The sequence below is a fragment of the Pituophis catenifer genome, unplaced genomic scaffold (assembly GCF_029215685.1).
Source record: "Pituophis catenifer annectens isolate HBS135680 unplaced genomic scaffold, rPitCat1.0.hap2 SCAF_3, whole genome shotgun sequence".
Classification (NCBI taxonomy): Eukaryota; Metazoa; Chordata; class Lepidosauria; order Squamata; family Colubridae; genus Pituophis; species Pituophis catenifer.
The window spans coordinates 187,549,943-187,622,031 of NW_027256883.1; the positions used below are offsets into that span (position 1 = coordinate 187,549,943).

At 39.1% G+C, this 72,089-nt stretch overlaps 1 protein-coding gene across 1 annotated transcript; it reads right to left on the minus strand.

Annotated features, from left to right (window-relative positions):
• Positions 1-20,382: 20,382 nt before the first annotated feature.
• On the minus strand, positions 20,383-54,519 carry ARHGAP40 (Rho GTPase activating protein 40). Its single transcript, XM_070939972.1, has 15 exons — positions 54,386-54,519; positions 46,226-46,428; positions 40,234-40,448; positions 37,606-37,681; positions 36,009-36,166; positions 34,551-34,716; positions 31,981-32,072; positions 31,803-31,880; positions 29,952-30,111; positions 28,346-28,428; positions 26,807-27,013; positions 26,204-26,344; positions 24,520-24,680; positions 21,177-21,232; positions 20,383-20,489 (listed from the first exon to the last, which is right to left on the minus strand). Exons 1-15 carry the CDS (start codon positions 54,502-54,504, stop codon positions 20,383-20,385), a joined length of 2,022 nt encoding a protein of 673 aa, XP_070796073.1. The 5' UTR covers positions 54,505-54,519.
• Positions 54,520-72,089: the final 17,570 nt, after the last annotated feature.

Here is a 72,089-nt window from a genome sequence, read left to right on the forward strand (position 1 = left end):
ATATTTCAGCTATTAATACATAAGCAGCCATGAAATGTCATATCAAAATTCATCCAATTACATATTTAGTCTTCTCCTTCTGTCCTCCTCTAACTGATCCCAATACAGAACAGGGATTTACATCTTGGAATTGCAGAAGGGATTTAGAGATTTCATCTTAATATCTCTGTCACCAATTTCATCTTGATATCTATGTCGTGTATTTTCTATATTCTTTACATGGAAGCTTAATCATATTTAATAGTAGCACAAGTTTCCATGGCATATTTTTGAAATAATTGCTGAATTTTTTGTTTCTATGCTATTTAACTTGTTGACAAAAGAAGATACAAGTTATATTACTGTTATGTAAAAATGGCATAATGGCTATCATTTTATCTTGCCCATAGAAATGTATTTATTGGTCTCCAGAGCTGTAACTGTCAATTAAACCAGCTTCCACAATTTGATGCCCTGGGGCCTAGGCTAATGAAAACTAATTTAGCAAAAAAATAAAACAAAAACATCATTTCAATTTGACTTGAATTTTACTGTGCAGAGCAAGTATGATATAGTCTTAGGAAAAGGCCACTAAATATTTTAAATCTTTATATGACTGGTATGCATATGTGTGCTTTACTTGCAAATAATTTGTAGAGTGTAAATTGGCCATTTTTCCAATGCTTTGGAAGAATGCTATGGTGAGTGCTATCAATTTATATTGTGGCCATCTCCAGCGTGGTGATCTCCAAATTTTCAGGAGCTACAACCCTCAGAATTCCTAATTTATGTAGGCTAGGAATTCTGGACACTGTCCAACACAGATTATTAGATAGGGAAATCTGCTAACTTCACCTCACAGACAGACAACTTGATTGTCCTTGAAGAGTATGCAGAAGCTTCAGCTGGCCCAAAATGCAGCAGCTTAAGCAGATACATATGTTATAGTTGTAAATTGGCATGGCTATGTAACATCTCTTTCCAGTACAGCTGAAGGCATTTGTTGTTATCTGCAAAGTTCTACATGGAACAAGGTCCAGCTATTTTTTTGAAAAATTGTTGTTCTCCCATGGTTTTGCCCTGCCTTAAAATATCTGACAGGGTTGGCATGCTCTGGATGTCATCTATCAAGCAATGAGAGTTTATAGAAAGCAAGAGGTGGTCCTTCTGTCTCAGAGTGTGTGCTACAATAGCATTGTTCTGCTCCAATTCTTCTTCCCTTCAAATAAGCTTTGATCAGTGTGTGTGTGTCCACTATGAAACAGATCTTGAATATTGATAGCATACATTAGCTCTCCCACTTATAAAATGTTGTTGTTGATCTTATTTAGTATTCTATTTTAATGCATTGTATTATGTTGTCATTTTTAAATTTGCATGTCACCTAGAGTTGATGATGAGTTGAATGGTCCTTAAATAAACAAGCAAGCAGACAGATATTTATAATCCCCAAACATTAAGGCTGCATTCACACATAATACTTATTCAGACATAATACTATGCCATGTTCTTTAACCGGGAATTGCTGAATAAGCCTAATCCACCTAAACCTAGACCTTGATAGGTCAAATCATATTTCATGCTAAACTAAAAAATACCATCACATGGATTATCAAGAGACATAATCACACACTATAAATAATTGAATCTGAATCTAATCTAATCCACAAAGTTTCATTAACACAATTTGTTTATTCTATTGCTATTATATTCTGATGTCACCGGAGCCCCTGGCTTCAGTATTTGTAGCAAAGGTATATTGGATCCAAAAATCCCTCTAAATAAATTCAAGTTTGTGACAGGGGATCTGTGTGTGTGTGTGTGTGTGTGTGTGTGTGTGTATGTGTGTGTGTGTGTGTATATATGTATATGTATGTGTATACACACACACACACATACATATACATATGTTAATTTGCCTCTTACCTCTTTTTCCAGTGTTCCTCCATGTTGGAAAACAAATGACTGAATTTCTGTCAGACATTTTCACTGGCCATACATGATCTACTTTGTCATCTAGTTTTCATTGGATTTTTGCTTTTTCAAACCTGTGAGGCATTTGTCTTTGTAGGGAATGTGTAACTGTCACTAATATGCAGAGAAAACCTGTAGTGAACCATCAACGGGAAGAACCAACAGCATTTGAAAGCTTCGTTAGCTGGCCTTTGTTCTGACTCAGTGCAGTCAGGCGGGCAAATAATGCCTTGAGTGTTATCAGCCATGTGCAGGCTCAGTTGCCTAGCAACTCAAATTGGTCTACATGTCTAGATTTCTGGGAGGGATGGGGAGAAAAATACTCATAATTTTCTTCAATTTAGCTGCCATATAATAATTTATTCCTAGATGCATACCGGTAGACTTTACATTTTAAAAAAATCATGCCAAGAATTCTGTTATTACACTAGTCCAGTTCTTTAATGGATATTGACACATTCTGAATTTTAGTTAGGAATCTCCTTATCTCTTTTGGAGTATATGTTACTGTTTTTTAATCTCAATATTTGCATACTTATTGACAGGTCCTTTTCTGATGCCAATGGTAGCATTCTCTTTATAGACAAGCAATTTCTCTCCAGCATTCTGGCTGCATTTCTATCTTTAAATGAAAGTCTGGCTAATAGAGTCTTTGTTCCATAGTACTCTAAATATTATTGAGGGTGGCCTTTTAAGTAGTTGTGTACAAATGATGTGCACAAATCACATTTATTTGTGATTAACAGACAATCCAGCAAAAGGTAATTTTACATCCAACTTTTAAATATGGAAATTGTAAAGACTTAAAGATCTGGTTCACATATTACATTAAGCTGCAGCTTGCCTGAGCACAGTTGGCTGGCTTTACATCACACAATAAACCAACTATGGTTTACAACTTATAATAGCTGGGTTCATACAGTACTAAACCAAACCAAAAGAGCCTTGGTAGTACAGGGGTTTAAGGCACCCTGTTATTAAGCTTATTAAGACCAGCTGCCTGCAATTACTGCAGGGTTCGAATCTCGCCAAGGCTCAAGGTTGACTCAGCCTTCCATCCTTTCTAAGGTAGGTGAAATGAGGACCCAGTTTGTGGGGGCAATAAGCTGACTTTGTATAAATATACAAAAGGATGAAGGCTATTGCTGAGCACATTGTAAGCCGCCCTGAGTCTTCGGAGAAGGGCGGCATATAAATCAAATTAAAAAAAAAAACAACCAATCATGGCATAGTGGAATACATAACCCTGATTTAAAACTTTTTCATGTTAGGCAATAGTAAATTCAGTATATTTGGCAGGAGGGTTCAGATCTTTTATCACTTTTATCTTCTTGTTCATCTACTAAAGAACTCTTACATTAGAATCAGAATAGAGCTGGAAGGGATCTTGGAGGTCTCTAATCCAGCCCTCTGCTCAAGCAGGAGACCTTAAACCATTTCAGACAAGTGACTGCCCAGTCTCTTCTTAAAAATCTCCAGTGATGGAGCACCCACAACTTCTGAAGGCAAGCTGTTCAATTATGTTCATTATCCAATTCTATCCATTGCTGTCTGCATCACCATTTACATCTGACTCTGGTAGGCAAAATTGGATCTAGATGGTAAAACTAGAATTAGCAGCTGGACATTACAAATCTCCCCATAAGTAGCTAACTGCTTTTTAATAATAGGAGAGACTACCACAGAAGGAAATAGGTTTGCTTTAACAGGGAGTATAAATAGAGCCTACATGACATGAGACAAAAATATTATAGCTGGGAAAGCCTGTACTAAGCTGTGGTCTGGACTAGAGCAATCTTTCCCCAAGATCTGAACAGCTCCCATCTTTCATTTCATTCATTCATTCATTTATTAGATTTGTATACCGTCCTACTCCCGAAGGACCCAGGGCGGTGAACAGGCACAGAATAAAACACATAAATACAAAAGTTAAAAAACATAATTAAAACCAAATTAAATAATTTTGCCCGAGACAATTAAAATTCACAATAATTTAAAAACAAATTAAAATTTCAGTTTAAAAAATTTAAAAGAAAGGGGAGAAAATTAGGCCAGGCCGGCCTGCTGGAATAGGAGGGTCTTAAGAGCATGGCGGAAAGTGCGCAGATCCGGGATCCTCCGTATCTCCGGGGGGAGCTCGTTCCAGATAGTAGGTGCCCCCACAGAGAAAGCCCTCCCCCTGGGGGGCCGCCAGTCGACATTGTTTGATGATGATTAGATCTTACGATACAGATGCCCATAACATCGATACTGTAGGTGGGAGGGGCAGATATGGCGGGAGCAGGGGGCCACATTATCCTACGGGAGTGCGTCCTCGCTGTTTACAAGTGGTGGCGCGCTCCGACCCTCAAAGCTCTTCTCGTTCCCCAGGTTGTACGGAACCTCGGACCCCAGGCCTTTGGCTGATGCTGTGCAACGCCAGGTCCGTGGTAAATAAAGCCCCCCTCATTTGTGATCTTATTCAGGAGGGGGGTGCGGACCTGGCGGGTATTACGGAGACCTGGTTGGGCCAGGAAGGGGGAGCCCCCCTTGTTGATATGTGCCCACCAGGTTTCTGTGCTTTCCATCAGCCAAGGTCTCAGGGGAGGGGCGGAGGGGTGGTGGTTGTTATTAACGAGGGTCTTGGACCAAGGGAGGCCACTGTTCCTCAGACGGCTGGATGTGAGTCCCTTCTTGTGAAGTGGGGTCATAGGGTGCAGTTGGGCTTGCTAGTCACGTACCTGGCTCCCTGCCATGTGGCAGCAGCCCTGCCTGAGCTGCTTGATGTTATAGCTGCGGTGGCTGTTGACACCCCCAGGTTTATGGTCATGGGGGATTTTAACCTGTCATCAGTTGGCGAGACATCTGAGGTGGCTCGGGAGTTCATGGCTTCCATGACGGCTATGGACCTGACCCAGTTAATTTATGGCTCTACTCACATGGGGGGACACACACTGGACCTTGTTTTTGTCTCTGGACAGTGGTTGAGTGATCTCGAGATAGGGGATATAGTGATTGAACCCTTCTCATGGTCAGATCACTCCCTTCTTCGCCTGGACCTTCGAACCACCACACCCCGCCGCAGGGAGGCGGAACCGACCAGGTGGTTCCGCCCCAGGTGCCTGATGGATCCTGAGAGATTCCAGATGGAGCTTGGGCATTTCCTGAGGTTCTAGCACACGACTCGGCTGAGGACTTAGTGGCCGCCTGGGATAGGGCGGCGGCTGATGCTTTAGACCGAGTCGTGCCTTTACGGCCTCTGACCCGGCGCCGGTCTCACCTGGCTCCTTGGTATACTGAGGAGCTGAGGGAGATGAAGCGCCGGAAAAGACGCCTAGAGAGCAGTTGGAGGGCTAGTCGTTCTGAATCCGACCGAACACTGGTAAGATCTCATATTAAGAATTACCTAGTGGCGATAAGAGTAGAGAAGAGTAACTACTTTTCTACTCTTATTGCGTCATCAGATAATCGCCCAGCCGCCCTGTTTAGGGTGACCCGCTCTCTGCTCCATCAAGAGACGCGGGAAGACCCCTTGGAGGGTAGAGCTGAGGATTTTGTACAATATCTGTATGACAAAATTGCTCAGATTCGTGAATAGCTAGACTCTGACTGGATTGATCCAGAGGAGATGACAGGGGCAGGTCCTGAGAATATTATTTGGGAAGAGTTTGATCCTGTGACTCCCGAAAGCGTGGACAGGATACTGAACAGACTAAAGGCGACCACATGTTTATTGGACCCGTGTCCATCCTGGTTGGTACTGGCCTCCCGGGAGGTGACACGAGGCTGGCTCCAGGAGATTATAAATGCTTCTTTGAGTGAGGGTGTCTTTCCCACCGTCTTGAAAGAGGCGGTGGTGAGGCCCCTCCTCAAGAAGCCCTCCCTGGATCCAGCTGTATTAGCAAATTATCGTCCTGTCTCCAACCTTCGCTTTGTTGCAAAGGTTGTTGAGAGTGTGGTTGCACGACAGCTGCCTCAGTACCTGGATGAATCGAATTATCTAGATCCGTTCCAGTCGGGATTCAGGCCCGGGTACAGCACAGAGACAGCATTGGTCGCATTGGTTGATGATCTCTGGAGGGCTCGAGACAGGGGTTGCTCCTCAGTCCTTGTCCTATTAGACCTCTCAGCGGCTTTTGATACCATCGTTCATGATATCATGCTGCACCGGTTGGAAGGGTTGGGGGTAGGGGGCACTGTTCTACAGTGGTTCTCCTCCTTTCTCTCTGACCGGTCGCAGTCTGTGTTGACAGGGGGGCAGAGGTCGACCCCGAGGCCCCTTATATGTGGGGTGCCACAAGGATCGGTCCTCTCGCCCCTTCTATTCAACATTTATGTGAAGCCGCTGGGTGAGATCATCCGTGGTTTTGGGGTGAAGTACCATCAGTACGCTGATGACACCCAGCTGTACATCTCCACCCCAGACCACCCCAATGATGCCCTCGAGGTGATGTCCCGGTGCCTGGAGGCCGTACGGATCTGGATGGGGAGGAACAAACTCAGACTCAACCCATCCAAGACCGAGTGGCTGTGGTTTCTGACGTCCCGATATAGTCAGTTGGCGCCATCTCTGACTATTGGGGGCGAGTCGTTGGCCCCCACAGATGGGGTTCGCAACTTGGGCATCCTCCTGGACTCACGGCTGTCTTTTGAAGAGCATATGACGGCCGTAGCCAGGAGGACTTTTTATCAGGTTCGCCTGATTTGCCAGTTGCATCCCTTTCTGGATCGGGACTCGTTACGCACGGTCACTCACGCCCTTGTCACCTCACGCCTGGATTATTGTAATGCTCTCTACATGGGGCTCCCCTTGAGAAGCACCCGAAGGCTCCAACTGGTCCAGAATGCGGCCGCGCGGGTGGTAATGGGAGCAATGTGGCGCTCTCATGTAACCCCCCTCCTGCGCGAGCTGCACTGGCTCCCAGTGGTCTTCCGGGTGCGCTTCAAGGTTTTGGTTACTATCTTTAGAGCGCTCCATGGCTCAGGACCAGGGTACTTACGAGACCGCCTCCTGCCACCAATAGCCTCTCACCGACCAGTTCGCTCCCATAGAGAGGGACTCCTCAGGGTGCCGTCGGCCAAACAATGTCGACTGACGGCCCCCAGGGGGAGAGCCTTTTCTGTGGGGGCACCTACCATCTGGAACGGGCTTCCCCCGGAGTTACGAAACATCCAAGACTTACGCATTTTCCGCCGAGCCCTGAAAACATTTCTATTCCAACAAGCTGGTCTGGCCTAACTCTCCCTTTTTAATTGGCTTTTAAACTGTCTTTTAAATTGGGTTTTAAACCTCTTTAGATAAATTTGGATTTTTTTTTTTTAATCTTTGAGCCTAAATTACTTAATCTGTTTCTTAATAGTTTTTAACTTCTATATGTATTTGTATTTATTATGGCTGTTCACCGCCCTGAGTCCTTCGGGAGTAGGGCGGTATACAAATATGAAAAAATAAATAAATAAATAAATAAATTGTTTGGCTGACGGCACCTGGAGGAGCCCCTCTCTATGAGAGTGTACCGGCCGGTGGGAGGCTGTTTGTGGTAGTAGGCGGTCCCATAAATAACCAGGACCTAAGCCATGGAGCACTCTAAAGGTGGTAACCAAAACCTTGAAGTGCACCCGGAAGACCACCGGGAGCCAGTGCAGCTCGTGCAGGAGAGGTGTCACATGAGAGCACCATGTTGCTCCCATAACCACCCGCGCGGCCACACTCTGCACCAGTTGGAGCCTCCGGGTGCTCTTCAAGGGGAGCCCCATGTAGAGAGCATTACAATAGTCCAGGCGGGAGGTGACGAGGGCATGAGTGACTGTGTGTAGGGAGTCCCGATCCAGAAAGGGATGCAACTGGCGAATCAGGCGAACCTGATGAAAGATCCTCCCGGTCACGGCCATCAAGTGCTCTTCTAAAGACAGCCGTGAATCCAGGAGGACGCCCAAGTTGCGAGCCCTCTCTGTGGGGGCCAGCGATTCACCCCCAATAGTAAGCGATGGCGTCAACTGACTATATCGGGACGTCAGAAACCACAGCCACTCGGTCTTGGATGGGTTGAGCCTGAGCCTGTTCCTCCCCATCCAGATCCGCACGGCCTCCAGACACCGGGACATCACTTCAAGGGCATCGTTGGGGTGGTCCAGGATGGAGATGTACAGCTGGGTGTCATCAGCGTACTGGTGGTACTTCATCCCGAAACCATGGATGATCTCGCCCAGAGGCTTTACATAAATGTTGAACAAAAGGGGCGAGAGGACCGACCCTTGTGGCACCCCACATATGAGGGTCGACCTCTGCCCCCCTGCCAACACAGACTGCAACCGGCCAGAGAGAAAGGAGGAGAACCACCGTAGTACAATGCCCCCCACCCCTAACTCTTCCAACCGGTACAGCATGATACCATGGTCGATGGTATCAAAAGCCGCTGAGGGGTCTAACAGGACCAGGACAGAGGAGCACCCCCTGTCCCGAGCCCTCCAGAGATCATCTACCAACGCGACCAATGCCGTTTCCGTGTTGTACCCGGGCCTGAAGCCCGACTGGAACAGATCCAGATAAGTCGTCTTTGTAAATACATTTAATGAATTATATCCTTCAGACTGTTACAAGCTTCATGATTTAGTCCATCAATTGGTAATCTAGAGTTTCTCATATATTTTATTTATTTATTTATTTATTTATTTATTTATTTATTTATTTATTTATTTATTTATTTATTTATTTATTTATTTATTTATTTATTTATTTATTGGTTCGATTTACATGCCGCCTTTCTCCGGAGACTCAGGGCGGCTTACAATGCATTAAGCAATAGCCTTCATACTTTTGTATATACCTGCTTAGTAGGGCTTTCGGGCCCCCCCAAGCGGTGTTCTTTTTTATACAAAGTCAGCTTATTGCCCCCACAATCCAGGTCCTCATTTTAACAGAAATTGAAGCACATCAGTTATTGACTCGATTTAATCCATTACAATTGGTGCCTTTGGAAACCAGATTTAGAACATAAAAGCAATAGTTCTTAATCAAGCCATGTGATCCTGTCCACCATTAAACCATCTTTCCAAGCAGTCTCCATGTTTCCAGTGTCTTTTTCCCCACTTGGAGCAGAACCCAGAAGGATATTTCTTCCAACACAGTATTTAGTCATTTCAATTAAATTTACAATTTCTATATTTCCTTTTTACCATATTTATTCCTCATCTATTTTTTTAAAAAAACAATATTACCATTCATCCTCATCTCTAATCTTAATCAAATTCAATTTTTCCCTTCTATTCTATATTATACCCCTTCGCATTGTCATCTATTTTTATATCCATCCTCACATTGGTTAATTATGTAATACAGTTGTTTAATACAAATTCAACATTTTAATATAAATCAATTAGTTATATAACTATCTTTTTTGTATATTAATCAATATGAACATGAATATTCCAATTATTTCCATGCAATCCAATTTCTTACACATCAATTAATTATATTTACCAATAATAATAAACCAAATAATTTCCCCCATATATTCCTCCAAACCACAACTTAACCAATTAATAGTATCTCAATTATTACAATTCCCTAGTTAAATAGAGCTTTTTTTCTTTTGTGTTTTAAAATCTTGGAACTCTCCTCTTTTGCCCTAAATTTCCCATTGTTTGCAGTTTTGCACTTACCTTTTTTGGTGAGGAAAAAGAAATCTCTCTGCCTCATTTTGTCACGTTGCAGCCTGCTTACTTTCAATTTCGCTTTTTCACCATAGCTAGAGGGAAAAAAATCTGCTCCAGGAATTTACCTCTTTGCAGCTAGCTCTTTGAAGCCCCGCGGCAAGAATTTAAAGTTTTTTTTCCCTCTAGCTATCAGCTGGGACTCCGGAGGCAGCAATAGATTGGGAGTGGGCGGGGTAAGCGAATGGTAACCGGGCGATCCAACAAAGGCAGAGGGTGAGGGTGAGTGAAGGCATGGGGGCGGGGCGAGAGAGGGCTTTGGCGACCCCTGTGAAATGGCCGTTCGACCCCCAAAGGGGTCGCGACCCCCAGGTTGAGAACCGCTGCTCTAACCGCAATAAAATACTTTATGCCACCAGACTCCAAATTTTGGCTTAGACAACTTAGAACTACGCCGACTTCAGTCTGACCTCAGCACAGTACATAAAATTATCTGCCACAATGTCCTTCCTGTCAATTACTACTTCAGCTTCAACCATAACAATACATGAGCAAATAATAGATACAAACTCAAGGTAAACCGTTCCAAACTTGATTGCAGAAAATATGACTTCAGTAACAGAGTGGTCAATGCCTGGAATGCACTACCTGACTCTGTAGTTTCTTCCCCAAACCCCCAAAACTTTAACCTTAAACTGTCTACTGTTGACCTCACCCCATTCCTAAGAGGTCTGTAAGGGGCATGCATAAGTGCACCAGCGTGCCTACTGTCCCTATCCTAATATTCTTTTTTACTTACTCTTTTCATGTATTCAAATTATGTTTATACTTTAACCTGTTATCTTATATATGCTTGACAAATAAACTTATGATTATGATTATGAATAGTGTACATCAATATATCATACCAATATCCATGCCTGAGTCTGTTCTATCATGAAAGTAACTCTGAGTCCCATGGGACCCATGCTTATAAATTTCTCTACCTTCGGGGCTCCTAAGATTCCCCATATTTTCTGCTTTAGAGAGTGAAATTAAAGACTAAATGATGAACTTCACATCATAATTCATGAGGAATGGAGTAGCCAGATTGGGATTAGTTAACATATTTGCCGTTTTCTATTATTAATACAGCTGGCTGTCAATAAAGCCAAGGTGATCTAGGTTGTTGTCATTGATCCCTATTCTAGAGGATCTTCAATTGCCCTTTAGGGTTGCAGAAAAGAAAGAGGATGCTAGAAAAGACTAAATGCAGATGCTTTGCAGGCCAATCAGGTAATGAACAAGTTGCAGTATTGCCAGGAACATCAATTTCAACATTAGAGTTAAACTAGCAAGTCAGGTTCCTTAGGTTGACTTCATTGTGAATGAAGGTAAATATACATGTCTGAGGATAATTGCAGGATCCAATCTGACTCAGTCACTAGGACCAGAGGTTTATTCTTCCAAGTTTTCAGACTCCTGCTAAAGCCAATCCTCAGAAAGATGTTCCCCGAGGATGGGCTCCAGCACAAGTCCAAAGCTTGGAAGAATAAACTCTCTGGTCCCAGGGACTGAGTCAGATTGGATCCAGGTTACTGTATTTTAGACCAGGGGTCACCAATCTTTTGGACCTCAGGTACCACTAAATTCATAATTTTAAATCCTACAGCGCACTAATTTATTTTTATTTATTTATTTTATTTTATTTTTATACCGCCCTTCTCCAGCAGGACTCAGGGCGGTGAACAGCCGAGATAAAACAGAGCATACAAAATTTAAAAAACAGTTTAAAAGGTAATTAAATTATTTCGGCCCACAATTTAAGACAACCCAATTAAAACCAATTTCAAATTAAAACCGAACGGATGGGATCAAGCCAGCCCGGCTAGGTGAAATAAATGAGTTTTCAGGGCCCGACGAAAAGTCCAGAGGTCTGGTATCATGCGTATCTCTGGGGATAGGTCGTTCCAGAGGGCAGGTGCCACCACAGAGAAGGGTCTCCCCCGGGGGTTGCCAGCCGACATTGTCTGGCGGACGGCACCCTGAGGAGGCCCTCTCTGTGCGAGCGTACTGGCCGATGGAGGCTATTGGCGGCAGAAGGCGGTCTCGTAAATACCCCGTAATTAGGTAGATCATAATATGATCTCATAAATTAGGCAGATCATAATATGATCTGCCTAATGACTGGCTGGGTGGGCATGGCTAGGTGGTCATGTGACTGGGTAGACATGGCCAATTCAATGTCACTCATGTGAAGGAGCGCCTTGCCAGCCTCTACTCACCCCTCCCCTCCCAGCCACTCCTTGCCTCCCCGCCCAGGCTCCTTAGGGCCCCAACAGGAAGCATTTGTTGGGAGCTAAGCAGCCACCATGAGAAAGAGTTGGAAAACAGCTGGCTCAGTTCAAATTGACCGAGAAGGTGACTCAGCAGAAGCACCTCACTGAGGACTACAAGCATAGGCTTTCCAAGCAGAGGGAAGACCTGCGGGAGTGCAAGGCCAAGTACCGGCACCTGGAGGCTCAGCGAGCTTAAATGGTCAGCCAGTTCCAGGCCATGAAGCAGTCCCACTGGAACAAGGCCCTCCGGCTCTTCACCACCAGCGGCACTTCCTTCTAGCCTTCACCCAAAGCCCCATACCAGGAGGCTGAAGCAGACCCTAAGTCAGAATTTCTGTCCCCCTCCGACCCACACAAAAAGACCCCAAAGGGGGAGACTCTGCAGCAACACAACTGTTCATTACACATATCCAGCCCAGGGGCCATAGTTTGAGGACCCCTGATTTAGTGCAATATAAAAAATGCAATAATTTTTCTGCAGACCACCAAAATTTTCTCGCGGACCACCATTTGGTGACTGCTGTTCTAGACTACATACACTTGCTACCTTTAACTTGAGTAAATAAGAATCCAAATCAGATCACTCATCATATCAAAATGTATGTCATATTCCAACAGTCTGACAACTGAGGATTTTTCTTTTGTCCTGTACTCTTCCATTATGTCCATATCCAGAAATGATAATTATTATTGATGCAGTTTGTGAATTTTACAGATTTAGGTATGTTTCTCTGTGCAGTAGTCATAAAAAGTCAGAAAAGCTACTCAGGACGTTTATGAAAAGCAATTTCCTCACTGCCAAACTGCTTTAATAACAACTCTGGAATCAGTGGCATTTGAACTCATTCATTTTGAGTTACATTTTCCAACAGTGATAGGTCAGTAATATATATATATATATATTATATATATTTGTTTTCTGAGGTTTTCGTGGGTGTTTATATGTAGGTCTTTGGTTATTCGGGTTTTCTCCCGCGTAAAATTGGAGGTGTCTTGGCAACGTTTCGACGAAGTCTCATTCGTCATCTTCAGGCTGGCGTTGACACCAACCTGAAGAATGAGACGGGAAAATAACCAATGCGATCTGGTACACAGTGCTGGTTGTTAATAGTAATATCTGCTAAAGCAATTGTCTAATATAAAATAGTTGTAGTATGAATAAATTTGAAACTGGAAAACAGAAGAGTGTGCATGTGTGTTTTTTGGGGAGAAGGGAAACATTCTCTGAGGTAAAAAACACCACCACCTGTTATTGAAAACTCTCACATAAAAGAGAAACCTGCACATATCTGAACAAGAGAAAGCATAAGATTGTGGATTTTAATCAGTGTTTAAATTTACCTAAACTAAAATGCACAACCTATAAAGAATTAAATAAATATTTAAGGCAAATATTCATGAAACAGCATGGCAGTGAGACAGAAAAGTTAACTGGGTTATAAAACTTCCAGAACATTCCTGTGTTTAGTCATATGGCATGAGTGTGGGGAGAGAGATATTTCACCAATATATTTCAAGTTATTTAAAAAACAAACAAACCATAAAATGGCCAACACATCAGGAAAAAAATGGTATCATTCATCCAATATATGCCAATTAGAATCATTTAGTTGCCTTCTATAGAACATTAACTAAACCAAAGCTACAGATACTGTAACTTATAACCATTCATTAAGGGACCATTTAAAGTTAGAAGAGCACTGAAAAATGACTGGTCCTCATACTTATAACCATTGTAGCATCTCCATGGTCACAATCAAAAACTATGTATTTTGGCATCTGTTTTTATGATGGGTGCAGTGTCTCAGGATCATGTGATCACCATTTGAGGCCTTCTCAGCTGTCTTCTGACATGCAAAGACAACGGGGAAAGCCAAATTTGCTTAACCACCACAGGGATTCACTTGCAGATTCAACTGTATTGATTTGCTTAACATGGCAAAAGATCATAAAATCAGGTGCAACTCACTGAAAAACTGCCTTGTTTAGTAACAGAAATTCTAGTCCCAATTATGGTCATAAGTCAAGGATACCTGTAATTGTAGGCAACATTTGTATTTTTAACAGTATTTTTCAATATGTTGAAAACCAGTAAATATAATGGAATCTGTTGATCCTATCAACATAAGCAAAACCTGGAGGAATGACATCTGGAGTCTTTCAACGAATTTAGCAGCATATGTGTATCCTTTAAAAAGGCTATAAAGTTATCTGAAAGAACATATACATTACACATTTCACAATCCATTTTAGGCAATACTTTTATTAAGCCAAATTTTAAAAAATTAAATATAAAAGCTATCAAGATTCCTAGAAGAGGCCGTAGCTGGGAGGAAAAGAGAAGATATGGTGGGAATGGTTAAAATTGTAACCAGATACAGTATATCTGAAAAAATTAGCAGATTTGGGAAGACTGATCTATCTTGATTTGCAGGGCTTCACCATAAAGGCAGACTCCTTTTCAAACCCAATCTGAGGATGCCAGGGACCGAGCCCTGAATCTTTTGTATGCAAAACTCACCTGCAGCCCATTCCTGTCAACCTGAAAGATTTATTGTGAGAATGATTTCTAAGTAATCTGCATAATGAAAGAGCTGTTAAAATCAATTTTCTTTTTGACAGCCTTATAAGTCTCCAATACTTTGTTGAATCCAATCTGAATGGATTTACAGAACTGAAATGTTTGTAGATATGAATGATTGTGTGAATATGCAACTAAGGCCCTCCATATCACAATTTCATTTATTTCCTTAAGCAATTAGAGTGCTCCAATCACATATGACTCTAAGTGGTGTACAGTTGAATAGGGTTGAAATACAATAGTTAAAAAATTAAAACAATAAATGGTGCCAAACGAAAATACTGTAATAATCTTCACTTCTATTACATCCAGGGAAATCATGGCAATACTTACAGCAAAAGAGGAACATAGGATGATATTGTATCAATCCTCAAGGGCTTACTGAAATAGCTAGACTTTTCTTATTACATTTAACTTTTTTTTTATAGTTGCATGAAATAGGAGGAATGCTATCTTCACATTTTATCCATGAAAGTTAATGCACATTCAAAAAATTGTTAAAAACTTGCATATAAAAATGGGAAAAATTAAATTATTGCATTATCTTGATATGCTGATATGTCTTTCTAAGTCATCTTTTGATGCAGTGGGGCTTTGAAACTATTTGTGATTATCATTCAAAATTAAACCTGTTATTGTGAATGATAAAAATCAGCAAGTATACATGTCCTTTTTACATGTATTTCTTTCCCATAGAATCTTCCATCTAATCAAGAGTTTCCTTTCCCCTGCAATAATTTTGAAAAAACTACTCATGTTAGTATGCATCAACAACTAACTACCCCCATGTATGATTTGAACTCTTAACTACATCTAGCAAGCCTGTTGAACACACCAACACTGGGGAACATATTACAGATACGTTCCATACATTTGGGCTATATTTGTTTTTATAGATTATTCTTTAATTCTACTCTATACATTGGAATAGGTCCAATGTTGTCTGGTTGTAGAGAGAATAAACTCAACTTGGGTTAGGCACAGTTTTTGTCATTCTAATTGTTATAGAGACACTTCAAATGAAGGCTACTTTTGTTGCTAAAATTTGCAGCCCTCTTCCCTGCCTCGATGCTACTAAAGCTGTTCTAATTTTGTCCTTTTGTTCTGTCCGAAGTCAGTCAGACAGCTTCAGGGATTGATCACTTCCTTAATTGCAGTAATTTTACCTTAAATACAGGCAGCTGAGAGTTCATCATCAAGTTGCAAATTTCGCTGTTGAGTAAGAGACCTCCCCCAAGCAAAATAATTATGGATAATAACAAGTGGATCATAATAAATGCAACACACAACAAATGTGCTCTAAGGACATGAAGTAGAGTCACAAGGGCTATTAAGGAAGCCCCATGCTTTTCTCTCTGCTTTTTGGTTAAAAAAAAGAAGACAGAAAACAATGTAATATTCTTAATTGTCTCTTGTAAACTGGAATCTAACTCATCAACCAGCTCTGTTGGTTTGTTATAAATAATACCCAATTTTACTCTTGTATCCAAAGGGTAGCTTACCAGTATCATCAGCATAGATGAGAACTGCCACCTCAATTTACATCTGTACATAAAAGGCTATAATGAAGGCAGCAGGGGATACACACTTAAAGTTAATTATAGTATTTGCATAGGTCTGCACCTGAAAGAAGCCCATTTTCCACTATTCTCCCTTCATCTTTCTCATTTATTTTGGCCCTTGTTGCGTATTTCCTTTCTTCCCAGCAACCAACTTCAGTTTAAAAAATGGAATATGCCGTGAACAGACATACACACACAGACTATAAATACTCTCTTTAAGCACTGCATGCAATTCCAAAACTATTTCAAATCCACAGGGAATTACTCAGAAACAACAGCAACCAACAGAGGTGATTAAATAATTATAATCTGAAGTTTCAGGTTAAAAAAATTGAATTGCTCTCAAACTAGATCATAGATGTTGGATCCATGGTGCTCTCTGAGTTTGGTCATTTTCTTGCATAGATGTAATGTTCTCAGTTTCTTAAGTGTGCAACAGTTTGAAACAACTTAAAAGGAATAAGCATGGATAGCTTTTTCCTGAAAATATAAATTCTCCATAAATAAATACCATAAATAGTGTAGATAGAAATACAAAATAATGAATAAGAGAATTGGAAGTATTGGACTTTGGAGGTCTTCTGATCCAACCCCCTGCTCAAGCTAGAGACCCCATTCCATTCTGGACAAACTGCTGTCCAATCTCTTCTTAAAAACCTCCATGGAGCATCCACATCTTCTATAGCAGGGTGTCAAACTCACATCATCATGGCAACATCACATGATGTATTGGGACTTTTTCCCCCATCGCTAAAACAGGCGTGGGTGTGGCCGGTGTGTAACACATCTGGCCCACGGGCCTGGAGTTTGACAGCCCTGTTCTAGAGTCAAGCCGTTCCACTGATTAATTTTTCTCACTGACAGGAAATTTCTCCTTAATTTTAGTTGGACTCTCTCTTTGTTAAATTTCCATGTTGTTTCTTGTCTTGCCCTCAGCTGCTTTGGAGAATAGTTGATCCCATTCTCTCTGTGACAGCCCCTCAAAAACCGAAAGACTGCTGTCATGTCACAACTAGTCCTTCTCTTCACTAGACTAAGTGTTTATAGTTTCTGCACCATTCATTGTACAGTTTGTTGCTCTTCTCCGTACTTCTTCTGGAGTCTTAACATCTTAATCTCAATATTCTAATTTTACTTATATTCTGGGCCTCCTTCTTGCCTTGCTCACCACTATTTTCTCCAATTACTATTAAAATAAGGTTGGGACAAAATCACAGAATTTTGTAATGCCCCCTTCCTTCAATGGTCATGCTAATTAGCACCTAATTTATGAAGACATTTCTTAAAGATCTTAATGTTTGATAATGATATGTTTTGGACAATTACTATGAAGAATTCTTGTTTCTGAGTTTTGGACCTATCTCAGAAAGAAATCACCACTGTTTTCATTTTTTCTTTGAAAGAAACACATTGCCAATTTTCCTCTAGAAAAATACAGAGAATTTCTAACTTAAATTGAACGGAGATTTAATGTATTTGTTCCTTTTCATACACAGCATGAAAGAAGATACATTTATAAATGAATCCCTGCCTATCTCTCCTACAAAGTGTCTTGCAATCAGAGGATAAGCCACCTGGTCAAAAAAAAAACAGATTAAACCCACTTTTGTCTATTCCAAGAATTACAAATAAAGTATGAAAGAGTTTCTTAATATAGATGTACGCTGATGAGACTTGGTTCCCATAGGTAAGCTTTCTAGATCTTAGAGATAATAAGAAATGAAAAGGTGAGGTTCACAATTGTTTAAAGTGCTCAAATCATATAGACAGAATAACAGTAAAGCGAAAAGCTGAATAGAGTCTAGAATCCAATAGAGTTAAATATTCTGTCTGGTTGTGTGCTTAATTTTAATTGCTTTTCTATTTATCTTTTTAAGTTCTGTAAGTCACCCAGAGCCACCTATCAAGAGAGATGGGTGGCATATAAATTTAAAAATAAAATAAATAAGCAGTTCTTCATATCCAAAAGTTCAAGCAAGATTCTGAAAAACTAGTCATGTCAAACTAACTTTATGCTTTAAAAAAATCTACATCATAGTAGACCTGGTTGTAGTCCCTCATTATGCTAAGCTGTAATGTGTTTTTTATTCATATGTTTCAGCTGAACTTGTTGCATAGACAAAATCATTGTAAACTTACCCAGAACCAGGAGATAGGCAGAAGATAAATTTCATAAATAAATACATTTACAGCTTATTTTTTTTATGATGAAGTAAATAAAGAAACAAATAAAATGCAGCAAGAAACAGGATGAAAAAATTTGGAAATATGTCTAGTTATTTATTGTATAACCGTTTTAAACACAGCATTAAAATATTAATAAAAACCATTATTAAAACATGCAGAGTTTATGCTTTACTGCTTTAACTACTGTCACAAAACATACCAAAATGTTCTTTTAAAAATCAAGTTTAGGGCAGAATTAAGGATGGTGTTTTCCCTTACATATTACAGGTGTGTCCTCTATAACACTCATAGCATCATTATTATGTCAGGAATCTATTTCAGCAATATTTGTTTTAAAATGTATGGCCTCATCATTATAGCACTGAGATTTTTATGAATATCAAAGTAAACTCCTTCTATTCACTTTTGGTATCTCAGAGTTTCTCATGATGGATCAAAATCTTTTTTCCATTTGACTACCTGCATGCTCTACAAGCTGCATGATTTGTTGTATTGGCATGAATCTATTTCATCTGATGTATCCAAAATAATTTGTATCTATATTCAAGGGACTTATAGTTGACAATTAGGCTGAGTTAGGCTTTGATATGCTTAAGCTTACCTGATCTGTCCAATGTATGCTATTAGAATGCTCTTGGGAAACGGGAGGAACTATCACTATCTAGAACAGGGCTGTCATGGGCTGTTCATGTCCACACCCAGTTTAGCAATGGGGGAAAAAGTCCTGATACATCATGTGATGCCGCCGTGACGTAAGTTTGACACCCCTGATCTCTGAGGAGGAAACTGCAGTGATAAATGGAAGTAATCATAACAATTTAATTCCTTCCGTGTATATTTTGGACTTCAATTCCAAGACAGTCTATGGAAAACTGAGGTCCAATATATCTAAAGGTACCAGGTTTCAGGATGTTCAAACATTGAGAAAGCGGAGCAGTTACATAAAATTGCCACTTTTAACAGCATCATTTCAACAAACTTCTGCAATTCTATCATCCAACAAATTTCCAAGGTGAACTAGCTACAAGTCAATGCATTAAAAATAAATCTTCAAAATGATTTTTCCAAAAGTTACAAAATAAAAAGAATTTTGTTACCAATACATGGGTTTGCTTTGGAATGTGGTTTGAAAAAGTTGGTATCAGATGGACATTTATGTCCAAGTGAAGTATCATGGCTTTCTTGAAAACAACCTGGACAGATGCAACAGGTTTTTCCTAAACACATCCATAAGTGATTTTTTTAAAAAAGTATATTAAAGAAACAGGCATAATATTAAATTATTATATGGCTCAGATTCTTATGGACTGCCTTGGAAAAAAGACAGTGTAAGAAATTTCTAATTCAGGGTCTTTGCAGAAGAAAATATATTACAGACAGACAGCAATATGAAATCCAATTTGACTATGATAAAATTTTATATAAACAATAATACTGAGATGGTTTATTGTAACATAGTAGGAAGATGTTCTTAGAACATACTCTTTTAAAAAATAAAATGTCATTGTAAAACTGAACTTATACAAACGCAACGTCTATGTATAACTGCAACATTCAAAGTCATTATAGAAGACATTCTTTACTCACAATTATTACTTGTGCATAGTATGATCATCCCGTCCTTGGACAGAATCATTCTTTAGGTAGAACTCCCACTATAATAATCAATTTTCCTCCTATATTCTAGGCAGCTGGTTATCAATTAAACTCTCCAGAAATAAAGCAATAGGAATATTTTTTTAAAAAATTACATGGTTGTACAAGAAGCCTTAATGCAAATATTCAGTTTCACTTTATAAAAGTCAACATTGATAACCAGCTATTGCATATTGAGATATGCTACTATGTGAACAAACCTTAAAATCAGATTATCTGTATGAGTTTTTCCAAATGCTTTCCATTCTTCTTTTCTCCTACCAGCTTTCCTTTGATATAAACCATCTTTATCATACAACACTGTCGCCTTCTATTGACTATCATCTCAAAAGACCATTCAAAGGGAATTGCTAATTTTCCAATTTTGGAGCTACTGCTCCATTTAAACTGTTATCTTCATGAACATATGGTGCTTGGTTCCAAAGTTCCACCTTTGTTTAAACAACTTAATACAAATTTTTGGTTCCGTTGTTGTTTTTACTAAGCAGTCTCCCTAAGGTGTTCTTGGAAAAGACGGAGTTTGCCTTATAATCCATTCTGCATGAGGGTTAACATGGTGCAGGTCTAAAAGATATGTATCTGGATCCAGGCAATGTTCATCTGTTAGAAGGGGAAAACAGTTTGTTTAGTTTTAAAAAATGAGTTATAAACTCTTCACTAGAGTTTATTTTATACTTAGTCATTAGTTTCAAATGATTTCATAAGCAATTTTCATAAAAAAATATTCCTGGGCTACAAGTAAAGTTTAGGAAGGTGGAAGATCCTATGAAGAAAATGTTTCCAGCTGTAAAGAGAAAATATAGAGATGAATTGGGCTCATGATAGAACCAAAGAGTCTGCTGAGCATTATACTATAAATGGACTTGTAGTAGCTGGAAACATGCATTTATCAAGAATGTCTCTGGGAAGCATTTTGATTCACACCTGGCAACTATCTCTTCTTTTTCACCCTTTCAAAATCAGATGTGAAACAACTTTTACCAAACACTATTTTATATGAATTCTTCATATTTCACACATAATTGCTAAATCAAGATTATGCTTTTGTCAAGTTGTAGGAACCAGGCTCAGATTTAATTAAAGGATTTTCTCCAAATACCCAACCTGAACAATTCTCAGCAACTTCCATGCTGCTTTGTTACTGGGCAATGGTAAAGCTGTCAATTCTTAGTTGCTGCCCAGCCTATTTATTCCTTCAACAGTGTTTATTCTTCATTGCCAAAACTTATCCCTTGAAACTAGTAGCCCATATTCCCCTTGAACAAGAATTAGTGCAAGCACACGTACTTATGTTGCCGCCAACTTCATATAGTAGGAAGTTCATCGAATCCACTGAACCATTACTGCAAAACAAAGAAAAACACAACAATATATTTCAATGTTCAGCAAACAAATTACTTTTATTAATCTAGATCTAAGGTCAGACAAATCTGTTTTTCAAAAGGTTAATAAAAAGTTTTAAAACTATTTAAAAAAAATTTTTTTTTTTAAAATCCCAGTTAAAACTTTCTCTTAAAACAACAATAATTTTATAATAAAATATAGTTTTTCAGTTACAGAGACTGATAATAAACCTATATGTGATCAAAATTTAAGGTTTAAGGTTTAAGGCACCCTGTTATTAAGCTGCTTAAGACCAGCTGCCTGCAATTACTGCAGGGTTCGAATCTCGCCAAGGCTCAAGGTTGACTCAGCCTTCCATCCTTTCTAAGGTAGGTGAAATGAGGACCCAGTTTGTGGGGGCAATAAGCTGACTTTGTATAAATATACAAAAGGATGAAGGCTATTGCTGAGCACATTGTAAGCCACCCTGAGTCTTCGGAGAAGGGCGGCATATAAATCAAATTAAAAAAAAAAAAATTAATCCAAGGCACATGAGAATGTAGAAAGAGAATTTATGCTGAGACTATCATGGACAGTCATGTTCCCCACCCCTTCCAAAATGAAGAAATGGATCACTGAACAAATGAACTCAGAGTTCTCTCTTGAGGCACAAATGATGACACTCAAATTATCATACATTGGACATATTAGTCCAAGCTCTCTGGAGAAGAGGGAAAGCGGAAGAAAAGAGAAGAGGACAGATAGCAGCAAGACAGATGAACTCAATTACAGTAGCAATGGATTTACCATTGGAAGACATGAAGGGCCAAGTTGGGGACAGAACATCATGGAGAAAGTTTATGTGGTCATCAGGTCACCTACTTGATGGCACATAATCAGTCACATGTGAATAGCATGTAGCTGACCTCGAAAAAGCCACACAATTATCACAGGGATGGAATAGCAGCAAGAGAGAGTAGGGTTATAGATTCTACAGTCTTTATATTTTATCTTTGCATAAGATTCTACAGCTCGAGACATAGTATCCATTTAATTAACTTCTGTAATTTGACCATGGTAGGTGGAGATTATGAAAGTTGTGTACAACACATCCGAAGGGCACACGCCGGAGAAAACTGCTCAAGAGAACAATAGTCTAGTGAAGACATTCCCTTCCTTCTCTTAACTCCTAGCAAAAGGCAACCTTCCCAAGAAAATAAAAAGGCTAAAAAATCAATACCTATTGACAACATTTCAACTTAGCTCAACAGCCAGTTCAAGAGATACTTGAATGTGTTAAAGGCAAACTGCACTGCTCCTGGTGGAAAAGGTTTGCCATTAATAGAGCATTAAGTGCTAATGTCTTAAATCTATTGTGGCACATCCTTCCTTTTTCCACTGAACAGGCATATATTTTATTTACTGAAGAAGACAAGGAAACTACTTCCTATGCATAGGGAATCTCTTGCAAACAAATACAAATTATATCAGAAGATTTTCTAAGTCAACCACATATCTGAGTCATGATTGCTAAACTGTAACTAATAATTATTATACATATTGCTATATTTTTAGCTAGCTTTCGATTAGCATAATTTGAAGGCTCAGGTCTCTTTAACACAGCACCAGAATAGAATTGATAGCATTATCCAGGTTGGGGTTTGGCCCAAAAGGTTTTAAAAGAATCCCAGCCAATATCAAGATTACAAATTACAACTATACAGAAACTATAAAGCATAAGGACCAGCTAACAAGCAGGGTCCCTAGAGACTGGACATTGATGCTCTAAGAATAACATTCACATGACAAAATTCTTCTTTCCATCGGATGCCTGGTTTCTTGTTTTAAAATTACATTGCACTGAATGGGGAAGAGACAAGAAGGAAATCAGAGTTGGCAGCAAAATTAAACTTTGCTAGCAGAAAATTCCTCTTCAGAAAGCCAGCTTTAGTAGCAATCTTCATCATCTGCTGATAATGTGAAATTTTGTTTAAATCTAGGTACCATGCTGACCTAGGCCCCTCTCAAAAAGGGAAACAGGATAGGACTACATGAATAAGGGACCAAGGCTGAAGCCTAGATCTGGAAATCCAACCTTCCCCCCCTCTTCAATAACCATAAAATAGCAATAGCAAACCACTTTGATATTTACTCCCAAGAAAAGTACATGGTTATGGATTTGTGGATAACTACATGGATAAATCTTCAAACTTCAGAGCGTTCAACAGTTCAAATTTTCTCCAACCATCTTGCTCTGACACAGCTTCCCAATTAAAACATACAGCATTTTAATATCAGCACGTTAAGCATGCCATATTAAATGCAAATATATCTTTAGCAAAGATGTTGCTTAGATTTATTTTGCTTACTTTTAGTTTTGGAGGGAAATGCCTGATATTAACCACTTGAAGTAGGCCCAAGTCAAGAAACAGACATAGCAGTGATTTCAAGAATGCTACTTTAGTGTTGTAGGGCATATAAGAGAATATTTAAAGCCTATCCCAAACTTTCATTACCCGTTTTTAAGGAAAACAAAATAAAGTCACTTTTTCACACTTTCTAAGCAAATATTTCACATCTCCTACCTCCTTCTTCAGAAACAGATTTCTTCAGATTGACTATATTTGTACAGGAGGGCAATTTTAAAACCAGAAAAAGTGTTTTTCAAAGAGTGGCAATCTAATGCAACATGTACATATTTTTGGAATCTCTTCCTCAAGGTGGAATGAGTCTGGTTGCCATGGATACTAAATATCAGTATCTTCTTCCATCTCTGCTGTGCCTCATAGTCAAGAGATGGTTTCGTTACACCAGATATTAATCTGCAGAACCATGCTTGCGTTAATTTGGATGCTTTTAACTTTAGAATTTTTTTGTCAATGATAAGGTGAAGAGGAATTTCTTTCAGTTACTATGTAGGAGTATTCTAATTTTCATGGTAGTAAAGTACAGAACTACATTAATCATAAAGAAGTTTTTTATCTTGTAATTAATTATTTTTAAGTATTGTAATGTACAGATACACTTAACAGCTTAATATACATTCCCCAGAAAACACCTTCAAATTTGGAAAATATTAAAGCCTCCTGCAGTAATGAAAAATCAATCAATCATCAAGCGCTCACTGAAACTCTTTGCATACTGTGATTGAGCTGACTTCTCTAGCTACTGAAAACACAGAGACAGATTTGTTTCCTTTAAAGTGTGTTTAACTCATATTTTCAAATTCCTCCTGCTTAACATACAAGGTAAAACCAATCATAGCTATGTTAGGCTGAAGATAAGGGAGAAAATGGGAAATTATTACCATTTGATTATATTGACTGTGCTGACAATGTTCCAGCCATTCTGACCAAGGTTTTTCTGGAATTGTCTCAGAACATCAGCTACTTTTGTTCCGTGAGTTAAATGAACTTCCAGTGAGTCTTTTAAGAACAAGGAAGCCTGGATTTTGACTATTTTGCAAGGCTGAAAGAAAGGGACGGCAATAAGAGAGATATGAAGAAAGAATCAAATTAAAAATAAATCTGTAACAAATGTGGAGATATATTGAGTTAATCAAGGTGTGGAGTTACTCTTGCCTCCAAATATCTGCTGTTTTACATCACCAGGTAGTAAGAAACAAAAGGGTGACTGCCATAAAGAAATGATTAAAAACCACTTCTTTCACATGTAAGAGGAGCATTATGAGTGCCTAGAACTGATAAAACATGACCGCCCCCTTGTGTTTACATGAGGGAGAGATCTTACTTTTCTTGAAGGCATTCCCCCCCCCCCAAAAAAAACCAAAAAAAAACCACAGCCCAATTTCTTTTTAATCCTGCAGAATCATGGTTAACTACTTTGCAGGATGTTGATGTTCTTTTGCACATCAAAACTGAATGTACAGCCCAAAGTCACTAAAAAAATCACTTCAGACGACACGTTATATATGATTGTAACATCTAGGAGAAGCAATACTGTGGGCTCTCATTTCATTTGTGTACGTGCCTTGAATGGACTATTAAATCAGCCTCTAGGTACTCCTTGTTTTACGACCACAGCTGGGATTAGAATTTCCATTGTCAATCATTGCGGTTATAAATTGAGTCACCATGTGATCAGACCTGAGTTTATGACCATTTTACTGTGGTTGTAAATCAAGTCACATGATTGTTAAGTGCAAACCCATAGTAACCAATGGCATTTTTCTTGCGGGGAAATCAGCAACAAACATGGCTAATTGTCATCACTTAACCGCAGGACAGTGCAACTAGTCATAAACCAATTGCCTAGCATTTGATTTGCAATCACATGGGTTGGTTGCAAATTCAAATTTAGGTCATTAACTGACTTTTTCAGAGGCCACAATTAATTCAAACTGTTATTAAGCAAATGGTTATAAACGGAGGACTTCATGCATGGACTAAGAACAGATCCACTTCATTTCTACCCTTTCCAGCACCAACCCTGTCCTCCAAATTATCTATGCTTACAACTGGATGCACATATCAATATGAGCAGATTCTCCCTGTTATTTTCTTTACCAAAATAATTAGAGAGGATAGATAGCTTTAGTCCCATTTATGATGTCCTAGTGCAGGGATGTCAAACTCGAGGCCTGCAGGCCAGATCCGACCCACGGGGTGCTTAGGTCTGGCCCGTGGGACAGCCCTGGAAACAGCGAAGGACCAGCCCATGGTGCCTCTGCAAACAAAAATGGAGCTCGCACACATGGCCCTCCCAGACTCCGTTTTTGGCCATCAGAGCTTCCTGCAACCCTCTGCCAGCAAAAATGGAGCTTGGGAGGGCCATGCTCCATTTTAGCTGGCAAAGCACTTGGGCCACCACAGGGACCCCCAACATGAGTAATGTCGAGCTGGCCACACCCACCCTCGCCATGCCCAGCCAGCCCCCCAAGGTCAAACACAACCCTGATGCGGCTCTCAATGAAATCTATTTGATACCCCTGTCCTAGTGATACAAAATAGCTGAACAGAGATCTCACTCACTTCAACGTTGTTCTTTTCTGTCTTTTCCTTGTCCGCGTGAATCTTTCTTAACAGATTCTTGATCCTCCTGTCATAGAACTGATACTTCCAGCTGCTGTTCTCATTCAGTTTTCTGATTTGAGTTACCAAGAAAGAAGGAACCTAAAGCAAACATGAAAAATGACAGGTGTGCAAACTTTCAGTGTTACAGTTCATTCATATCAGAAATCTCCATGAAATCATTCTGAATTATCTCCTGAAGATGGGAGAAACAAATAACCAATGTGTGGGTGTTTTGTTTTTGTTTTTTGATACGTTTAATTACATCCACCATCCCCTTACAAGTCCAATTACTGCATCAGCCATTTGATGTTGGAAATTTCCTGGTTGCTTGAAAATGATAGTTCTTTGATCAGAGTAATTTATACATGAAGAACGATTTTGAATCTAAATAATGGAATTTGTAAATACTGTCAGCATAACATAGAAAGTGAAAGGAGGTTATTTTAAATGCTAAAAGGATCCTTTTAACCAACACTTTTCTCTTTGCAGAAAAATATTACATTAAGTTTTGCTCATGTTAACTGAAGAATGATTTGGGAAATAAACGTTTCCCTAACTTACAGTCCAGAGCAAAGCTTGATAATGGATCATCATTCGAACAATATCTGCTGCTCCTTCTGCCAGCTGCTTCTCTTTTCCTTCTGGGATCTTGTTTGGCAAACTCTTGTGCATGAAGAGGTTTGGAGCAATCACAGTGGAAACATTCCAAAGGCTCATCTTGTTTTTTCTTTCTTTGGTAACTACCAGCCTGAGGAATTCCAGCAGCGCCTGAGAGAGGAGAGAAGAGAACCAATTTGATTCCAGAGAGATTGAATATTAACGAATGCTTACTGATGATACCTATCTTCTGTCAAATCTGCAAATTGAGCCAAGTAAATTGTTCAGTTATGATCTTTCTAAAAAGGTAAGATAGAACTACCACTTTGCACATCAAAAATATTTCGATGTTTGGGCATTGTAGTCTTTAACTTATATGAGTTAGCAGAAATTCCTAACACTTCTGCATTACTGGTACCTAGAGTAGAGTAGAGTAGAGTAGAGTAGAGTAGAGTAGAGTAGAGTAGAGTAGAGTAGAGTAGAGTAGAGTACTAGTACTAGTACTAGTACTAGTACTAGTACTAGTACTAGTACTGTATCGTATCGTATCGTACCATACACCACACCATATCATATCATATATCAGAGTTGGAAGTGACCTTGGAAGTCTTCTAGTCTTTATGTGCTATTTCCTGACTGGCAGAGACATTACCAAACACTATTTTGAAGCTATCCAGGAATTTTATGTTGTTGTTAATAAGCCCATTTTTGGAAATAAATGTTCCTAGAGGCTAGTTTTTCTCTCTCTGCAATTCCATAAACTCTTGTTTACTTTTTTTTAAAAAAAATCTACATTTGATGGGGCATGGAGGCTAGCAGACACCAACAAGTCCTCATCATTCTGGCAAAATGATGTCCGCTTTGTCAAAAAGAATAGGAAATGATGAAACACAATTGTTTCATCATTTCCTATTCTTTATGACAAAGCGGACATCATTTTGCCAGAATGATGATGACTGATGATGAACAAAATAGCAACAACAACATGTATGCAAATTTGTGGGTTTTTTAAAGCAATTATGAACAATGAGCTCTTCCAATTGCTGAACCCATCAAGTCCCATCATGCCAGTCAGTATGCAAGGGTGGGGATGATGGGAGTGGCATTCCCACAATATCTGAGGTACAATCATTGCCCATTTCTTTTAAAAAGAACACTTTCCATTCAATGCTATTATAGGAATATCAACAATAAAGTGGCTGGCTGGGGAATTCTGGGAATTGAAGTCAACACATCTTCATGCTGCCAAGGCTGGAAAAAAAGCCAGACTAGTCTAAAGTCCAGGAAATTCCTGATCAGCCTATTCAAGTAGTTTCCAAATATTTAGCACAGGCATAACATTGTAAGCTTAAGATTCTAACAGCTGGAGAAAATTGGGAATCTGAGACCTTATGCCAAAAAAACAATGTACTTGCATTACCAAGCTACCGCTTTTATTCAGTGATTTATTGCCACTGGAAATTATTCAAGTCATAGCTCCCTGGGTAGCATTTGCCTGATTACCTTCAGGGTGTTTCGGTTAGGTTCTGGTAAAATCAGTATGAGCAGATTGAGAGCCTGCAGCCTCTGTTTCAAATCCGGGATATCTGTAGTAAAGAGAACAATTGCATTTCTTTTGAGAATTAAACCTCTTAAGACCACGATTCTGAACAGCCCGTTGCTTCATTTCACGCATCTCATATGCAAAGCATTCAACGTCACCCGCATCAGAAACGGGAAGTGATGGGAAACTGCTACAATCATAGGAACTGCTGGAGTTATTAAAAAATGTGCACAAATAACAATTTAACCAAACATTCTATGACTACTTCAATTGTATCACCTGGAAAAAAATAATAATGCCTAGGTAAACTGCATCTTCTTCCAGACAGCTGTAGGAAATTAAGTGTAAGAACAATCATAACATTTAGAGCGAGTGGGGCAAGAAAGATACACATGGGGTTTTGTTTGTCTCTCAGAACAGGGGAAGGTTTCTATTCACAAAATGGCTTTACCAGGGTGGGTGTGGATAGGCCCTTATATATAAGAGTGCAAATTGATGGGCTTATGTTCCACCTTTTTTTTTTATCCCTCCTTCCAGGATCACTGTTATCATCCTAGCTTTCTTTCTGAACCACTTCTGAATACAGCTCTGGGCTATAGGCACACATCGTTTTTTATTTCCTTCTGCAAGCTCAGAAGGAACTCTGAGGTTCCAATTCTTGGAAATTATTATGCTCAATGTCACTGCTTTGTTTTAAGGCATATTGTCTTCATTATCTTTTTCCATTTTAATTTAAAAAAAATTTTTTTTTTCCCTGGGCTCCAAGATCACTGCAGTTGGGGACTGTAGCCAAGAAATTAAAAGACACTTGCTCCTGGGGAGGAAAGCTATGGCAAATCTAGACAGCATACTAAAAAGCAGAGACATCACCCTGCCAACAAAAGTGTGTATAGTCAAGGCTATGGTTTTCCCAGTTGTAATGTATGGCTGTGAAAGTTGGACCATAAGGAAGGTTGAGCAACAAAGAATTGAGGCCTTTGAACTATGGTGCTGGAGAAGACTCCTGCGAGTCCCGTGGACTGCAAGGCGATCAAACCGGTCAGTCCTAGAGGAGATCAACCCTGACTGCTCTTTAGAAGGCCAGATCCTGAAGATGAAACTGAAATATTTTGGCCACCTAATGAGAAGGAAGGACTCACTGGAGAAGAGCCTAATGCTGGGAAAGATTGAGGGCAAAAGAAGAAGGGGATGACAGAGAACGAGGTGGCTGGATGGAGTCACTGAAGCAGTAGGTGTGAGCTTAAATAGACTCCAGATAGAGGACAGGAAGGCCTGGAGGAATGTTGTCCATGGGGTCGTGATGGGTCGGACACGACTTTGCCACTAACAACAAAAATACAATAAATCAAGTGGAGCAAAGAATATAGGAGGTAGCAGATGAGCTTATATAAAAGTTATCCTTAGGACCAAGCAAGAAAATAGACACAGACAGCTACAAAATATGTCCAGCAACACATCTACTACAGCGTAATACCACCAAAAAAAAAACCAAACCCCTCCCAAGGAAGGCGAGAAAAAATGAGCGCTGAAGGATATGAAATCTTCTCTGCCTGGCCTGGCACTTACTCTGCACAGCTGCAAAGGCAGGCAAATATTCTGCTGTCAGAAGAGGTGTGGGTAACTCTCGAATAAATCTCTTCAGCAGACCAGAGACGTCATTTTGATGCACCTCATCCCACCGGAAGAAGCCAGTGTAGAACTCATTTTCCAGTTTTTGTTCCAAACACTAATGCAAGGGGAAGAAAATGAGGAAAGGGAAAAAGATGCCTTGATGTTAAAAAGGCTTTGGAGTATTTGGTTAAAATAAGCCCCTGGATGAAAGGGAGAGAAATGTGATCTGCATTAACAGCTTGTCTGCCTTAAAATGCAGCTACAGAAACAAACGATGGATGGATCAACATTTGGAAGTGAGGAAAAACAGTAACATAGCATTTTCCCAGTGACAAAATACAGTACCACACCTTACAAACTGAATAGCTCTTGCTAAGAGATGGAAAACCGATTAGTATTCCAGTCCATATTGAATACATCACAATGATTTACTGCAGCAATAATCGAAAAATTGGGTTTTTTTAATGCCTCTGAATTTAACAAAAGTGGCATTATTACTGCTCACTGCTGCCACTTTCTGGTCAGATAGCTGAGGTACAAGCTCTCAAAAATCCTTTTTTATCCAACATGAAATAACAAATGTAAGCATATTCTCTGATTGACTACAATATTGCATTAAGTCATGGCTTGTTTTATTTATTATTTGAAGTGGCTTTGGTTATATGTGACAATTAACCATGATTTATAAGTCAAATGACCAGCTTTGATAAGCTATCATCAAGCCAAATACAGTTAGGCATAAATAATAAGTGAATGAGTTACTGTGAAGTTGAGACATCCCTATATTATGAACAGATAATAACATTTAATAATAATGTAATTTTCTAAGCCAACATGACAAGAGCCGCGGTGGCGCAATGGTTAGAGTGCAGTACTGCAGGCTACTTCTGCTGATCACTGGCTGCCAGCAGTTTGGTAGTTCGAATCTCACCAGGCTCAAGGTTGACTTAGCCTTCTATTCTTCTGAGGTCAGCAAAATAAGGAGCCAGATTGTTGGGGGCAATATGCTGACTCTTTAAACCGCTTAGAGAGGGGTGTAAAGCACTGTAAATTGGTATATAAGTCTAAGTGCTATTGCTATGACACCTGAGAAACCTCTTAACATGTTTCTGAAACCTTTGCATCAAGCAGAAGCAACTATATCCTTCTAAAATTCTGCATGATATGCCAGATATCTAAGACTATACCTAAAGAATCACGAAGAGCTAAAACCTAACTAATGCTTGATAAGTGATCAGAATATACACTGTCTTCATGAACCTAAGAACCAATGTGGTGTTTACTGCATTCAATTAAAATAAATAAATAAAGAGAAATGGTTCTCTTTTTCTCATTGAGATTTTTATTCTGGGGGATTCCCACTTGCATATTTGGATAGAATTCTTTAGTCAGTTGAACAGTTGAAAACATGAGCAAGTATACCAAGAGTCCTGTGCATCATATTTTTCCCGCCTTCCACAGGCCTTCCACGGATACTAAGGCTACTGATTCATCCATTTTATAAAAACCCTTCCTCAACACTTAGCAGAGATATTCCAAAGAACAATCCAGCCACCAGGAATTGTCCGATAGTCTACCAAAAATTGCCTATAACCCACAGATGGACTGCAGTCTACATTCTATTTACTTTTATTTAGATCTCATCTATGATATACTTCTATATATCATAGGGGATGATATTGCAGACCAAATGGATCTTTCCCCCCCAAAAAAATGTGGTCCAAATGCTGATATTCTCATTAAGATTGCCCAATAAATTTCCAAAGAACTCCATAGGAAACTGAATTAAAAACCACAGCAATGTACCTTAATGCGGGACTGTGACCCTGAAACTCTCAGGATTCCTTCTGTATCCAGCCCTTTCTTTTCCAAACATGAAAGCAACTGTGAAGCAAAAGGGCAAATCATCACGAGAAAGCAACAATAGTGCAGCCAAATTCAAAACACAGAATTGATAACAACAAGAGATATAAAATGAACCTACCGCTTGTAAAATCAATGGAACCCGGGTGTTTGAAAGAAGCTTTTGATCATTTTCCAGCAAAGTGCCAAGTGGAACTCCAAAAAGTTTGTGGTCTGCAAGAAAAGCCACTTATATTTAAAACTATTTCATCTCTCAAACGAAACAAAATTTGAACAAATAAAGACAGCTTAGTAGACCATAGGAAAAAACAACTGTACTTAAAACAGCAAGACCATAATGTGATTAGGATGTCCACCAATTCAGCTTTCTTTCTCTCTTTTTTTTAAGTTTTATTGGATTTTTATTTTTAAATATACATCAATATCAATACATGAACAGTGTGGCCTCTGGGTATAATTCATTTTGATACAAACAGAAATGGTAATAATAGTTGTTACATTAATCAGATTTATATAATCCTAGTATTGTTTATATTGTTATTGTTATCAATTATATTGATTGTTTTAGAGTAGTTATTCAATATTTCAGTGTTCCATTTTAATGCCAATGATATTAAGCATACATAGTAATATCCTCTTTCAACCTCTAATCTTGCCATCTAATTATTACTTATATTCTATTATATAAAAATTATATCTGCTAATATTCCCCCTATTTCTTATTTCTACCTCTATTCTAACTTCTAGTCAGCCCACCATTACTAATCCTACTGTTAATACACTTGTTTATATTAAGACATAGTCCTTCATAATTTGGTTGTTCAAAGTCACAATATGCCATTCAAGTACCAGTCATCCTATTATTTAAACATACCTAATAATACCATCTTTCAATCTCCAATCTTTCCATATAACTACTGCTTTATATAAAGGTATTTCTACCTCTATTCTAGTTTTTAATCAGGCCATCATTATATTAGAAAAAAGGGGAGAAAAGTAATAATAATTCCTTTCTATCCATCATCTCTTGCCCGTTTTAATACTTCAATTCTTACATGGGGCTCCCCTTGAAGAGCACCCGGAGGCTCCAACTGGTCCAGAATGAGTGATTATGGTGATTATGAGTTACTTTCAAAAGTATCTTCCAGATTATCCAATTCTGTTTTAAAATCTCTTAAAGTCCTTTTCCCTTGGTTTATTTCATGAGTCATTATTATCATTATTATTATTCAGCTTTCTCTTGTGGTTCTCTAGTTCTGCCTGCCATTTGCCTGTTTTCTTGATGGACTGTACCCTGGACTTTACTTGAGCCACCATGAAACAGGAGAGAAAATAGCTTTTAGTTTAACATCAGTTGTGAAGAAGGCTGGTGGGAATAAACAAAAAAATAGCCACCATACATGGACTATACTTGTGGTGCAGTGGCCTAGAGGTGGAACTCTCGCCTCACAATCAGGAGGCTGTGAGTTCGATCCTAGGTAGAGGTAGATATTTCTCCCTGGGCACAATGAGAATATATCTGCTGAATATAACTCTGCATTGGTGACAGGAAGGGCATCCGGCCAGTAAACACTCAGCTCCATTCAGTTGCCCAGACTTCACCCTGCAAGGGATTATGGGGTCATTTAAAGAAGATACATGGGCTATACTTCTGACTCACGACAGGTTTGTATAGTCAAGCAATATTATGAAAATATTGTGAACTTTTTACAATGACATATTCAAGGAGAAATAGAAAAGATATAAGATTTAACCAAGAGCTGCAATATCCATGAAGGCTGATTGAGACTAGGCTCCAATTCAGCTGGCTCCTTGATGTGATAGCAATAATGGCCAAGCTCTGCCAGCAATACCACCGCAATGGTATAAGCAGTAGAGTCATGACTACAGGAAGATGATTGGAGAACATGGTACCTTCCCTTAATACTGAACTGGCTAGTGAATACTGAAGCATGCAGAGGATGCAGTGTGGAGACTTGTTGAAAGCTCATTTCTTGTACAACCCCGCCCCCACAACTCAGGTGCCAGGAATCTCCATCGTATAAAGGTTGAGGAGTTGGACAGAGAAGCTGGGCAGAATGTACTGAGGAACAGATAGACTGCATTTCGGCTTGCAGAACAGAGAGAAGGTAAGATTACCTTTTCTCTCCTCATCTATTCTCTCCTAACCATAATCGCCCCTCTCACAGAGCAAATCATCCTAGAAAAACATGTTCTTGTTTTCTGAATAGGGTTCTGTTTTTCCCCAAAACTATTATGTGATTTAGTCTCCAACGGTATCCTAGTGGCAATTCAAATAGGAACAGAAATTGCATATACAAATTTGCAGAGAGATTGCATCTTCCAAACCAGCAACCTCCAATCTTTTGGCTCCAGGGACCAATTCCGTATAGAGCTGTTTTTCCACAGACTGGGTGTGTGTGGTTCCATGTCCTACCTGCATCCCACATATGTGCAGATGGGGCTTTGTTCACTTGCATGGACCAATGCCTGGTGGGCCACGGACCAGTGCCAGTCCACAGCCTGGGGATTGGAGATCCCTTTCCCAAACCACAGTGGCAAGCGGCTATCAAATAAGCTTCCCCATTTGTCACTCAGCAATTGTACCTTTCCTCCTGCCCCACCAATTTCAGGAAACACACATTGTAAGTACCATAGGAAAAAAAGGGGGAGGGATGAAAAACAATTTACCTGATGACTTTCGTTTAACTGCCTTGTTCCTTTTCAGCTCAAAGCCAACAATATCACAGAGTGCAGTTAGTTCAATAAGTGCTAGGGTAGGAATTTTCTTCAGGTCCTGCAGGGACAGATCTTCTGTCCTGGTTACTCCTAGCCTCCCCTTGGGGATCTTAAACTTCTAAATCAAAGAATCAAAAAAGAAGAAATTAGTGTGACATCTCAGTCCACTTTGTAATTCTGAGAAAATTCTTTCTTCAAAGATGATGAATTTGATGATGATGATGATGATGATGATAATGATGATGAATTTATCTATTCATTATCTATAATGAATAGATAAAAACCTTTTCCAAGGATGGGTAAAACTTAATTGTAACTCAGCTTCTTCTAGGAGGTTGCATGGCATCCATGTAATAAAGTTAGTTTCCAAAAAAAAGGGGAGCAGATACAGTATTTTCCAGATATTTCTGTTGATGTTCTGAAGATGTTTTGTGAGTGAGAATGGGGGCAGACATCCTCAGAAAGTCAAGCTACTGCCATTCATTAATAGTCTCCCGATCCTAAAAAAATGAACAGTCCTGAAATCCTACTGATGACATTTTGCCATTCAGCCAACAAATTTCAGAGTTTAACAGATTAACAGATTTGGAAGGGACCTTGTAGGTCATCAAATCCAACTCCCTGCCCAAGCAGGAGACCCTACACCATTTCTGACAGATGGCAGTCCACTCTCTTCTTGAAAGCCTCCAGTGATGAAGCTCCCACAACTTCTGAAGGCTGTTCCATTGGTTGATTGTCAGAAAATTCCTCCTTATTTCTAGGTTGAATCTCTCCTTGATCAGTTTCCATCCATTATTCCTTGTCTGGACTTCAGGTGCTTTGGAAATCAGGTTGAGCCTCTGCTCTCTGTGTAACGTAAAGGTATTAGCACACATATGTACTAGTCGTTCCCAACTCTGAAGGGTGGTGCTCATCTCCATTTCAAAGCCAAAGAGACAGTGCTGTCCAAAGACGTCTCCGTGGTCATGTGGCCGGCATGACTAAATGCCAAAGACGCACGGAACACTATTACCTTCCCTCCAAAGGTGGTCCCTATTTTTCTACTTGCATTTTTTACGTGTTTTTGAACTGCTAGGTTGGCAGAAGCTGGGACAAGTAACAGGAGCTCACTCCATTATGCACACTAGGGATTCAAACCGCTGAACTGCCAACCTTTCAATCGACAAGCTCAGCTCTTAGCACTGAGCCGCCACGTCCCACCTCTCCTCTCTGTGACAGCCCCTCAAATATTGGTACACTGCTATCATGTCTCCCTTGTCTTTCTGTTCTCTAGACTAGCCATACCAAATTCATGCAACTGTTCTTCATATGTTTTAGCCTCCAGTTCCCTAATCATTTCTGGGAGTGGTTACAAATGGAAGTACATCCATGGTATGGTCAACCCTAGTTTAAAAACATTGGAAGCCTTACAGACAAACAGCTCTCTTCCTTTATTCTCCTGGTTTCCCTTGGGAATGATCCTTTGAGCAGGATTGCAGCCTGCTCTGAATAGGCAACTTCAGTGCTGAATAATTCTTCTCTCACAGAATCTCTCAGTGGAGACTGAAAGTCCGGGATTCCCACTGGATCTAAAAATTTTAAAAAATTGAATGAAGAAAGGAACGTAAATACAAGATAGAAATTTATACTTCTATCTACTGACTAAAATCAGTCTACAGAAATACAGATTGCTTTTTAAAATAAATGGTTCCCAGGGTCCTAAAACCAAGTATTAATCAAATGTAAATAATCTAGGTTTTATATCCAGAATAAAGAGGTTAAATAAAAAGCTTTATGTTAACATACAAGCCCAAAAGTTTAACTATGCCCTTTCCATTTGAAAATCCAGTTGTCTTTGAAGGATTTCAATATTATGTAAATCAATATTTTTTAAATGAAATCATTTTGTTCAATCAAGTTGAGCTCACCCAATAATTTTATTTTCAATAATTTTTGTCATGTAAAGACAATATAGGACATATCATTCCATGTCAAGTGGCCTGATTTCAGAAAAGTGCCCCGCTCAACTATCACAGATTTTACGCACAAGTTATTACAAAGTTTCACGTTTCACCTTTTCTTCCAGAGATATAAAAAGCCAAACTTTAACCTTTTTTCAAGCTGCACTATTTTCAGCCAACTTTGCTCCAAATTATCTAAATGAAGATCACTCATGAGAATGTTTTTATTATTTTGTTTACTAGAGCACAGAAAGTCGTACAAGATGGCCAAGTTTTGTTTCTCTCAACAAAATATTGCCAGAGATATTATGTCTTAAATTTGCTGGAACCTCAGCGTCATACTGTAGAAGGCTGCGGTATAGGGTCACACAAATGCCTATATCTCTGCAAGAATTGCATCAGCACACGTTAACACTTTATCAATGTTCATTGGGGACATGTGTGCATGTTCACACAAAATTTCATCAAAATCTGTGATGGTTGAGCAGGGACCCCCAGACCACTTGACACGGAATGACAAAATTTGCTCTTAAGAATTCCAGCCAGATGTACTGTATGCATTCACTCTATTCTAAGCAAGATATGATTGCTCTGCAAAAATGTTACTGCAACAATTAACTAAAGGTCTGTGTGTTCCCACCTAGCTGGTTTTATCTACTTCAGTTCCTCATTTTTTTATAATGTAAAAAGCACTATTATTTTGTGGGGAGGTGAGGAAGTTATAAGACAGCATTGCAAGGAGACTGCATATTGTCCCCAACAATCTGAGTCCTCATTTTACCAATCTCAGAAGGATGGAAGGTAAATCAATCTTGAGCCAATGAGAATTGAGCCCACCGAACTGCTGGCAGTCAGCAGAATTCACCTGCAATACTACATTGTAACCACTGTGCCACCACGGCTCCTATATCTGAAATTCTCCCAAATTAATTTTATTAAGATGAAAGCTGATAAAATTATCAGGCTCCATTTTTGCTGATAGAGGCACCGCGCCTTGAGTTTGACACCCCTGTTCTAAAGAGTATATTCCTAATTTCTATTCATAGCAATGCAGTAATGTTTCTTACATTTTTGAAGGTTGTTAGATGATGCAGACCTGCGGTGAGGTCGATCCATTTCAGCCTCCATCACTGGTTCAGTCTCCTAGGCAGGGAATGCAAGAAAAGCCAGTGAATTCACATATCACACTTAAACCACGGCTTGTTTAAAGCATGCATTCTAGCGCATCAGTGAGCTATTTTATGTGTAACCTAAATAAGTAGTAAGTTTATTGTTTTGATTGCAGGCTATCCCAACACTGAACATAAAAACCTGAAAATGTTTTCAAAATGCGATACTTACAATAATTATGTTTTTATTTTATTTTTTTTAGAAAGTCAAATATGTGTAAAACTCCTAGTTTACAAAGACTGATTCACGTATAACATTAAGCTAAATTTGAGATTAAAATGCAACTTTGTTAGTACAACATAATGGAGATGGCCCCTCAAAATCAAAATTGATTGTCAATAATTAATCATTTCTAAGGAAGTTTGTTAAATATTATGAACAAAATGGATTTTGATATGATTCTGAAGCCCAGCAGATGGCAGCATGTAGCCGACCTTAGCTGATTTCAAAAAGCTTACCTAGGTTAAACCAGATTATCCTTGAAAGGATAACTACCAGAAAATATTGGGGCTATAGGCTACACCAGAGAGATGAAAAAGGTATCTTAGAATGGAGCAATGGTCAGCCATCTGTATTTCTGGCAAGATAATCATATGACATCGATGTAACGTCATCAAGTCAAGTACAATTTGAGTAAATCTTTCATCATTTCAAAGAGCACGATAGGGGGGGAAAAGCACACTTGAAAATTCTATCTTTTTATCTGGATGCCATGGAGTGTTGCCCCTTACTTTAATTATTTTAAAAAAATCATTCTAGTATATATTTAGGGATTTTCAATGATTGCAGTGCTGGAAATAAGAACTAAGATTCACAGCTAAAATCCAGTTCATATTAAAACTCCTGTTGTCAGGGTAATATGGTCAAAGGTCAGAAAGCAAAGATGGGTAGTCCTCGAATTACGAAACACAATTGAGCCCAAAATTTAGGTTGCCAAGTGAGATATTTGTTAAGTGAGTTTGCCCCATTTTACGACATTTCTTGCCACTGTTGTTAACTGAATTGTTGTGTTTGTTAAGTTAGTAACCTGGCGGTTAAGTGAATCTGGCTTCCCCATTGACTTTGCTTGTCAGAAAGCGGCAAAAGGGATACCATGAGCCAAGGACACTGCAGCCTACTGTATTGTAGGCTCTAAGAGGGTCACTCTGAGTCCGAGAATTTTTTTTTTTTTCCTTTATATGAGACAGATTTGGGATACCATTATGGTCGTGGAGCACAGCAAGCTTAACTGATTTTCTAACCATGAGACAATAACAATTACTCAGTACAGGTAGTCCTCGAATTACAACCATTCGTTTAATGACTGTTCACAAAGTCACTTTTTTTTCAATGACTTATGACCAGTTTTCATACTTATGAGCACTGCAGTATCCCCATAATCACATGACCAAACCTTGGATGATTGGCAATCAGCATGTATTTACAATGGTTGAATGTCCGGGATCCTGGGATTGTCATTTGCAACCTTTTTAGGGAGCTTCTGACAAGCAAAGCCAGATTCACTTAACAACTGCAACAATTCCCTTAGCAACCATGGCAAAAGGTCATACAATGGGGAACAACTCAATTAATAACTGTCTTGATTAACAACAGAAATTTTGGGCTCAATTGTGGTTGTAAGTCAAGCATGTATTAGAGGCTCATATGGTCTCTCTCAGTTAAAAATAGACCATTTGCCTGGGGTACACAAAGTTGAGAAAATTACTGAAATTGCTAACAAGGAAAATATCCTCCCTGTTTAATCAAGAAAAAGCATTTTGATGGTTTTGATCACTCACGATTAGCACATATTTTTATGAAAACAATTACCATACTTTTCAGAGCATAAGACACACTTTTTCCCCCTTAAATGAGGGTGGAAATGTTGGTGTGTCTTATACACTGAATATAACCATTTTTGGCTTCCCAACACCCTGCCTCCATGCGTCCCGTTTTTACCAAAAACAAGCCCGTTTTTCACAAAAACGGGGCACGCGAAGGTTTTGGGAGGCCTACAGAGTGCTCCTGGGGGCTGGGGAAGGCAAGAAGTGACACGTGGGGGATTTGGGAGGCCAAAAACAGGCCCGTTTTTTACAAAAACGGGGCATTTTTGCCCTCCCCAGCCCCCAGGAGCAATCTGCAGGCCTCCGAAACCCTCTGCAGGCTCCGTTTTTCACAAAAATGGGACGTGCAGAGGGTTTGGGAGGCCTGCGGAGTGCTCCTGGTGGCCGGGGAGGGCAAAAACTTTTTTTCTTGTTTACCGCTTTGAAATCCTGATGCGTCTTATACTCCAGTGGGTTTTATAGTCCGAAAAATACTATTATTTTTCCTAATACTGAAAAACATAGTATTTTATGTTACACTTAAATCACCTATTCTCTAAAAAATTTCTAAGTGATAAGGTTACAAAGTTTGATACATTTTAAAAATGGATAAAATGCTGACTTTCTTTTTCAATTTTAGAATTATTCAAGAATTCTAAATTGTTGGAGCTTGAAATAGTGAGAAGAAGAGCTAATGCAAAACAACAATATAAAGGAATGTACCCCAGATTCAACTACTCCAAAAATGTCTCTGACATCACGGATAGGCTGCTTATTTTTCTTCCGTCGGGAACGGGTATAAGTATCCAACCTTCGCTGCACAGCTGCGGCCTGAGTCTTGGTCAAAGTGGACAGCAGGACAATGTTATTCTCTTCATGGTCCTTCATTAGATCAGAGAGTCCTGCATCTTGCAGCCATTCGGCTTCAGCTTCGCCCTCTGAGAGGCAAGGAAGAATGAAAAAAGCAAGGTTAACAAACAGCATAGCACTTCCTATTCAAAGGATGGATTCACACAACATTGTGAAAGACAGAATCTGGGTCTATAAAACACAACAGCTGTTGTTGCATTAAAATGTTATTATTATTGGTTAACGGCTCATGCAACATGAAAAGACAATGGCTAGATTGTCATGGCACCCTCAACTACAAGCAACCCAATGCCTAGTCTAAACGTTCTGTGTGACTCCAGTCACAGAATAATTCAGAAAACATACAATTGTAAAAATTAAACAAATGTGTCTTTAACCAACGATATCTTAAGAAGCTCCTATTATTTTCCCTGAATGATAGGGTTGAAAGGGCCCAGTGGGCTTGCTTGCAAAACTCCCAGTCCTATTTAAATACCCATCTTATTTCCTTGAGTCAAATCCTCATCCGATATTAGACACCTTCTGGTTTACGAGGATCTCAAAATGGACATCCATGCAAACCGAATAAAGATAGAAGTAGCATGTAGCCTTGGTGGCGCAGCAGACTAAAGTGCTGTTAAGTAGCACTTAGCTGCCAGCTGCCTGCAATTACTGCAAGTTCATATTTCACCAGGCTCAAGGTTGACTCAGCCTTCCATCCTTCCGAGGTAGGTAAAATGAGGACCCGGATTGTGGGGGCAATAAGCTGACTTTGTATAAAAAGAACACCGCTGGGGGGGGGGGGCGAAAGCCCTACTAAGCAGGTATATACAAAAGTATGAAGGCTATTGCTTAACGCATTGTAAGTCGCCCTGAGTCTCCGGAGAAGGGCGGCATATAAATCGAACCAATAAATAAATAAATAAATGTACACATTTCTTATATTCTATACTCAACGCTTTTCTTCCATTTCTTTAGCTTTGTATGCTGAAAGCATGACTTGAGATGTCATCTATCTCTTTAGAAAGCTGATTTTTAAAAAAATGTTTCTGGATAAAGTTACTTTACAAAAATTTTCATCATATTCCTTACATATTTGATTATTGTTGCAAAATCTTGTTTCTCCAATGCTTAGTTCAGTATTCTTCTTCCAAATCCTTTCTTTATGTATTTGTACACTTTTAATCCTAATTTTTTTTTAGTGAGCTACTATACATTAAGGCTAATGAATTAATGCAATATTTGTTCTAAACAACACACATTCGGATGATGCACTGATGTGCAGATGATGTTGTCATTTCAGATTATGAAATGTCTGCAAGTAAACAACGAAACTCAAAGAGCACCAGGAACTCCACAACACACATTATTTCGGAAGTGCCTTGTTTACGACATTATTTTCTCTGTGTCTTTCATCTTTCTTCATAGATACACACAAAGAGCTATGTTTGTTTCATTTTGACACCGCACATGAGTAATAAAAAAAAAAAAAATTCCCAGCAAGTTTTTTTTCCCCCCAGTTCTTCTTAGAAGAGAATTTTTTTCTGACACATTTTTAATTTCATTTTTCATTACATCTAACCAGATATTCAGCATATTTAGGGAAGCATCTATTTAAAGCCCAACTCTTCTTAGGAGACTTCCCCTGCTGAGCTGAAATGCTCTCCACCCATTCTTGAGTTGGAAAAAAACCACTTGTGACATTTGCAATCCCTACAGTTGACCTCTATCCTCTCTGTCTTGCCTCTGTTCTAGATACTTCCAATTCTGACTTCTTTTCAAGCTAATGAGTGATGAAGCCTAATAGATGTTACACATTTCCTCCCCTGGATGATATCATAAAAAAGAAAGATTTATAGACTAAGAACAAGATAAAGAAGACATCATGGGGACATGGCATTCCCGCTGCCTCCCCCTCCCAAATGTGTTTGTATAGCAATAGCATTTAGACTTATATACCGTTTCATAGTGCTTTTAAAAGCCCTTTCTCTAAGTAGTTCACAGACTCAGCATATTACCCCCAACAATCTGTGTCCTCATTTTACCGACCTCTGAAGGATGGAAGAATCGAACTACTGGCAGACAACAGAATTAGCCTGCAATACTGCATTCTAACCATTGTGGCATCACTGCTCCTGTATCAGGCTTAGGTAAAAGTTATCTTCAATCTTAACGAATCACAAACTGCGACCAAACAAGAATCAGAAACTATACATTGTAGTGTCATAATTTTAAAAAATCTGGTTCTCCTGTCCTGGAAGAATTTGCAGAACCAGCATAACTCTACAATGAACCTAGGCTTAGCCTGGTACGAATTAAAAGTGTAACATCCCATAGTTGGGAATCAGTGACACCTTGAAATGTAAATGAGGTGTTCTTCATTTCCAAGAATAGTCCCATTACTTGACAGAGTGCATTCATTTCTTTCACTTCTTTCCATTAGGTAACAATTACTTAGAAGCCAGGAAAATATAAGGATATTTCAAAGAAATGCACACACCATACTACTTTCCAAGCACAGAGACAGTTTTTCTTTTGTGAAAGTCCTCACATCAACAATGAGGTACTCTACTGTTGTTCTTTATCTGCCTAGCAGAAAACAGCAGAAAGCAAATCAATCCATCTGTCCAAATTTACATGAAATATCTATCTAAGGCTTAGTTCATAGACTTCCCAGACTTTGCCTTAGGAATATGCTCAGTTTACCAGTTGTATATACAAAATCAGTTAGTTCTATTCTCCCAGTACTGCCTATGAAATTTAGGCCAAGGAACATTCCTAGACTTCTAGGGAAGAAATGGCAAACTGAAGATGGCCCAGCATTTTGAGGAGCAACAACTGTGGCAAAGAAAAGAAGCCTGCAAATACATTAGGTCCATTGACCCTCTCTGGAGAGAGGAAATAAAGATTGCCCACATTGCACTCAATATGTTTGCTTCTCACAAGAAAATTGAAATGCAGCTGTCTTTGGGGAAAATCAGGACCTGAGGGAATTTAGTATTTACCATTCTTGCTCTAGCTGCAGTTTGACCCTTTAAAGCATGGGTCTCCAATCTTGGCAACTTTAAGACTTGTGGACTTCAACTCCCAGAATTCCTCAACCAGTTTAGCTGGCTGAGGAATTCTGGGAGTTGAGTCCACAAGTCTTAAAGTTGCCAAGGTTGGAGATCCCTGCTTTAAAGGACATTACAATTGCCCTTCCTTCCTAACATGGCTTTGGAAACCACCTTTTATTGTTTTAAAGAAATTTGACACCTTCAAAATGACAAGGCTGAGTGTATTCAATCTTTAGCATAAAAAAATGAAACGGTATCTTTAAAAGTTTACAAATTCAAAATAAACAACAAAAAAGGAAGACAATGTTTTGACTATATAAAGTTTTAAATGAATTAAGGGCTCAGAAAAAGTTGTAATATTTATTTTGAATATTCAGACATGCTGACATTAATTTTAAAGAATAAATGCATTTTTTTCAGAAAAATAGTTTCAATATTGGAGACATAACAAGATAAGCAACTTATACTGGAATTCAGAGTTATCGCCGAGGAATGGCAATTGGACTTTAAATCAACATTGTCAGCTATACTCTGCATGTTTTCATAAACACCCTGTCCCAGAAGTTATTGCAGCAGAAAAAAAATATATTTGAAATTATTATGAAAAGCAATGTGAACAAGAATTTATGACTGAAAACAGTGAACGAATCTCTAAAAATTAAAAGAGCCTTGGTAGTACAGGGGTTTAAGGCACCCTGTTATTAAGCTGATTATTAAGACCAGCTGCCTGCAATTACTGCAGGGTTCGAATCTCGCCAAGGCTCAAGGTTGACTCAGCCTTCCATCCTTTCTAAGGTAGGTAAATTGAGGACCCAGTTGTGGGGGCAATAAGCTGACTTTGTATAAATATACAAAAGGATGAAGGCTATTGCTGAGCACATTGTAAGCCGCCCTGAGTCTTCGGAGAAGGGCGGCATATAAATCAAATTTAAAAAAAAAAAAAAAGACAATGCTCACCATGAGAGTAAAGATTTATATGATCTGAAGAAAAAGCAAAGAAAAAACAGAGTAATTGCAATTTTGTTTCTTGCTGAACATACAAAAGAAGCTTGTGAAAGTTTTGTAAAAATTTGAGTCAAGGATTAATGGATAAAAAAGGATTGTTTTATATAAAAAGAAGAAATATATTTGACCAGGTTTAAAATGGGTTAGTTGTTAATTTGGAGGCTCTTTCTAGACTTGCTGATATCTGGATTGGAAAAGACATTGTATACTGAATTTGCTTCTAATTAAGAGTCAAGATGGAATGATGAGTTTTATATTTTGTTTTATATTAGTTAACAAATTTGTTTATTTCAGAACTCTGTTAAGACTTTTTGCTAACTGGATTTTTTGGATTGAAAAACTTATTTATTAGATTTGCCTAAAATTAAGAGTTGAATTATGGGGTGAAGAGTTTATGTCAGGGGTGAAATGCTCCCGGTTTGGACCGGATCACCCGATCCGGTAGCGATGGCGGCGGGTGGTTTGGAGAACCGGTAGCAAAAATCCCTGCGCCCCCCCCCCACCACCATGCCCAGCTGAGCCGCATGATCATCAGAGGGTTTTTTTTAAAAGCATTTTTTCTACAACCTCTTCCGACAAAAAAATGCTTTTAAAAGTAAAAAAAAAAAGCCTCTGATAATCTCGCAGCTCAGTTGGGATCGTCAGAGGCTTTTCAAAGCATTTTTTTCTGCAACCTCTTGGAAGAGGTGGTGAAAAAAATGCTTTGAAAAGTCTCTGACGATCCCAGCTGAGTTGCCTGATCATCAGAGAGGCATTTTTTAAAAAGCCTCTCTGACGATCCCAGCTGAGTTGCCTGATCAGCAGAGGCTTTTCAAAGCATTAGAAAAAAGTTAAAAAAAAAAAAAAGTTGGCCACGCCTACCCAGTCACATTACCCACCCACCCCACCAAGCCATGCCCACAGAACCAGTAGTAACAAATTTTACATTTCACCCCTGATTCATGTATTTGTTAACTAAGAGGAGGTGAAGAAATAGTTGAACAGTTTATACTTGTGATAAACTTGTGGGAAGTTTCTTTCTTTCTGAAACTTTTATTTTTCAACAGTGCTGCAAAAAGTCAAAATGTGAATTTAGAAACAATTGCACTTGGGGGAGTTGGTTCCTGTTTCAAGACCAAGTAAGCATGAAGACAATCAAACCTTTACATATAATTAAAAAACAGAAATGTATGCCAAAAATTCTGATCCTGGCAAGAGGAGAAAAAAGTTTGAACTATTTGCTCCTAACTTTGTTTAAATCTCCAGACCCTGATTCTCCCCTTGGGAGACAAGTTTTCATAATAGAAACTATAACAGGGCAATAACAAGCATGGATAGGCTTCATCCAGTCACAAACTTTAGTGATGACAGAACGATGGTGAGGTCAAAGAACTGGAACACTTTTGCTGCTCCCTGTTCCACAATAATAAACATGTTTAAACTTCTTCCCCTAAAGTTTTTTTTTTAATCATGCAAAACATATTAGCATTTAGAATCATCAAATCAGAAGGCATCATTTAGACTGCTGAGTTCAACTCCTTGCTTAAGAAAAGTATTTAAACTGAAACATCATCCCCAAGAAAATTTTCAGCTTCTGCTTCAATACAAATAATTAAAAAAAAGGAATACCACCATCTCCCTAGATAATTCATTTGCTTTGGCTACAATTTTCTTTGTCTCACATTTCACAATAGCTTTTATCTCAAGAACAAAACAAGGATTACTTGAAAGAGCTTATCATTTGCCACAACTGCTATGCCCAGTAAGCCACTGTTTGAAAAACATATTTCCAAGTCGATCTCTAGTAAGCTACAGTTACTTCTTACCTTCTAGAATCTTGGCTTCTGTAAGGCTGCCCTCATCAGCCTCAGATTCAGTGCTTTCTTTGATGCTCTCTACTTCAAGCCAAAAGGTATCCATTGCTAGATTATTTGATGAGTCTGTCTGGGACAGCCTGTATTCCAACTGTGGAATCTCTGAGGAGCTCTTCCGGGAAAAGTGATTCATCTTGCAAGGGCAATTTCTAGTGCTAAGAGAGAAGGGGAGAGAAAACACCCAATTATTATACAAATAAATATTGCGTATAATATCACAGCTTACTGCGTCAACAGGCTGAGTGTCAGCAACTTCCATAAAAGATAAGGTTCTGCAACATCCTTATATTTCTCATTTAGCTGCACAGTAATGTAGACTACTCCTTCTATGATCAGGGCGGAGGGGCTTGTGTGGGTAAATGAAATTGTGGACTATGACATGTATATATCCAAAAGGGTCTCCCAAGGCGAACAGACCATGAGAAATACTCCAGACTAACACTGATCACATCTGCCAACCCGCATTGGACCAGCATGGCAGATTATGGTCTATTCCTTCCACATGCCAATACACCCATATTGGTTGGAAACATGTGGAAGAGGCCTTCATCATGAGCCGTGGTGGTGCAGTGGTTAGAGTGCAGTACTGCAGGCTACTTCTGCTGATCACTGGCTGCCAGCAGTTTGATAGATCGAATCTCACCAGGCTCAAGGTTGACTCAGCCTTCCATCCTTCCGAGGTCAGTAAAATGAGGACCCAGATTGTTGGGGGCAATATGCTGACTCTGTAAACCGCTTAGAGAGGGCTGTAAAGCACTATGAAGCAGTATGTAAGTCTACATGCTAGTGCTAAGTGCTATCCTGCAGTGGATAGACAATGCTAAAATGAATGATGAATGAATCAATGTAGACTAAAGCTTGAAAATAAGCCCAAGCTTTAACTACCAAGGGCAACAACGTATGTTTACTTGTCCTCTCCTAAATTGCTCTCCTCTCCTCTAGTCCTAAAAAAGAACATCCTTCAGAACACGCAGAAGAACATCAGGAGTTCAAAGTGAGTCTGTAAACACAAAGGACTTTACAAACTTAAAACTTTTTGCAATCCTAAAAACATTGAAAAGCACTCATTGTTTTGCAAGCTGTAATCCTAACACATTTGGACGACATGAAGTTAGAAAAATCTTAACTAATTATTTCTGGAGCAAACAGCAGAATTCAGGAAAAGCCCTCTGAATAAAGCTGGCTTCTTCTTCAGTGAACTTATGATTCTCAGGCCTCTTATGCAGTGATTTTCTCAGTCCTACAATCCAGGATACAGAGATTCATGAACAAAGCATACCTGTGTAACAAATCACAATGCTGGGATGGGAAAGCAGTGCATTGAAAGAAATTCACAGGAAAGTTAAAATATATAAAGAAGGGCAGATCATTGGCTAGCCTCCAGTTAGCCTCTCAAGGTCTTATAATTACTTGGCAGGGAGATGGCAGATGAAAGGGATTTTTAAAAAAATAAAATTAAACATGCATGTGTGAGGGGGTGAAGGAATAACATAATTGGAAACCGAGTCCCTCTTTCATTTGCTTCCAAGTCTTTGCCTGAAGCATTGTCATTTGAATAATGGATTATAGTAAGTAATCACTTAAAACCTATGAGGGTCAGATCAACTTATATTCGGTCTCCCCAGCAGTGCAAGAATGCTGTGTGGCTAAGTAAATTAAGCAGCTAGAAAAACAGCCAATTTTGATTCACAGAATACTATTCTGGGAAGGGAGAACCTCCCAAATCAACATTATAATTACCATTCTGCTGCCATTCCCAAGAGGAACTGCAGAAGAGAAATTCAACTTATACCGGTATTACTTACACAACGCTGTATAGTTCCCACCATCTAGAACCTGTAGCTATTTGGTCTGAAAACAACTTCCTCTAATTATTTGCAGTGGGGTTTTTGGAAAGGCTAGATGTCTGATGTACGAGTTACCTACCTATAAATACCTTTATTTAGAAACAACTTATGTTCACCCCAAACTGATCATTTTTGATAACTATGCAACTGTCTCATAACTTCATGTTTTAAATTTATCCACAAGCCAGTATCAATGCCTTTGCTATCTTATGTCCACCATCCAACTGCCCGTACCCCAAATAAAGTACAATAGAAAGCAATATATAGATGGTGTCTATGCAGAGTCCCAAAGATAATTTTTCAAGAGGCAACTGGACTTGGTTTTTTCTTTGAAGATGTTTCGCTTCTCATCCAAGAACCGAAACGTCATCTGAAGAAGCATCTGGGATGAGAAGCGAAACATCTTCAAAGAACAATGAGGAAGTCCAGTTGCCTCTTCAAAAAGCACCTTTGGGACAACTATGACCTGGATGACTGAGAAGCGATGCACTTTGGGATGAACACCCTTTGAATAGTGCAGGAGTATGAACGGATTTGCAGAAAAATTGCAGATTACAAGAACCATTTGTACTTCAGTTTGAGATGCAGACAGCATAGATCAGTGTTGGCGAACCTTTCTGGCACCAAGTGCCAAAATGGGAGCGTGGGGGAGTGCTGGAAACCGGAAGAGCAGCTGACACTCCGCATGGGAAACCAGAAGAGCAGTTCCCTAGTACGCTTGTATGTACTGGGAAGCTGAACTTCTGGTTTCTGGCGCACATGCACGTGTGAAGACCACCTGGCAGTGTGCATTCATGCCCCAGAAACCGGAAGCTCAGCTTCCTGGTGTGCGCATGTGCGTCAGGGAGCTGCTTTTCTGGTTTCTGCACTCCCGCGTGCACGAAGACCAGCTGGTCAGAACCCAGAAGAGCAATGGGCGACAGATGCCCAGAGAGATGGCTCTGCGTGCCACTTCCGGCACGTGTGCCATAGGTTCGCTATCACGGGCACAGATTCTTCCCCAACTGCCTGTGCCTGTGCTCAACAGTGAAGGGACATAAGGCAGAAAACATCCTGCAGAAAGCACAGCTCCAACTTTTCAATGAAAAAATAAGAGGTATATAGATGGTGGTTGCTTAGTAATCCAAACACTGCATGGATTACTCAACAAAACAACAAGAATTACAATTACAGAACAGTTTCAGAAGATTAGTCTTATATTTATAATCTTATTTTTCAGCAAAAATGGTTCCCAGAGATTAAAAAACATCTGTATGTAAACTAAAGACATTCCTGTCCATCATAGAGAGAGAATAAAGCAAAATAGAGGATAGCAAAGCAATCTGCAATTGGGAAGAGCTCTCCTGATTCAGAGGCTGGGATCAAATGCTTGGCATGATTTGATTAATTCTGATAGCATTTTTGTGTTCAATCAGCTTTTATTGTAAGACAAAAACATCTGGATGACAATGGGATAACCATTAAATAGCATGAATCTCTTTAAATGTCATCCATTGATGCTTGGCTTTTATGGTAGTCCCATTTTTATTATTTACAAATATGGGCTGCCATCCATAGGCTAGTAAAAATCTCTACAGCTACTGAGAAAGATATTTTTTTACTAAAGTGGCTAAACCTCCATGCAATTTCTACTTTATTTCAAAAGTGGATAATTCAAAAAGGCTGAATCTCTACCTGAAATAATGCAATTTATCAGTGCAAAGCCTTAACATCTGTTCTATGGTGCCTGCAGAGCTAAAGACCTTTTTGTGAGATTTTACAGACTACAAACTCTTTCCCTGCTCTTCCCCTGGCTCCAAACACAGTTCCAACAAATGCAGACTTTTTTCATTCACCAGCATGTTTGCACTTCACTTCCATGCTTTCATAATTATGAAACTCTGTGTCCTTGTTTTAAAAACTTCTCAATCTGCTCTTCTCAATACCATCCAAATACTTTATGAATTACACTTTGACATATGGTAGAATTAGAATCCAGCACTGACCCAGTATGGAGTAACAGGCCTGTAAGTACAGTTGACTTCATGCACAGACATTTATCATGCCCACTGTGATGATAAAAGGCTCTCCACTCCACTCCCTGAGTCAGCAGAATACTATCAGAGGAAAATCTCTATTTTACAATATTTTGCTTTATCGCAGAATGGTAACCTCTGCTTCCAGATTAGCAGGGTGTGTTTAGCTAAGAGATTAGTTGAACCCTGACTTTGCTACTTTCCCACTTACCAGCCAGTGGGAAACCACCTACCCACCCACCAATCATAGCTGTGATGCAAGGACAGTGTTTGGGAAGGGTGCAGATTTGACAGGTGGCTCAAACCACATTCTCCTGTTTCACTACTCATGGGAAAGGGCACACCACCTCTACACGCTTGCTGAAGAATTATCCAGTGAAGTTGAGGTGTAAAATTTGGATAGGCAATCCAGTCCAATCCAGTCCCAGGACAATAGAAACAGCTGAGTAGCTTTCAGAAAGTAACAACTTTTGAAAGATGGCTAGGCCTGCAGTCTCTGAAGAGCAAATATTTAACCTTCTTCAAAATGCTGCACCTCATTTTTTGGGTGGGAGGGTAACTAGAATGATGGTGAAAGTGTGCGGAGGGGATGGGGCACACCTACAACAGCCTAAAATACTCCTATAGTGCCTGATTCATCTCCCCACTCCCCCACCAGGGTCCCCTGACTGAGTTATTGACAAAAGGGATTGGAAACATTTCAAAATTGCTTGTAGTTGATGTCAGTTTAAGAGAAAAACAATTCTTCAACTCCAGTTCAGTTAAGAACAGGCGCCATCTTTGAAGGTGAAGGCAACACCTTCAACAGGCAACAGCAGAATAAAGACATTGTCAGGGGATTTCATGCCATAGAAGCAGCCCTTGTCTTACAACCATTCATTTAGTGACCTTTCACATTTACAACGGTACTGAAAAAAAGGTGACTTATGAGTGGTTTTCAACTTTACACCTGTTGCAGCATCCCCTTGGTCATGTGACCAAAATTCAAATGCTTAGCAACTGCCATGTATTTATGACAGTTGCACTATCCCGGGGTCACGTGATCACTATCTGTAACCTTCTCAACCGGCTTCCAACAAGCAAAGTCAATGGGGGAAACCAGATTCACTTGTGTCACTTAACAACTGCAGTGATTCACTTAACAACTGTGGCAAGAAAAATCATAAAATGGAGCAAAACTCAAACTGTCTTGCCTAGCAACAGAATGTTTGGCTTCAATTATGGTTGTAAGTCGAAGACTACTTCTATTTGGGAAAGGACCTTAATTTATGCTGAGATGAGAAAAAAAACAAAGAGGGAGAATCCTAATTTATCGATTATTTTTCCATGGCATCTATTAGAAAGACAACCATGCCAATGGACATACAGGTAGTCCTCGACTTACAACAGTTCATTCAGTGACCGTTTGAAGTTACAACAGCACTGAAAAAAGTGACTTATGACCATTTTTCACACTTACCTCTGTTGCAGCATCCCCATGGTCATGTGATCAAAATTCAGACTCTTGGCAACTGACTCATATTTATGACCGCCGCAGTGTCCTGGAATCACGTGATCCCCCTTTAAACTTTCTGACAAGCAAAGTCAATGGGGAAACCAGATTCATTGTTAACAACTGTGTTACTAACTTAACCACTGCAATGATTCACTTAACAACAGTGGCAAGAAAGGTTGTACAATGGGTCAAAACTTCCTTTACAAATGTCTCACTTAGCGACATAAATTTTGGGCTTAATTGTGGTCATAGGCTGAGGATTAGCCGTATTCTGCAATTGCCATTGTTCTGTCCACTGTGTGCAGTCCTCCACCTGTGAATGATTACCTATTTCAGGCAGATAACCCAACAGGATATTTTATAGGTTTAAATTCCAATAGATAGAGATGAACAAAGCAGAGCTCTTAATTCACTGATGTCAACTCAGTGGTGGCCTGAATATAAATTATAGAATAATGATCCAAATCAATTAGGGAATAAATGGGGAACTGAAACAATAATGCCACCAGGCAGCTCTCAACACCCCCAGCTGCGTTTTCCCCTGTGTGCACAAAGGTAATGCTACAAACCCAAGTCTCATTTAATTTCTGAACTTCTAATTGTTACATATCAGTCAACTATGAAGCATCAGTTTACCAAATTTATGAACAGGAACAAGGAAAGCACAAGGTTCTAAACACTGTTAATCTGCATCTTGACAAAGTTTTAAAATTCTGTCCTAAGGAGCTACTTTATTCTTAAAATTCTATTCGGAAGATCAAGTTTTAAGAGTCTTGGTCTTGGGGATGAAATATGTTGACACATCAATTTTGAAGTGGAATCTTCATGGCTCTTTTAAACTCTCTCAAAATCCCTCTGCAAGTGTTACTCCCCTTCACATACAGGCTAGAAATGCAAATTGCATAAAGCAGTTTGGTTTGAGCTTAGAACTGTTGTATAAAGTCAACTGCAGTTTATTCAGAAAAACATGATTAAACATCTTAAGAGGTCCTGCTTTGGCTATCTTCTCACACTAGGGATGACTAGTAATTTTCCAGAAGAGGTCTTCTGAGTCGATGTTCACTACACTCCAGCTGTGGAATACTCCTTCCTGTGAAGCATACGACGTTTGTCCTCTTTGCAACACCAGGCAAATAGGCTTTTATTCTCTCATGTCTTTGAATATATTATACGTCATTCTAGTTCAGTAAGTAATAAAAGGTGTTGCGAAGAGTAGAGGAATAAAATATGGGCCCATCCCACCAGAACAAAAGCCAAGAAAAATGTACTAAAGCCCCCCCCAAAAATGTACTGAACAATTACTGCAAATTGCAAGCTTAAGAAATGGAAATTAAAAACATACCTAAAACATTTCTGCAATCTTTCTTCCCCCTTCCCAGATTCCCACTGAGAAATGAGGTAGTTTGGCAGACAACAGCAATCTGCAATTCGGTGATATGTCAACCATGAGAACCTTAGTTGAAATAAGATTTAGAGATGGATTAACTTCAGGGCCAAATACACAGAGAGAAGGGGCAATGTTTAAGTTTTGTCTTTGAACAAAACTGCAAAAGACTGACAATGGCTGAAAATGCACGATTAGTTTCTGTACAAAGTTTGGTCATCTTGTGGAATGTCACCAAGTCAGTTTCTGAGTTTAGAGAAATCACAGCACAGCTGGCACTTAGCCTGAAGAATAAGAAACCAAATAAATGTTGCAAAAGAACCTGGATCAATAACCATCTCCTTCTGACTATTTTTGGAAAGAATGGCACCAAAATTATAGAGCTCAAACTGATGACATCTCAATCACAATCCAATTTACCTGTTGTGGTTGCTAAAACACTAATTGAACAAGTGATCACTTGAATGAGTAATTGAAGTGTTGATATATTTTCCATTACATTTTGTAAGTGTCAAGTAGTCACAGGCTCTATTAATCATGCCTACAAATATATAACAGAGGATTCATAACCTAAAGACAATTTCTAGACGTAAGTAAAAAGACTGCAAGAACAACTTAAAACAGGCCAATTTATCTGCATTTCTTTCAAAATTAATACTGATAAAGAGCACCATTTTTTCCTTTGTACAAAAAGAATGTAAGACCTTTACAACAGTAAAAGAAAGACTTTGCAGTATTAATTATAGAACAAGTGCTATCATAAATAAGGTAGAAATCTAGAAAAGAAACTGTATGGCAATTAATGTTCCCTACACAATGCACAACTCCATCTGAGGGAAGCTAAAGGAAAAAAACCCATCTCTGTATGGCATATAAATAGTTGATCCAATTATAATACTGTATAGGTCAGCACCAAAAAGCCATTATACTAAAACATTATACTGAGACACTATTTAATAGACATATTGTAGCTAGAACTAACAAATCGATCACATGCCACTTATACACGGAGCATACATATAATTTCTGTATTTAGTTCTGGTATTAAATGAAGACTTCTTGAAATTACAAGCTTCTAAGATTTGATAAGCTATTTTGCATGTTAAAAATTACTTCTATCTTCTACATCCACACAGTTTGGTACTTATTCCCTATCCCATAACAATCTGAAGTCAATTAATGCTGGCTAATAAGCTTCCAACATTGCTAGTAAATTTTAGCAAATGGCTAGTAAGCTTCCTGCCATTTTTAATTTGTTTTGTCGTTTTACCTGAATTTCAGCTTTTTATACTACTACTCTTCTACCTTATGCCACATCTGTGTGCTAGTGTAAATTCAAGAGGAAGTAACACAAGTTAACGCAAACCATACCTGCAAACTTCTGTGTGTCCAGAAGATAGGACTGGCTGCAAGATGATTTGGGGTCTAGGAAATCGAGTTCTAACAAATCCATATCTGCCATGCTTTCCAAATTTATCCATTTTCTTCATTGATAGCCCAGATAATTTGCTGCCACCAAGAAAGGCACCTATGAATTCATCTGTGTCCTCAAAGTATCCAGGAACAGAAGAACCTACGCTGAGAAGTTTGGATTGTTCGGCAAGAGACAACCCTGAACACAACGCACCTCCCACTCATTCCTCAGGAATGCTGCTAATTGGGTAGTAGATCCTCCTCCTTTGCTCTTACCCTGATATACACCCAGTGAGAACAGAGAGATAAAATCTAGCCAACATACCCATGACTTCAAGTATGCAGCCAGGCACTCATTCAAGAATTGTCGTCAACTGTCTTGTGCTTCAAATGCAAAGGATACCTGTCTTGTATGTGAAACTGAAGGTGGAAAGCCAGGACTTGTTCTGGTGTCAGGCCAGGCAGTTTGGATCCAGAGTGTCTGCCTGCTCCATGCTTATCTACCATCAGCTGATTAGACATAAAACCAGAAATACTTGCCCAACCCAGACTGTAGTTGGAATAATGATCATAAAATGCCCTGGCAAAAGTTGGCAGACAGTTAAGTTTTGGTCTTTACATGGAAGAGGCGGCTATAAATAATTTTATTTTTTAACAAGCCAAGCTACTTTCTAGGGCTCACTGCCATGACAGATCTTCAAAAACAAGGCTGCAGAGATTTAACAAAAAAAAAAAAAAAAAAAGGAAAGGGTTGGCATCCACAGCAAAGTTACAGCTGAACTGGGCAGCACCTTAACACTACAATAAATCATAGCATTTCTAATTTCTCTTACAAACAGCATTTCTGAATGCCTCTCCTATGTAGAAAGAAACTAGTAAAGAAAGAAACTAGTACAGGTAGTCCTTAACTTGTGACCATAATTGAGCTCAAAATTTCTGTTGTTAAATGAAAATTTGTTAAGTGAGTCTTGCCCTATTTTACGACATTTCTTACCACAGTTGTTAATCACTGCAGTTGATAAGTTAGCAACCCAGTTGTGAAGTGAATCTGGCTTCCCCATTGACTTTGCTTGTCAGAAGGTCGCAAAAAACATGACCTTGGGACAAAGCAAGAGCCATAAAAATGAAGCAACTGCCAAGCATCTGAATTTTGATCACATGATCCTGGGGATGCTGCCAAGATCATAACTGTGAAAAATGATCATAAGTCACATTTTTCAATGCCATTGTAACTTTGAACGGTCACTAAATGAACTGTTGTAAATCGAGGACTACCTGTAAATCAGATCAAAAGGCTTGCTGTCGTTTTAAAGATTACTTGCAAAGTTTCTCCATTCACTCAGCTGGACTGCACTATCTTAGACTAACTGCAGAGAAATATCAGTCCTGATTTCTGGTGGTAGAAAGGGCAATGATTCTAGTGATTCCAAAGTATTTCCAGAGGAATCATTGATGGAAGTTAATCCTGAGAAACAATGTATAGAGAATTGAATATAACACAAGTTGCAATTTAAATCCTCAACAAATTCTTATAAGAAAATTGAAGAAGTTGCCCAAACCAATATTCTGTTACCCAGATATGATGGTTAGGTTACTTATGTATTAGAGGTGCTGCATTCTCAACACAACAGGCAGGTTCCAATTTAAAGCAATATGAGCTAAACGAAGATCAAAAAGATACATGATAGTGAAGTTTAATTTATTTTTTTAGTATTACCAAGAACAGCCTTTAATATGAAACTTGGATTTTTAAGATATGTGGGTTTTCCCCATCCAATGCTGAGAATGCTACAGTATGAAGTATACACATCTAGAGCACATTAAAGAGGGCGAACGCTGAATTAAAGTACTATTTTTCAGTACAGGCTGTTATTTATAAGAATTAACTGAATAATAATCAGTTCACATAGTCATCATTTGATAATTATGGATAAGAGCACTGAGTACCACACTGAAAAGTATAATATCTAATGTCAACTGAAATACAGTCTTATCAGTAGAGCCAGTTCTACAGAGAACATCTGGCATTTAGTAGGCTCAGGATTATCATCCTCTCCTAGTATGTTTTGTGCCAAGAAGACATAGACCTTCCCACAGTTCAGTGATGAATCAAAAGGTAGGTAATCTTGTCCCTTTTCTATGGAGATTCTCAGTCATCCAGGTCATGGTCTGAAGAGCTGAAGAAGCTTCTTGGATGAGAAGCGAAACATCTTCAAAGAAAAATCAGAAAGTCCAGTTGCCTCTTGAAAAAGCACCTTGTCCCTTTTCATTTCCACAAATGTTTCAAATGCAGTCCAGTGTGTGTGTGTGTGTGTGTGTGTATGTGCACACACACACACACATTTTAGCCCTTGTCTATCCACTGCAGGATGAAGGCTCCTCCACATGTTTCCAATCAATATGGTCCCGAGTTGGGTTTTTTTGCCAGTTGGGCTCGCAATACTTGCTGATGTCGTCGATCCATCTTGTTTTAGGTCTTTTTTTAGACACTTTTTATCAAGTGAGATTCATTCTATGACTGCCTTAGTCCATCTGACATTGACAAGTCCATTTCCATTCTTTTACTCTCTTGATGATATTGTATACTTTCATTTGTTCTCTAATCCATATGCAGGTCGGTCTATCTGTATCTATATCAACATCAACATCAACACCAACATCTATCTATAGATATGCAGTAATTGCTCTGTGGAATAGGTATGTGCATTGACATCAGTGAAAAGCAATGTACTATGGGATATTCACAATTTTGACTTGTAATAGTCCATTAACACATGCAACTTATGACTGCTGAAACTGGCAAGCATACATAGAAACCCATCAAGATTTTAATTATCATTTGGTTAAAAACAGTTCTAATTACTTTAAACGAATCCAAATCCTGAGGCTGTCTGGAATTCCACCAAATCCAGACTTTACCAGGAGATGCGTGCAAATGGGTGGCAACATTGTTCTCATAAATTGGCATCCATACATCTAATATTCTTGGAATATTGGAAATGACCTGAAAATGTCTTGCACAAGGACATGGCACCTTTGGCATATGACCATAGTCTTCAATGCAGGATTTAACATTAAATAAGGGATACAAACAAACTTTAATACTAACATACATAGGAAAATCACTGCAAATTAAACAAAATGCTACACACATGGGAATTCCGAGTAGAATTTAGGAAAGGGATTTTTCAAAACAGCATCTCTCTTGCTTTTGAATGGCTCAATCTCTATCCTGCTCCTTACCCATCTCTTCTCCTCCCCAATAAACTGAGTGTCAAACTTGTTTTTCTTGATTCCTCCCCCCACCCATAGCCCAAAATTAGCAGACAGCCAAGATGATCAGCTTCCCTCAACCAACCAGATCCTTTTAAGCAGGGATGCACACTGCTTTGCATCTGAAGCCAAAAGGTGCCTGTTGACACCTCTTTATGCAATTGTTTCTTAGATGCAGACAGCAGCTGCGTAACCTCAGAAAATTCACATTTGAGTTAGAGCTGCTGAGAAGGCATTATGTTGCACTCTATTGGCATCTCCTTAACTCAAATGTATACCTGAACATATACAGAGTGCAACTGAAATTCAGCAGATAACAGAATAACAGAAGTGGAAGGAACCTTGGAGATCTTCTAGTCTCTAGAAGTCACACATTACATGCTTTTCAATAGAAGAGTAAATTATGGGATAGCTAATACTACTATCAGATGGACTCAGAAATAGTTGAGTGAGTACAGAGAAGGCAGCACATTAATGGCTCCACTTCAACTTAAAGCTGTTTGTACAAACCATCTGGAACCCTAACCCTTCAGTACGAGTAAGAACAAGAAAGTATGATCAATTTTGTGATTCATGTCTGAAATCATACAGGAAAGAAAATAGGAAAAGAGGAAAGAGTCTTGACAGAATGTAAGTTTAACTAATGCGATTCTTCCTAACCAAAACAAATTCAGATATATATTTTTTTCTATTTAGAAATATCTGCTGTTATATTTGTTCAATTTGGTAAATAATTCTTAATCTTCTTCTTGTGCCATATCAGTCATTGGATGTCGGCGATCATGTTGGTGATCCTATTTTTATCAGCAGCTGCTGAAAAAATGCTGTTGAGTTTTGTCCAAACCAGTCCCTTAGATTTTGAATCCATGATGTTCTTCTTCTGCCTGGACCTTGTTTGACTTCAATCTTTCTGCCTTCAATTCTTAATCCAATGTGGTAAATAATATTTTTTTTGTGAAGTAAAGTCCTAAAGTCCTAAATAGTTGACCTTCTTTATAGTGGTATTGAAGATTGTTTATTTTTGTTCTAGCATTGTTTTTCTTCTCCCGTCAAATTGCATGACAGCATTTAAGGTTTTGCTTTACTAATCTAATAGCCTGACATAAAATCATAGTTATATATACTTCATTAACAATATGAAAGAGTCTATAGGTTGAATGACTGTAAGTACGTCATGAGTGCACTCAGCAGTGTTCCATACCAACTCCGTGATTCTGTGAAGAGAACAGAATCAACGTGGAGTAGAACAATCAATCAGCAATGTCAAAGTGAAAACTTTCCCAAGGAACCAACCAAATCAAAGCAACCTGTGATCCTCACACATCATTGTTCAGATTCTGAAAAAGATAGCCAGCAGGTGACGTAACCTCCAGTCTAAGCCTTGCATATTGGTTGTTCATGGGCTGACAAGAACATGGGTCAGCACATGGAGTCTTCTCTAGTGTGCATCTTTCAGGTAAAGTGAGTCATATTCATTCTAGTATGACTTGTTCCAGTGATTACTATCTGTTTGCAATGAGGGAATAATATACTTTTTAACTGGACCAGATCTGATATTGGCATCAATTCTGTGTGAGCATTGCAGATATAATTAGTGGAGAATATGGGCACATCATCATTATCTGATGCTTTCTAGGATACATATTTCATCTTTTTAATAATAGTAATTGTTTAGGATTTTTTTGTACATTCTTTCTCTAGCAGAGTTTTTTACAAAAAGAACAAAGAAATGAACAGAATCCCAGACTATTACCAACAGAAAGAGACCGATGAAGAAAGTGAGATGATGGGGAAGACAATATTTTCCAGATGCAAGATAGACAGGAGGCACATCATATATTCATGGTTTTGTGAAAGAGCATCAGACTGCTTAATTGGCAAGCTAGGGACATAAGTGATGTAAAAGTTTAAATAGGAATAATGTGCCAGTTGATTTGAGTCTGTGTGTTTCTGCAGAGCCTGGAAATGCTTCAAGGTTCTTGTAGTAGGTCCAAAGTTCAGACTGTAAGATTTCTTCCAAGAAACAGCACCAATGTTGAAAAGAATATTTGATTGGCAAGACTGTTAACAACATACCGATTTCTTTCAAAAGGTAACTCCTGTTTAAAATAAAAGGCACAAAGCAAAATTTCTTTTTCCCATAGTCTTGGCCATTCAGAGCAGGGCTCCCCAACCCTGGTTCGTGGACTACCACCAGTCCACGGCATGCCAGAAACTGGCTGGTGCAAAGAAGTGAAGCCCCATCCACGGGATGAAGGCAGCACATGAAACCACGCCCACTCCGGTCTGTGGAAAAACTTCTCTCCATGGAATCAGTCCCTGGTGCCCAAAAGGTTGGGGGCCACTAATCTAGAGGAGACAAAACAGAACCATCTATTTTAATAACAAAAGGTGACATCTGGATGGAGGAGGAAGGCTAAGAGATAAAAAATATTTTAATGATAGAGAGGTCTGTTTTGTATTAGATTCCCACTTGAATGGAGCTGCTTTCTTAGACTTGTTGGTTTGTGTATCTATGTACCTTTGAGTTAAACTTGACTCCAGGTAACTGTCTGAACCACTGTAGTTACTGTAGTTTTCTTGGCAAGATTTTCAGAAAGGGCTTGGCTTTCTTTCTGGGGCTGAGAGTGTGTGACTGGCCCAAGATCACCCAGCAGGCTTTGTGTCCAAGTCAAGACTAGAACTCACATTCTCCCAGTTGTCTGAATGCCCTTTCTTAGTAAACAAGCTTAAAAGGTGCAAGTTGAAAATCAGGCACAAGGAAGCCATAAATATAACAAAATCCTCCAAAGCACTTCCCTGAGATTTGGGTAATGTCAGGATAGAAAAGTGTCATGCTGGCACAGTCCATATGGAAGCCCTTAGAAGAGATGCGAAATTCTAAATAATTCAAGTCAGGCAGATTAAAACTAGGCATGTTTGGTGAATCACTTCAAATACAGCCTGAACTTTACAGCACAGATAGTTGGCTCATCAAAATAAATCTGTAAGTCACTCAAATAAATCTAATAAAGATCAAGGGAGCATTCACTAAACCAAAGGGCACAACATAAATCTTCCACATTTCACATCAAGGGGATTTAACTATTCATGCTCCTTCTTCATCCAGATCAGGTAACCCCAACCCCCACTGAGATCTGGTAAAAGCAGGCTATGTTAAGTGTTTTGGAGTTCAACAATCAGAAGGAAGGAGTAGTGATCTTTAATAATTGCAAGGTTCAGAGGCCTAAAATCATGGGCTATTGTCGGAAAGTTAACTTTGTTTCTAACAAAGATTGTTTATGGAAATGAACATGAATAAACTCCCTTTGGAAAGTTTATTTATTTTTATTTTTATTTTTTTTTCAATTTATATACCACCCTTCTCCCTGAGGACTCAGGGCGGTGTACAGCCAAAATAAGAACATAAAATACAAATATTAAAAAACAGTTAAATATATATATAAATTTGGCCCAGAAGTTAAGAAATCACAAACCGATTAAAACAATTTAAAAAATTTCTTCTGAAGCCAGCCCAGCTTGCTGGAAAAAATGGGTTTTAAGGGCACGCCGGAAGGCATTGAGGTCATGGATTCTCCTTATCTCTGGGGACAACTGATTCCAGAGGGTAGGTACCCCCACAGAGAAGGCCCTCCCCCTGGGGGTCACCAGCCTACATTGTTTGGCTGATGGCACCCCGAGGAGGCCGTCTCTGTGGGAGTGCACGGGTCGATGGGAGGTCGTCTGTAGCAGCAGGCAGTCTCAAAGATAGCTAGGCCCTATGCCATGGAGTGCTTTAAAGGTGATGACCAACACCTTGAAGCGTACCCAGAAGACCACTGGGAGCCAGTGCAGCTCGCGCAGGAGCGGTGTTACATGGGAGCGCCATGTTGCTCCCATCACTACCCACGCTGCTGCATTCTGGACCAGCTGGAGCCTCCGGGTGCTCTTCAAGGGGAGCCCCATGTAGAGAGCTTGCAGTAGTCAAGGCGAGAGGTGACGAGGGCGTGAGTGACTGTGCACAGGGAATCCTGATCAAGAAAGGGCCGCAACTGGCGAATCAGACGAACCTGACAAAAGGTCCCCCTGGTTACAGCCGTCAGATGTTCCTCCAAGGACAGCTGCATATCCAGGAGGACTCCCAGATTGCGAGCCCTTTCAGTGGGGGCCAAAGTTGTCATCAAATATTATTTTGTGGCCTGAAACTTTGGTGTCTTCCCTGGTGGAACTAAATTAACGGCAAGCAACAATATTTTAGCCCATTTTTAAGCCCAAGCAATGGGAAAAACAGCCAACATAGATAAATACTCTAAAGAGCAAACTCAACTGCAGTTCTCTGTGGATTACAATAATGAGATAGCATTGATTTCTCTGGGAATTGAATGTCACCCTACAGGTTTTTATTCTTTGGATAAGAGCCAGTTTCTCTGGTGTGGGAAGGATGCAAGCCTTTAAAAGCATATGAGCTAATAGGAGGTGAATATTAATTAGTTCTCTTTAAAGAAGAACTTTCATGCATACAATTTTCCAGAAAACATACCTACACTTTAAATAGTGATAACATGAATAAAGTGAGACATTTTCTCTTTTATTTGTTTAAAAAAGAAGAAATCCAAATTCTTTTACTACTGGTTCTGTGGGCATGGCTTGGTGGGTGTGGTGTGGCTTGATGGGCATGGCAGGGGAAGGATACTGCAAAATCCCCATTCCCTCCCCATTCCTGGGGGAAGGATATTGCAAAATCGCCATTCCCACCCCACTCTGGGGCCAGCCAGAGGTGGTATTTGCCGGTTCTCCAAACTACTCAAAATTTCTGCTACTGGTTCTCTGAACTGCTCAAAATTTCTGCTACCAGTTCTCCAGAACCTGTCAGAACCTGCTGGATTTCATCCCTGATTTGACGTGTTAGCCTACATTTTGGGGTACTAACCTCTCAAGCAGCAAGGGCATTCTAAGAATGCACTTTTATATATTGCTGCTTTCCTTCTAAACAAAGAAAGCACACGGGACACATGTGGTGCACGCATTATTTATACCTAGATAGAATATGGACACAATCAATACACTTGGAAAATTATGAAATAAATAACTGGAACGTCTATTTTCAGTCTATCTAATGTGGCAAGTCTCTCTGCCTGGAGTCAAGAATGCCTCAGACTTCTTATTTGTAGGCATATTATATTGCTCATTTATAAAACACTAATCTTAAACATTGATTTACTTTGGCTGATCATTTATTTATTGATTAAACAAAAGTATATGGCCACTTATCTTAACCAAGGTAACTCTGGGTAGCAAACAAAATGTTAAAAACAAATTAAACAAAGCAATTAGAGGAATTTCTCTAATAAACACACACACAAATGCTGGCCCCACGTTTTCAAGGCCTGCCAAAAGGCCAACAAGGTGGGGCAATCTGAATAGCAGGAGGGGGGGAGAGGAGAGGAGTGTTCTATGCCAGAATAGAGAAGGCATGAAGACATTGTTTCTCAGAGGGGGACCTAGAACATGCTCATTCTGCCAGATCTGATGGGATAGGCAGAAATCACAAGAGTCAGGTAGTCTCACAAGTAAAATAACTCTTTAACAAGTAGGGCTTTCATGGTGATAACCAACCTCTGGAATTGTACCCCAGAAGCCTATTCAGGTTCAGCGCAGCTCAAGTAACAATGCTGTTACATTGACATACTACAGTGTGTCCAGAACGTCATACAATCACATACTGGACCAGCTGAAACTTCAAAACACTCTTCCATGTAGAGCACATTGCAACAGACCAACCAGGAAGTGATAAAAGGCATGAATAACCATGACCAGTGCCTTCTGATCTCTGAATGGGTACAACTGATGTAGCTGATGGATTTGTGCAAAGTCCTTCCTGATTACAATTGCAAATCACTGCACAATAATGGGCTGTGTGTCCAGGAATCCAGATTTCATGTTGCCTAGGGGAATGTTATCCTATCCATGGTTAATGATGGAAGATCTCTAAATGTTGGAGCGAGGAATTGGAGGTAGAACACATAGGCACTACATTTTGCGAAAGCTTCTTCTACTATATCCAGCCTTCCCAAGCTCCAGACACTTCTATAGTCCTTGACATTAACCCAACCCTCTGCTTAGACTAAAAATGCTTTTTACTTGATATAGCTTGATAGCAGTTCCCTTTGTTTTGCTTTTCCTAATCGGAAAGATGTATGCTTAGACCACACATTCTGCAGGAGTAAGACAGGAAATTAATAATACCAGTCTGACTACAGGTCAAGGGTATTCTAAACCATACTCATGGGGGGGGAGGGGAAACAAGCATCAAACTTCAGCTTGCATAGCTGAAAAACATCAGTTAAAGTAGTAGCTGATCTAACACAAAACAAGCATCAATCTAGGAAGTTCTGTTGGGGGGAGGGGAAAAAATCACCTCTCTTATTTCTTAACCAGCAACTTGGGACAGGAAAAACAGAATTAAGACTAAATCTTTTAAATGTTCTGAGAATTTAAATCTCTGAGTACTACATGGCTTTATAAAGATAATTTACACACGAATGCATAGATGTGAAGGGGGAAAAAAATCTGGATTAACATTATTATATCAGTTTAGGGTCTCCTGCTTGTGCAGGGGGTTGGATTAGAGGACCTCCAAGGTCCCTTCCAACTCTGTTATTCTGTTATACCAGAGGTCTTCAAACTTGGCAGCTTTAAGACTTGTGGACTTCAACTCCCAGAATTCTCCAGCCAGACTTGTGGACTTCAATTCCTAGAATTCTCCAGCCAGCTGGCTGGAGAATTCTGGGAGTTGAAGTCCACAAGTCTTAAAGCTGCCAAGTTTGAAGACCTCTGTGTTATACAGACCATCTGCTGCATTCTGCCATCATATACATTTTTATTAATAGTGGAGCTGCAGAACATTTTGGAAACCTTAGGGCAGACGCCTTAGGGCAGAAGGAACTATTAAAATGTTCTTTTAAGTTCTATGAATTTATTAATTTCTTCAAATCTATTGATGCCCTTCCTCTTTTGTGCAGAAGCTGTAAGTACTAAACAACAACGTATCATTATTATTACCTTACATCAATGCTTCATCAACTATACTAGTTCCTACTCTGTTTCTGGACCCTATAAGTGCCTCCTTACATTTTAGACTGTACAGATCTCAGGCTAAGCTATAATTTATTTAGCCTTCATTTGCTCAGTAAGTCACAAATGGTTATTTTTATACAGAACCAATGAAATTGTAATAGAAGATCATAATTCTAAAGTTTTCCTAATTTAGAATTAAAGGATTACCCATTTATTTATTTATTTATTTATTTATTTATTTATTTATTTATTTAATATCCCGCCCTTCTCCCCGAAGGGACTCAGGGCGGTGAACAGCCGAGAATTAAAATAACATGCAATATAAAAGTTAAAATAATTAAAAATAAATTAAATTAAACGGCCACCCCAATTAAAAACCCCTAAAATCTATTCAGGCCAGGCCGGCTTGCTGAAATAAAAACATCTTCAGGGCCTTACGGAAAGTGCGGAGATCCGGAATCAGCCGTATACACAGATTTCCATATCTGCGTATCTTATTTTAAGCCCAGCATCAGAAATCTTCCTCCAAAATCCCTTTACCATCTGACCACTACCAGCACAGTTGTTTGCATAGCGAGGTTTTGCTTTGAAATGCTTTGAACTTTTTTATTTCCTAGCTTTCTCTAAAATTTGAGTTAATTTTGTTGCATTTCACATAATTTACTTTATATAAATTTCCGTTTACCCCATTTTGAGGGCACTTTCAATTCATTACTACAGTTCATTTTTGGATCATTCATTTGGTGAGAAAACTGTGATTTATATCATATAAATATAAATAAGTTATTTTACTTGCACTATATAAAGCACTACTAAACCAAGCAAAACTATTGTTCAGATGAGAGTCTGTCATATGAAGGTCAATTATAAAATTCTGGTTTGTTTATGAACTTCTTTTAAATTATGAATAATTTTTGGATAAAGGCCAGCAATTGTCTTCACTTATGCATGACTGCATAAAACCAGAATATTTTTTCCCGTTTGAAGAGCTGACAGACTATTGTTAATTTAACAGTTGTCTAAGAATAATTGTACTTTGTCCGAATCTACACTCTCTTAGCTAAATGAAATTTGTTTTCTTGTTCATTGAAAGCTTTTTTTTTTCTCTTTTTGTCTTCTTTTGACTATACCATAACACACACACCCCTCTTTTCAAGCAATAGGGTCTTTACAATCCAATGAAGGAAGAAGTTAGGGGTACTTTGTGATCGAAAACTAGGCGTAAAAATTTATAATGCTATAGCTGCCCAATGCAAAATGGCCATTTATAAAACTGATAATAAATGCTACCATTCAATTTCTCCCAATGCCTTTCCCTTCTCCATTCTATTATCAAATCACATTTTCTCATCCCTCCTATTCCATTCCTCATACAGAAGTTCATGTATTTTTGATACTGTAGTCCAGATCATCAGATGAAGACTGCTTTAGTAGCATGCTTAAAGGGGGGATGGTGAGAGACCTTGAATTAATTATAAATAAACAAATTCTATTTATAAATAAAATAAATCAGGTTATGCATGTGAGCTTCCTAAGGACTGCATGCAAGTTTTTAAAGATTATTCTTTGCCTCATACCAAATATGAACACATTTCAGTGGTCAAGAAAATGTGTTTGCATCCAGAAATACCTTCCTAATTATTTTGAGTTCAAATGGTGTATGAATTGTCTATTCAAGGATAATCTGAACGCAGATGAGTACTGCATTCAATCAGATTATTATTTTCAATCCTAAATAAGAAAGAATAGGATAGCAAATGGTAAGGTGATAAGAATAGGAAAGCAAATGGTAAGGTGATAAGTGTGAAAACTTTTTGCTGTTTCACACTAGCCAAATGTGATGTCAAGTCAAGATCAAGGAAACTGTTTCCATTTGGCCCCCAAATCAATTATGTTAACTCTACCTTGTATTCCATTTACTCAAGTCAAGATACACAAAAACACATTTTAATGTGTTTAAAGTCTAAGCAGCTGCTTTTCAGATCAGCTGCTAAGGATGTAAATAAGACAATCTCTCTCCTCAATTCCTACACAAAAGGACAGGATTTCCTTCTACTATGTTAAGAGCGTTATTTGCAAATGCTGGGTTTCTTTGAGACTCAATTGCGCTACAAAAACAAGTCAATCTCTTCATTTTGTTTATCCACCTCTTTCCCAAAGGATATCCTTCCAGATCTGATACATTAAGGCCACCTGTTATTGAGCAAATAAGACCTGAAGTACATTGATTCTTCAATTCAAAGTTTTCATATTTATCTAAGCAAAATAACCATTTTTATGAAGATTTCATTCTTCCATTCAAAAGGCCTTAAGCAGAATACAGTACAATCATAGGTAACAACAGGTACTTTTGCGGAGTGTAAGACACACTTTTTCTCCCCCTAAAAGAGGGTGGAAATGTTGTGCGTCTTATATATCGAATACAGCCATTTTTGGCCTCCCGAAGCCCCACCCCGCGGGTCCTGTTTTTGCAAAAAACAAGCCCGTTTTTCGCAAAAACAGGATGCACAGAGGGTTTGAGAGGCCTGCGGAGTACTCCTGAGGGCTGGGGAGGGCAAAAATGTGATGCGTGGGAGGGGGGGTTTGGGAGGCCAAAAATGGGCCCATTTTTCATAAAAACAGGGGCATTTTTGCCTTCCACAGCCCCCAGGAGCACTCCACAGGCCTCCCAAACCCTCTGTGCATCCCATTTTTGGCAAAAACAGGCCCATTTCTGCCCTTCCAAACCCCCCATGCATTGCATTTTTGCCCTCTTCGGCCCCCAGGAGCATTCTGCAGGCCTCCCAAACCCTCTGCGCATCCCGTTTTTGCAAAAAACATTTTTAGTAAAAACAGGACACGCAGAGGGTCTGGGAGGCATGCAGAGTGCTCCTGGGGGCCAGGGAAGGCAAAACCTTTTTTTCTTGCTTATCTCTTTGGACTCTTCATGCGTCCTATACACCGGTAGGTCTTATAGTCCAAAAAATATGGTATACTTAATACATCTAATTTAAAACTAGTAAGAGAATATAAAAACACTTGTACTGTTATTTAGAATCATAATCCGCAATAGATGCACACAAAAAAAACATTAATTCAAGTTTTTGTCTAGTCGAGATACATGAAGATTAGTGGTATTAAGAAGTGGTTCATAGGCAAACATATGCAACTCAAACTCTTTCAACAAAAATAAAAAAGATTCCTGTCTAATTTGACAGGGAAAGCCTTTAGTTAACTCCATGGTTATTATAAAATAGTTCATTGACACAAGTAAGTACCATAATCATTTCCTGTGATGCGGCTTTGAACAGGTAATGTATATACATATGAGGATCATCACAGAGACAGGATTCACACTTTACACTAATGCCCCAATATTGGTTGGTTGGTTTCCTGTACTTTAATAATTTATAATAATTTATAAGGCATGACTTATGCCTAAATTTGATCAGTATATCAAGTCAATCATGCTTTCCTGCAATATAAGAATTCAGTCAATACCTAGCGATAAACAAAATAAACAATCCCCCTTCTCCATTTTTCAGACCATAAAGTGATCAAAAGATGGGGAGTTCTTATAATTTGCACAAGTTACTGTGAGTGATTTGGACAACCGTGTACATTTCTTAAATAAATAAATAAAATGACTTATTTCTCACTCTTTCCCTCTTCTTATTGTCCTCCCTCACTGCCAGTAAATTCTTGAATTGCAACAGTTAAGGAAGAACAAGAATGTGTGCATATCTTAACATTTTTTTCACTCATTACTTTCTTTAGCCAAAACATACATTATTTTGGATCTACTAGTAACTGACCAATACATCTTCTTTTGGAAATAAATGCTGTTAATGCATCTCAGTTGTGTAGATCAACCCATCAGTTAGGCCAAAGTAGCCTGCAATTGTCTCTTCGAGAAAAAAATAGCCTCTGCTAAGGGACTATTATTCATTTTTCAGGAAATATTTGGAACTTCCCTCAAAATATGCACTATGAGATGAAAATTGCAGGAAGAGAACAGAAAGAGCTTCCTCCTACTTCTGAAAAATCCACTGAGTGAAAGATGAAGAAAATGCAATTCAGTGGAATATAGAAACTTAACAAAGACCATTTCCAAGAAGAGCAATAGAAAGGGAATGGAAACTGGCAACCATCATTTAACTTTTAATCTGAGAGACATACAGGAAGATGTGTTCAGTGCCCACAGGTGGGACTGGCAACTTGGTTATTAAGCAAAGTCATAAATGCAAAGATAATACAAAGCTGCTTTTTCATTGCGGTTGTAACTTTGAACTGTCCCTAAACATTGTTGTAAGTTGGAGGCTACCTATAATGAGAAAGCAGCTCTGTGCTTTTTTAAAAACATCTCCAGAATCTCCTTTTAATCTATTCTAGGGGAAAATCTAAGCAGCTTTCAATAGGAGAATCTCAGAGTTTTCTGAGAAAAGATCAAATGATCACACAGGCGGGAACAATCAAGTGATCAATTTCTCATGCTTCCTAATAAAGTGACACAACATTCATATAAAATTATATGATTACCGAGGATAGTTATTCTTCAGTGGTTGTCAGGTGACAGATAAAAGGTTTGTGAGAAAGCCACAATTGGAAATAAAGCTAATTAGCTAACAACAGAAATATTTGGTTTGATGCATCACAGCAAATCCAGACTCTGAACCTCCTTATTGCTAGAAAATGCAGACACATAAGAATTAAAAAAAATCCTTGAGGAACAAGTCCCTCAAGTTTTGTTAGCAACATTTTTGGAAATGGTTTACCACTGCCATTTTCTTAAGGCTGAGAGAGGGTGCTGGTCCCAAAGCTAGTTTTGTATCTAAGGTAGAACAAGAACTCAGTTTTCCAATTTATAGTCCAGGACCTTAACCACTAAACCAGGGGTGTCAAACTTGATTTCATTGAGGGCCAGATCAGGTTGTGTTTGACCTTGGGGGACCGGGGTGGGCGTGGCCAGCTTGACATACTCATCAGGGGCATCTGTGATGGCCCAAGCACTCTGCCAATGAAAAAAGGCTCCCAAGCTCTGTTTTTGTCCGTACGGCCACTTGCAGCTCCTGCAAATGAAAATGGAGCTCGGGGGGACCACACGTGGCTCCCGGAGCTCCATTTTCACTGGCAGAGGGCTGCATGAGGCCATCGTGGCCGAAAACAGAGTCTGGGAGGCCCCTCCCGAGCTCAGTTTTCTCTGGCAGAGGCACCACGGGCTGGTCCTTCACTGTTTCAAGGGCAGCCCTGTGGCCAGATCTAAGCACCCCATGGGCTGGATCTGGCCTGCAGGCCTTGAGTTTGACACCCCTGCACTACACCAACCTAGCTCTCATTGCAACTGATTACATGCCATCAAATAATTGTCAACTCATAGCAACCAGATAAGATTTTCTCTATGATGATCTGCATCTAACCTGATCTTTCAGGTCTTCTAGCAGTGCACTCATCTGCACAGTAATTGAGCTCATACACTGTCCTACAACAATCATACCAACTTCTGGGTGTTGTCCTCTTCTTTTCCTTTCCCAGCATTAGAATCTTCCCAGAGAGCTAAGACTTCACAAAGTTATTTGCAGGAAAATATTTCTTTAGATCAGCAAATTAAAGGTATCTAAATATCAGAAACCTTCCATGAATGTAACCAGAAAACCAATGTCAGTGGAAGAAGTATGAAAGGAATCAGAAGGTCACCCACTACAAATAAGGATTGCATGGGGCTTAAGATACTTTGCTTCTAGAGGTGAAGGACAAGATGTTATCGCTTCTCCCACACTTCCACATACAAAGGCTAAATGGAATGCTTCAATCAGCATCAGCAATAACACAGCATCCTCCACTACTGCCAATGAACAGCAGGCTAACTTGGAGGATATGTATCATACCCAACTCTATTTTTACACCTAAAAATGCTGTAGTGTAGCACAGAATAATACCCTGCCTATTGGAGTACATATTAGCAACTGTTTTTGTTTTGGGGATGCTTTTCAATTGGGCAGTCTCCAGGAAGTCATACCTCCTTCTGAAACAGTTACAGAAGCACGAACAAGACAATCAAATACAGCATATGCTCTTTGTCCTTGTGCGATGAGGGGGAGAAAAATCTGAAAATAGGACACAGCTTAGCTTCCCATAGGCAAATTTTATCAGAGTAAATTTTATTTTATCAGCCTGCCGAATTGGGAAAGGAAGATAGACTGTTAAAAAACGAGAAGAAATTTTGGGAACAAAAACTTGTAGGATTTGTAGTGGCTGGCCACTTAAGATGGAGCTAGACAGCACTGACTCTTGAAGACTTCTTGTTTTAGTAAAGAGCAATGTTGGCTGATGGTTTTGAGATGGACTGGAAGGTTAAGATCTACATCCGGATTGTTGGTTCAAGAAGTGCCTGAAGACCACCAAAGCAGAGCAGGGCATGATCCAGAAGAGTGATTAGAGACTTTGGGACTTGGCTATTCAGTAAGTGACTGGAAAAATCAAATTCTATCAGCCCAAAATTGCTGCTACCATCTTGAGAAAGACAGATTGGCAATAACTTTAGCCTTTAATTCTAAATAGAAGTAGTTATAGTTTTTAGATTTTGAGATGTATACAAGTTACACTAACATTATCGATTGCAAACATTTTCGGTAGAGAAAAAGTTCATGTTAAAGTTAATAATAGTTTTAAAAAGTTTTTTTAAAAATTCTATTCTATTCTAATAATTAAAATCTATATGCTGCCCAACTCTCAATGACAAGCCACTGCTGTTATCTTCCAAGTGATCAGAGAAAGGAGAGAGCAGGCAATGAAGCATAATTATCTAGTTGTAAATTATGCTTGAAAAATTAGACTGGAGAATCTGAAAGCAAATTTTTGAAAGCAAAACAAGAGAAACTGAGTTAGTCTGTTTTGGCCATGAAAGCCAGCTGGGTGACTTTGGGCCAGTAGCTCTTCCTCAGCCCAGCCTATCCCACAGGGTTGTTGTTGTGGGTGAGACAGGAGGAGGAAGGAGTATTAGACATGTTCATCACCTTGACTATAAAAAGGTGAGATACAAATAAGCAAATAAATGCCATTAGCCTTCTTTATGGTAGTTTAAATGCACTGTAAACATAATATAAGGAGGGGGAGAATGCATGAGACAAGAACAGATAGGGAAAACAACAGCCACGCAGCTCAGGCTAATAGTAGACTGCAGAATTGGATAGATACACTTTCTCTGCTTTCCATATTTATGAAATAAAACGATCATAGCAGAAACCAACCAACAGAGGGAGTAGCTGCTTAGTGATCTTAGAAGTAGATCATTCCAGTGTTGGGACACTGAAAGAAAAAAACCAGAAGGGCTTTTTAAAGCCAAAAATGATACAAT

Bases quoted from the DNA above. Each gene is read 5' to 3' on its own strand.
- ARHGAP40 (XM_070939972.1), bottom strand. From the start codon at position 54,504: ATGAAGAAAATGGATAAATTTGGAAAGCATGGCAGATATGGATTTGTT. The intron at 40,449-46,225 runs GTAAGAAGTAAC...CTTGCCTCTCAG, and splicing joins AGAAGCCAAGATTCTAGAAG to AGGGCGAAGCTGAAGCCGAA. The intron at 24,681-26,203 runs GTGAGTGAGATC...CCTTTCTTTCAG, and splicing joins CAGAAAAGAACAACGTTGAA to CCTTGCAAAATAGTCAAAAT.